Source organism: Odontesthes bonariensis, chromosome 19 (assembly GCF_027942865.1).
Source record: "Odontesthes bonariensis isolate fOdoBon6 chromosome 19, fOdoBon6.hap1, whole genome shotgun sequence".
NCBI lineage: Eukaryota > Metazoa > Chordata > Actinopteri > Atheriniformes > Atherinopsidae > Odontesthes > Odontesthes bonariensis.
Window position 1 is genome coordinate 1,110,545 of NC_134524.1, and position 69,446 is coordinate 1,179,990.

General features: G+C 46.8%; 4 protein-coding genes across 5 annotated transcripts in view; 2 read left to right on the forward strand and 2 right to left on the reverse strand.

The window, feature by feature from the left end:
- Nucleotides 1-2,224, reverse strand: part of LOC142369367 (mamu class II histocompatibility antigen, DR alpha chain-like) — a 5,717-nt gene extending 3,493 nt beyond the window's left edge. The window contains exons 1-3 of the mRNA XM_075451720.1: nucleotides 2,118-2,224; nucleotides 1,772-2,017; nucleotides 879-1,163 (exon numbers count right to left, since the gene is read on the reverse strand). Of these exons, the coding sequence (XP_075307835.1) occupies nucleotides 879-1,163; nucleotides 1,772-2,017; nucleotides 2,118-2,172 (586 nt within the window). The 5' untranslated portion in view covers nucleotides 2,173-2,224. The remainder of the gene's footprint in view (nucleotides 1-878; nucleotides 1,164-1,771; nucleotides 2,018-2,117) is intronic.
- Nucleotides 2,225-10,930: 8,706 nt separating this feature from the next.
- Nucleotides 10,931-18,279, reverse strand: LOC142368538 (motile sperm domain-containing protein 1-like). 2 transcript variants are annotated; one of them, XM_075450734.1, is made up of 6 exons: nucleotides 18,109-18,279; nucleotides 16,117-16,373; nucleotides 15,962-16,037; nucleotides 11,836-12,080; nucleotides 11,474-11,629; nucleotides 10,931-11,239 (listed from the first exon to the last, which is right to left on the reverse strand). In XM_075450734.1, the coding sequence occupies exons 2-6, from the start codon at nucleotides 16,280-16,282 to the stop codon at nucleotides 11,211-11,213; spliced, it is 672 nt and encodes a 223-aa protein (XP_075306849.1). In that variant the 5' UTR covers nucleotides 16,283-16,373; nucleotides 18,109-18,279; the 3' UTR covers nucleotides 10,931-11,210. The 2 variants fall into 2 exon arrangements, with proteins under 2 accessions (XP_075306849.1, XP_075306850.1); XM_075450735.1 differs by lacking the exon at nucleotides 18,109-18,279 and adding an exon at nucleotides 17,944-17,993.
- A 7,854-nt stretch (nucleotides 18,280-26,133) lies between these two features.
- Nucleotides 26,134-40,046, forward strand: slc25a11 (solute carrier family 25 member 11). The gene is made up of 9 exons (XM_075451334.1): nucleotides 26,134-26,349; nucleotides 31,022-31,174; nucleotides 32,350-32,467; nucleotides 32,585-32,673; nucleotides 32,758-32,848; nucleotides 32,992-33,082; nucleotides 33,152-33,251; nucleotides 35,021-35,072; nucleotides 39,486-40,046. The coding sequence occupies exons 1-9, from the start codon at nucleotides 26,285-26,287 to the stop codon at nucleotides 39,639-39,641; spliced, it is 915 nt and encodes a 304-aa protein (XP_075307449.1). The 5' UTR covers nucleotides 26,134-26,284; the 3' UTR covers nucleotides 39,642-40,046.
- Nucleotides 40,047-57,675: 17,629 nt separating this feature from the next.
- Nucleotides 57,676-60,864, forward strand: pfn1 (profilin 1). The gene is made up of 4 exons (XM_075451406.1): nucleotides 57,676-57,783; nucleotides 57,863-58,003; nucleotides 60,272-60,461; nucleotides 60,553-60,864. The coding sequence occupies exons 2-4, from the start codon at nucleotides 57,869-57,871 to the stop codon at nucleotides 60,648-60,650; spliced, it is 423 nt and encodes a 140-aa protein (XP_075307521.1). The 5' UTR covers nucleotides 57,676-57,783; nucleotides 57,863-57,868; the 3' UTR covers nucleotides 60,651-60,864.
- The last annotated feature ends 8,582 nt before the right edge of the window (nucleotides 60,865-69,446 follow it).

Consider the following 69,446-nt stretch of genomic DNA (forward strand, 5'->3'; position numbering starts at 1 on the left):
AACATCTGGAGACGGAAAATAGAAAAATGTCAACATCTGGAGACAGAAAAGAGACACGTCAACATCTGGAGACAGAAAACAGAGCAACCTTAACATCTGGAAACGGAAAATAGAAAAATGTCAACATCTGGAGACAGAAAACAGAGCAACCTCAACATCTGGAGACAGAAAACAGAGAAACGTCAACATCTGGAGACGGAAAACAGATAAACGTCAACATCTGGAGACGGAAAACAGATAAACCTCAAAATCTGGAGACGGGAAAACAGAGAAACGTCAACATCTGGAGACAGAAAACAGAGAAACGTCAACATCTGGAGACAGAAAACAGAGAAACGTCAACATCTGGAGACGGGAAACAGAGAAATGTCAACATCTGGAGACAGAAAACAGAGCAACCTTAACATCTGGAAACGGAAAATAGAAAAATGTCAACATCTGGAGACAGAAAACAGAGAAACGTCAACATCTGGAAACGGAAAATAGAAAAATGTCAACATCTGGAGACAGAAAAGAGACGTCAACATCTGGAGACGGACAACAGAGAAACCTCAAAATCTGGAGACGGGAAATAGAGCAACGTCAACATCTGGAGAGACGGAAAACAGAGAAACGTCAACATCTGGAGACAGAAAACAGAGCAACCTTAACATCTGGAAACGGAAAATAGAAAAATGTCAACATCTGGAGACAGAAAACAGAGAAACGTCAACATCTGGAGACGGAAAATAGAAAAATGTCAACATCTGGAGACGGAAAACAGAACTGTCAACATCTGGAGACGGACAACAGAGAAACCTGAGCCTCCACATCTGGAGTCAGTTTCCGCTCTGGTCGTCTGTATTCTGTCAGTTTTGTGTGTAAATAAAGTTTCTCACCCCAGATTCTGGTCAGCGGTTGGGTCAGAGCCAGATGTTCTGCGGTGCAGCTGTAGACGTCTCCCAGCTGGGGGACGAACTCCAGCCTGGAGATCTGGGTGAAGAACCCGTCCTTGTTGGGGAAGGGAACGTTGATGCTGGTTCCAGCTGTGACCTTCTCCCCGTTCTTGGTCCAGTGGACTTTGACCGGAGCCGGATAGAAACCAGAAACATGGCAGATCAGAGTGTTCTTCTCTCCCAGCTCCACGTCGTCTCTGCTGTAGATGGTCAGGCTGGAAGGAGGATCTGAACACAAGTTTGGGCTCAATAACTGAGTTCTGTGGCTAAAACTGAAGAACTGAAGAACATCCAGGAGTTACACACAGCTGGAGCTGAGTTCTGTCCGTTAGACACTAAATAATGAAGGATTCTGCAGGAGAAATGAACCAAGCTGCTGCTTTACTGGTTAACTGAGTGATCACTGATGGAACCTGAACCCTTCAGACTCGTTGGTGTTAAACAAGTTTGATGTGGACCTCTGGGATAAACCTAACGCCTATCCTTGGTTCCGGACCCCCACCTGTTCGACCCCTCAGTACTTCCATCCAGGTCTCTGATGTTTACAAAGCGCTCCAACATGTGACCTCTGACCTTTACGTGTGAGTCATCTGTGATGTCACACAGGCGGAGGTCACCTGACCGTCTCACCTTGTTTTAAATAAAGTTTTTATCAATAATTCTGTTCTTAAAGCAGATTAAACCCTGAAACTTCCTCAGTTTAACAGAATCTGATCACCTGAAACACCTGAATAACTAAACTGTGATGAGGTCATTTGTGATGTCATCACATGGAGGCGTGTCAGAGTTCTGCTGCTGGAAACATGAAACAGGTGAGAGGTGAAGTTTGTATTTACCGTTTTCCAGCGGGATGTCCTTCATGGCCTTTTGCCTTAGCTTCAGGTCTGATCTGCAGATCTGTAACTGGCCCACAGCTGAATCATAAGCTCCTGGGTAACTTATATGATCTACAAAAGGAGGCTGAGGCTCGACTCCCTTCCCCAGCTTGAAGTCAGCGTACCAAACCTCTTCACCCTCCAGAGTGTACATGTCCTCTGCATCAGACTCTGAACAGCCATAGACACTAACGTCTTCATGTAGAACTGAAACAGAGACACAGATCATTAACCTGCTGCCACCGTTTGTTGTTGTTGTTGTTGTTGTTGTTGTTGTTGTTGTGAGTGAACACGTAAACAAACTCACCGTCAGCAGACGCTCTGAGGACACAGCAGAGGAAGAGCAGCAGCTTCATCTTCATCAGCAGCTGGACTGAGACTCTGAGCCGGCTGACAGAAAGTGACACAGAGTCCGGCAGCAGCTCCGCTCTTACACAGGCGGCAGCCAATCAGGGAGCACAGAGCGCGTGATGTCATCAGTGTCCGGGTAGAGCCCGCAGCAGCTGAACATCTCTCACAGTCGGTGAGCAGAGATCAATGAGTTATCAGTAAAAGTACTGATACTGCAGTAAAAGTACTGATGCTACAGTAAAAGTACTGATACTGCAGTAAAAGTACTGATGCTACAGTAAAAGTACTGATACTGCAGTAAAGGTACTGATACTGCAGTAAAAGTACTGATACTGTAGTATCAGTACTGATGCTGCAGTAAAAGTACTGATACTGCAGTAAAAGTACTGATACTGTAGTATCAGTACTGATGCTGCAGTAAAAGTACTGATACTGTAGTATCAGTATTGATGCTACAGTAAAAGTATTGATGCTACAGTAAAAGTACTGATGCTGCAGTAAAAGTACTGATACTACAGTAAAAGTACTGATACTGCAGTAAAAGTACTGATACTACAGTAAAAGTACTGATACTGCAGTAAAAGTACTGATACTACAGTAACAGTACTGATACTGATGCTACAGTAAAAGTACTGATGCTGCAGTAAAAGTACTGATACTGATACTACAGTAAAAGTACTGATACTGCAGTAAAAGTACTGATACTGCAGTAAAAGTACTGATGCTACAGTAAAAGTACTGATGCTGCAGTAAAAGTACTGATGCTGCAGTAAAAGTACTGATACTGATACTACAGTAAAAGTACTGATACTGCAGTAAAAGTACTGATACTACAGTAAAAGTACTGATGCTGCAGTAAAAGTACTGATACTACAGTAAAAGTACTGATACTGCAGTAAAAGTACTGATACTACAGTAAAAGTACTCATACTGATGCTACAGTAAAAGTACTGATACTGATACTACAGTAAAAGTACTGATGCTGCAGTAACAGTACTGATACTGATGCTGCAGTAAAAGTACTGATGCTGCAGTAAAAGTACAGATACTACAATAAAAGTACTGATGCTACAGTAAAAGTACTGATACTACAGTAAAAGTACTGATACTGCAGTAAAAGTACTGATGCTGCAGTAAAAGTACTGATGCTACAGTAAAAGTACTGATGCTGCAGTAAAAGTACTGATGCTACAGTAAAAGTTCTGATACTGCAGTAAAAGTATTGATGCTACAGTAAAAGTACTGATACTACAGTAAAAGTACTGATACTGCAGTAAAAGTACTGATACTACAGTAAAAGTACTGATACTACAGTAAAAGTACTGATGCTGCAGTAAAAGTACTGATACTCTACAGTAAAAGTACTGATACTCTACAGTAAAAGTACTGATACTGCAGTAAAAGTACTGATGCTGCAGTAAAAGTACTGATGCTGCAGTAAAAGTACTGATGCTACAGTAAAAGTACTGATGCTGCAGTAAAAGTACTGATACTGATACTACAGTAAAAGTACTGATGCTGCAGTAAAAGTACTGATACTACAGTAAAAGTACTGATGCTGCAGTAAAAGTACTGATACTACAGTAAAAGTACTGATGCTGCAGTAAAAGTACTGATACTACAGTAACAGTACTGATACTGATGCTACAGTAAAAGTACTGATACTACAGTAAAAGTACTGATGCTACAGTAAAAGTACTGATGCTGCAGTAAAAGTACTGATACTGATACTACAGTAAAAGTACTGATACTGCAGTAAACGTACTGATACTACAGTAACAGTACTGATACTGATGCTACAGTAAAAGTACTGATGCTGCAGTAAAAGTACTGATACTGATACTACAGTAAAAGTACTGATACTGATACTACAGTAAAAGTACTGATACTACAGTAACAGTACTGATACTGATGCTACAGTAAAAGTACTGATACTACAGTAAAATTACTGATGCTGCAGTAAAAGTACTGATACTGATACTACAGTAAAAGTACTGATACTGCAGTAAAAGTACTGATACTACAGTAACAGTACTGATACTGATGCTACAGTAAAAGTACTGATACTGATACTACAGTAAAAGTACTGATGCTGCAGTAAAAGTACTGATGCTGCAGTAAAAGTACTGATGCTACAGTAAAAGTACTGATGCTGCATTAAAAGTACTGATACTACAGTAAAAGTACTGATACTGCAGTAAAAGTACTGATACTACAGTAAAAGTACTGATACTGCAGTAACAGTACTGATACTGATGCTGCAGTAAAAGTACTGATACTGATACTATAGTAAAAGTACTGATACTGCAGTAAAAGTACTGATACTACAGTAACAGTACTGATACTGATGCTGCAGTAAAAGTACTGATGCTACAGTAAAAGTACTGATACTGATACTACAGTAAAAGTACTGATGCTGCAGTAAAAGTACTGATACTGATACTACAGTAAAAGTACTGATGCTGCAGTAAAAGTACTGATGCTACAGTAAAAGTACTGATGCTGCAGTAAAAGTACTGATACTACAGTAAAAGTACTGATACTGCAGTAAAAGTACTGATACTGCAGTAACAGTACTGATACTGATGCTGCAGTAAAAGTACTGATGCTACAGTAAAAGTACTGATACTGCAGTAACAGTACTGATACTGATGCTGCAGTAAAAGTACTGATACTACAGTAAAAGTACTGATACTGATACTACAGTAAAAGTACTGATGCTGCAGTAAAAGTACTGATACTGCAGTAAAAGTACTGATACTGCAGTAACAGTACTGATGCTGCAGTAAAAGTACTGATGCTGCAGTAAAAGTACTGATACTGCAGTAAAAGTACAGATACTGATGCTGCAGTAAAAGTACTGATGCTGCAGTAAAAGTACTGATACTGCAGTAAAAGTACAGGTACTGATACTGCAGTAAAAGTACTGATGCTGCAGTAAAAGTACTGATACTACAGTAAAAGTACTGATACTGCAGTAAAAGTACAGATACTGATACTGCAGTAAAAGTACTGATACTGCAGTAAAAGTACTGATACTGATACTACAGTAAAAGTACTGATGCTGCAGTAAAAGTACTGATGCTGCAGTAAAAGTACTGATACTACAGTAAAAGTACTGATACTGCAGTAACAGTACTGATACTGATGCTGCAGTAAAAGTACTGATGCTACAGTAAAAGTACTGATACTGATACTACAGTAAAAGTACTGATGCTGCAGTAAAAGTACTGATGCTGCAGTAAAAGTACTGATACTGCAGTAAAAGTACTGATACTGCAGTAACAGTACTGATGCTGCAGTAAAAGTACTGATACTGATGCTGCAGTAAAAGTACTGATACTGATGCTGCAGTAAAAGTACTGATGCTGCAGTAAAAGTACTGATGCTGCAGTAAAAGTACTTATACTGCAGTAAAAGTACAGATACTGATACTGCAGTAAAAGTACTGATACCAAGAGTGGCCGATTTTCCTGTTAATCTGTGGGAGGGGTCTGCATGACTCAAGCTCTTTTTAAGCTGGCCGGCGCGGGAACTGGGGGTGCGGGAGGTGCGGCAGCACCCCCTGGTGGCGGAGCTTCGAAACTGACATGAAAATAAAGCTACGGCTATTTTTTATTTATTTTTTTCAAACTGTTGTTTTCCGCTCTGCTGATATGATATATTGTGTTAATGAAGTGGGATGGGCGGCCGTGGCTCAGTGGTTAGAGTCGGTCGTCCAATAACCGGAAGGTTGGCGGTTCGATTCCCACTCTCGCCACTCAAAAAAAGATTGGTGGAACTGATAGCTGGAGGGGTGTCAGTCCACCTCCTTGTCACGGCCGAGGTGCCCTTGAGCAAGGCACCGCACCCTTATGCTCCCCGGGCGCTTCATGGCTGCCCACCGCTCCAGGCTGGCATCTGTCTCTGAGTGTGTGACCCTGTGCATGTGTGTGTCAACAGGTGCCAACCTGGATGGGTTAAAAGCAGAGGACAAATTTCGTGTGTATGCATGTATGCATGACCAATAAAGCGGATCTTAATCTTAATCTTAATGGCAATATCTTAGCTCTTAAAATAATAAATAAATATTTAAATAAATACAATTTGTTGTGTGGCCAATCAGATTTTCTTTTGTCCTGACATGATTGAGATTCCTCGAAACAAAACCCGCGAGCCCGCTGTGTTAAGATCAGCAAAGAGAAGCAAACATGTCGCAGAAGAGGATTTCGTCTTTTTTTCAAAGCCTCCCCAATAACAAACTTTTGAAGAATAGTAATCCACAGCCCAACGCATCGGACGAAGAATATTACCAAGCACTGGAGCGTCAGGACAAGGTAGCTGCTGCCGCTGATACTGATGTGATCCCTGTTAGCACTGCTGCTAGCCCTCCGCAGGATACTGAGGAGAGTGTCGTGGGAACAGGGACATCACCTCTGCCATCAGAGCCGTTTCAGCCGCAAGCTACGGATTTTCCAGCAAAACAATTCGAGACTGAAACTTTTACCAGATCCTTCAAATCAGCATGGTTTGGAAAATGGAAGTGGCTGCATTACCTAAAGGATGTGGACAAAGCTTTGTGTTACACCTGCGTGTCTGCGGTCGAGAAAGGTCTTATACAGGAGGAGAAGACGAGAGCAGACGCGGTGTTCATTAGAGGGGGCTTTTCGAATTGGCGTAAAGCCACCAACAAATTCAGGGAGCATGAGAGATCGACATTTCATCTGGACGCCGTAAATAAAGTTGCTGCACTTAATAACACCCCAATCAGCGCTTTACTCTCCGACGTGGTGGCAAAAGATCAGAAAACTGCCAGGGTCGTTCTGAACGAGGCGTTCAGGTCGGTGCGCTATTTGCTCCGACAGGGCTTACCACTCCGTGGCCACGACCATCGGGACGGCAGTTTTTGGGTAATGATGCTGGATCGCACCGAGTCTCTTCCTGAAGCTCGGCAATGGATGCTGCGGAGAGATAATTGGCTCTCGGATACGATCCAAAACGAAATGATTGAGCAGCTTGCACATGCTGTGCAGCGAAAGTTGGTACAGGAGGCAAATTGTTCAAGTTACTTCGGGTTGACAGCTGATGGCACCACAGACATCAGCTCATCGGAACAGTTTTCCTGCCATCTACATTACGTGGATTCTGAAATGGGCAAACAAAGTGTTTTTTTGGGGTTCTACAGTGCACCAGACTCCACGGCAGACACTCTGTTCAGGTGCATTGTTGCTGAACCTGCCTATTGAAAAGCTGCAGGGCTACTGCTTTGACGGGGCAAGCAACATGGCCGGAAGAATAAGTGGAGTGCGGACGCGTCTGGCAGAACTTTGCCCTGGCTCATTGTTCGTCCATTGCTGTAACCACTCGTTAGACCTGGCGTTGCAAGAGGTGGCGCGGGATGTTTCTCTGATAGCGGAAATCTTCAACTTTGTGCAGAGCGCCTCCACTGTCATCCGGGAGTCTGCGAAACGAATGAGTCTCTACCAGAGCCTGTTCTCAGAGGGGGAACCTGTCACCAACCTAGCAGCGCTGTGTCCCACAAGGTGGTGTGTGAGGACCAGGGCTATAAGCAGACTGCTACAGGGTTACGGGCCGCTCCTCCAGACCCTACGCACTCTACAGGAGGACAGAACTGTTCGCAGAAAACATCTGGACTCCTGAAGCAAGCGCAGAAAGCCAGAACAGCATACGGTCTGCTTTGCTGTGAAGCGATGTTTGGGCCATGCGAGGCAAAGAGTCTGCAGGGTGACAACGCGAGTGTGTCCGGCGCACTTGAGTGCATCCTCGTTCTCACGGAGTGCATGAGTAAGAATCCGATTCCTTCATTGTATAAGCCAACAATTATATTTGTGTTTTCATGACCAAACAAAATATAGGCCAATAAATAGGCCTACTAAGATATGGTATTTATAAATCATTCTGGCCTGAGTTTGACATCCCTGGCCTAGGCTAAATATAAATACTGTATATATGACACATTCTTTGTTATTATACTTGTAGGTGCACTGAGGGGAGATAGAGCTGTGGACACAATATTTGTGAAGGCCAAAGCATTCGCAGCTGCTCACAGCCTAGAGTGGCCTAACGACTCCAGGGTCTGCAGAACACCGTCCCGTTTTCGGGATACCGCCGCGGTGGAGGATCTAGCGGATTGTGCAGCAGAGGCGAAATGGAGACGGGAATTTTTCGAGGCGGTGGACCTGATGAATTCCGAGCTTGATCGCCGTTTTGACCAAGCAGGAATGTCAACAGCGGCAAGGAGAGAGAAGGTGCTGCTGGATTCTGCCAGGGGCCTCGTGTCTGACAGTGATGATGTCAGTGCCCTTCAGCTGCCAATGCAGGATTTTGAGTCTATCGCCCTGCAACTGAAAATGCTGGGTGGCCTGACCAAGGACCAAGCATTTCACACAGTGAACGACCTCTTCATGGCAGCGCTTCATCCCCAAACTAGAGGCCTCTTCTCAGAAGTGGAGAAGCTTATCCACCTGTGCCTCTGTTTACCTGTGTCAACTGCATGCTCGGAAAGATCCTTTTCAGCTCTGCGCCGCCTGAAAACCTGGCTCCGCAGCACGGTCAGTCAGTGCAGACTGACCCACATGGCCCTACTCCACGTCCACAGAGACATCTTGGACGATTTAAATCTTCAGGATGTAATTGGAGAATTTATCCACCGCACTCCAGAGCGCAAAGCTACGTTTGGAGTGAGTAAATGATGTTTACTTGAATGCTTACCTGAATGTTTCTTTAATGTTTTTTTAACTGCCGTGAAGTAATGCACCTTAATGATTGATGAATGTATTGTTTTGTTTAGGCCTATTTTTTTTTTAATATGATATGTGTTTTTTTTTTTATTTTACAACCACTGGGATCCTATTTGACCCCAATAAGGGAGTTTGTCTGCACTTAAACTGTCAATCAATAAAACCAGTGTGCCCGTGGTCTATGGGTTCACTCAAAATGGAATGCTGTGTGCTGCGTGTTGTGTGCCACATTGTAAGAGAGTAGGCCTAATAGGTCTATAATAATAATAATGTGACAATGTATTTATTTTTATTCAATATCAGCTGCACTGAAAAGCAATGCAGTAACTCTGCCGCAACAAAGGGGGAAATGGCAACTCATTGGGTTATGCTATTTTCATGTACAGCACCGCCGAGTGCTTTGTGTTTAATTGCTATTTTCAGAGCCGTAGGTAGTGCTGGCAAGAGCGAGTTCATGAGTTGCTACCATTGATTCTGATTGCTACAGAAATGATTGTGTTGTGTGTACCAACTCTTTGGTGGATTCTGAAGGAGTGAGTCAGATGGGATTTGCCCTAAAATTGATTAGAATGCAGGAAATTGCATCTAAAAAATGTATTTTTTTCTGGGGGAGGAAAAGTTCGCCACCCACCAACAGCACCCCCTGCCAAAAATGTCTTCCCGTGCCTCACTGTGCGATTTCTTTTTCAATCTTGGTATTCAGCTGCTGCTCATACTGTACGAGTGAATCGTAAAGGGTTAAAACGCTGCAGCTCACGATTCCTGTTCTCACACCGTACGACCCGATGGTCTGATGCCATCTGGCTGCTCACACTGTTCTGTTGTCGTCTTCTTCTTCTGTTGACAACTTTCTCTCCCATTTCTATGTGCGCGCATGCGTAGTGTGACAGGCTGAGCTAAACCGGCTGCAGCTGCTTCAACTGTGCGAGCCTCACGAGGGGCGACCGGGATTTCAAACAAGTTTGATTTTAATCCGATCGATCCGGAGGGCTAAATCGTTTGTCGTTACCCCGTGTATACTACACGATGCGAGACGCACTGTATTGTCCAAACCTTGGTGTTATTTTGGCGTCCCATTGAGCTTTGTTTGTTTGACAGTTCGGTGTGATGATCACTGACTCGTGTTAAACAGTCGAGGAGTCGAAAATAAAGTTGACTGTGGTTCATTAACAGAAATAATATAAATTACACACTTCAAGGGTTCAAGTGTCTTTGTAAGTTTCTAATGTTCTGGATTCCAATGTCCATTCATTCTTCCTCTCTTTGCCACGATCTTTGATGGTGTGCGCATCACCGAACCCCCCCATTGGCATCCGGATGGCACACCTGTATACCTGTCGGTATATTTCCCCCTTTGCCTGTAGAGGGCGTACTCATTCATTCACTCTTACTCATACATACTCAAAACAGGAATTATATTGGATGTAGAGAAACAAATTAAGTTCTGAATGTAAAAAATGGAATTTTGTAAATAATAATATTTAAAGACAATAAATGATAAACATAAACTATTCAAATGGCTCCTACACGCACGATTGAGCCAAAACTCGGCCCGATCTCCGAAATAGCTTTAGTGAGCCCAGGTAGCGTGTTAGCTCAGTGTGTGTTTTAACTTTTGGAGGGACTGTGAACTCCTCGGTTCAGCCAGAATAAGTACGTAATATTTTTGTTGTATACCGGGCTGCTTTTTGCTATACTTTGACTGCTCAGTAGGCTTGCTGCTGTTTATCTCAGGCGCTGGTACTGGCCTGCTAATTTCTACTGGAAATACTCTCTTTATTCCCTCTCGCACTTCTCTCCCTCCTCCTTAGAATATGTGGCGAGTGCGAGGTGGGGAGGGGATAATGCCCCAATAGTTTATATTTTAATTAAAGAAAAAGGAAACGCCACCCCAGGCTGTAAGCCAGGGAAAGAAGTGGAAATCTATGAATAAAGTAAATTACTAAACCTAAACAAAGGACAACACAAGGACAAGTTAATTCAATTATTATTTAATGAATTGAAATAAACGACACATCCAGGCAAATCGTTGGCTTTGAGGATTTATTGAAACTGAATCATTTGTGTCGCTGAAGGAAATGATTCTAAACTAACACCTGCTGCCATATTTAAAGGGACAGTTCGATATATCCAGAAGGCCGTTAGTCCTCGCAGCGCGCCGCCGGAGGAGCCGAACGCTTCCCGTCCTCACCTGAAACACACAGGACGCCACCCTCATCCTCAGGCTGCAGATCGGCTCCAGTTTTAAGTCTTTGCTTTCATTCAGCTGTGGGAGAGTTCACGGGGTCAGAGGTCAGCAGGGCGCCTCGTTACCGTAGAAACACCATGGTGAGAAGACCTGAGAGACACAGAGCTGGGGTCAGCGTTTCTGTCCTTTCCACAGGTGTGTGTGTGTTACAGGTGTGTGTGTGTGTGTGTGTGTGTGTGTGTGTGTTACAAGTGTGTGTGTTCCAGGTGTGTGTGTGTGTGTGTTTTACGGGTGTGTGTTCCAGGTGTGTGTGTGTTACAGGTGTGTGTGTGTGTGTGTGTTAGAGGTGTGTGTGTGTGTGTGTGTGTTACAGGTGTGTGTTACCGAGGGTGTAGGCGCAGACCAGCTTCTGATTGGTGGAGACGTGCAGGCAGCGTGGAACCACAGAGCTGCTGTCGGTGTGCACGGGGAGCATCAACACTGCGACACACAGCAGAGCCAACAACACACACACCACCCACTGAGACACGCTGCGCACAGCTGCACACACACACACACACACACATACACAGACACACACACACGCACACACACACACACCTCAGTCTGATCAATGACACTCAGCTTAAACAATGTCTGACAACAACAAAGTAAACTACATGTCCCAGAATGCAACGCTGCTATAAACAACTCGGCTCATAACTCCACTTGGATCTGTCCCCCCCCCCCCCCTCCTCCCCCCTCACCTGTGCAGGTGGGCAGCTGCAGGTGTGTCTGTGTTGGCACCAGCAGAGGAGTCAGCGTCCTCTGCCTCTCTCCTGCTGCTCTTGGCTTTCTGTTCCCCCTCTCCTCCTCCTCTTCTTCTTCTTCTCCTCCTCTCAGCTCGGCCCAGATCTCCCGTCCTCCCACCTGGCCGCCGCCTCTCACCTCCATGCGGAACCGGTCCCTGCGCCCCCGGTTTGCAGGGGACACGTCCAGGTGCCGCACCACCCTGTGGGTGAGAGGAAATGTGTTCGAAACCGCATACTTCTCCTACTACTCCTACTAACTTTCTGAGTATGTGAGTTTGGGTAAGCAGAAGTTCCCGGATGCATACTAGATTCTCCTAAATGTTGGGTATGCATCATGAGGTTACTACTCATACTCAAACTACCCAAGATGCAACGTAACGTGACGTCGCCGATCGTCATTTCCTGTCAAAATGGCAGTTTCAAGCTAGCTACAACGAGGGTAGGTTCACTTCCTGTTTTCAAAACAAAAGCACCAATTGTATGGTAATGGCTTTCCCTATGATAAAAGGCAACGGGTGTTTTATTTTGTGAAAATAACAGGAAGTGCGTTGCTCACTGCGGCTAGCTTAAGTAGCGCAAAATTCGTGGGAACAAAATTGTAAACAGCCGGTATTTTGTCAGGTTTTCAACACGTTGGGGATCTAAACGACTACTTTCTCTCCTGAAAATGTTTCAAATGTTGCTAAAGTTTACAGAGTTTAGAGCTTAAGAGAAATCAGCTTCAGGCCGGCTGATTTTAGTATGCAGTATGTGGTATGTAGCATGTAGTATGCAGTATGTTGGATGTAGTATGCAGTATATAGTATGCAGTATGCAGTATGTAGTATGTAGTATGTAGTATGCAGTATATAGTATGCAGTAGATCGTATGCAGTATGTAGTATGTGGCAAGATGGTGGGCAGCTGGCATCAACAAAAGGAGACCCAATATTCATCCCTATGGTCAAAGGAACCCCAAAAGTCCAAATCTCCCTGACTCATCATCTCCATCTTCAAGTGACTCAGAATAAGGACACACCTTGACGTAGGCCCACTACCACGGTCTCACAGTAAGCCAAGCTGCAGTTTGAAAATACACCGGTAAAAAGTCCCAACCCTTTTCTTCACTTTCCCCCCGAAGGCACGCCTCTAGAGTACATGAACGAGCACGAAGGTGCACGAGCGCTGTTCTGACAGCAAGCATCGATCGTTGCCGTATTTAGTATTTAGTATATGCTAACTATACGTTTAATAATGCTAGGTGCTAGTCAAGGGCTCTAGTTTAGCTTCCTGCCAAGCTTCTGGACACGTAATTCGTTCACGGAGCAGGGTACGTGCACAGGGGGGGAGGAGGGGGAGGGAGGGGGAGGGAGGAGCAGATTGCAGTTTGATAGACGGCATCAGAATCCAATCATTGTTAACGGTCCGTTCACAATGATTGGATTCTGTTTTTCCTAGATTGTACGTTCTAGAGGCCACTAAAACTTTTCATATTTGTGTCAAAACTTTTAATTAATTGGTTGCAATGGGGGTGTGAAGAGTATTTCAAGCAATATGTAAAAAAATGTTCCAGAAAAAGATCCCCTACCCCGCCTTTAAGCTACTTTCCACGACACGCAATGTTAGATGAAAATCGAGCGCATAATCCGTCTTTTTTCCCCAGCGATTCTGACATTTCACTTTGCTTTGCCTGTCATTTACTCGCTCGCATACCCCAGTTCCGCAACATTGTTGCAGACCTGCGCACGTTTCGTTTAGTAATGACGGAGAAAAACTAAGCAGATCAGCGCAGCAGTTGAGCTCACGTGTCCGGGATACAGACTGCCCGCCGTCCAACCAACCCAAGCTGAACTTTAACTGTTTCCGCAAAGTTGTTAGAGCTTATTTCTGGATACTGCTACAACGAGTAGCATGCAGACGTGTGTGCGTGTGCGGTGCCTATATGCAAAGATGACGACAGAAACACGGCACCCAGCTGTGTTAATGTGTTTCTCCTGCCTTGCGGGGAATATACAATGTATCATTATTACTGTGCTGGCTTTAAAAAGTATCAGTTCTGTCAGTCGCTTTGTATCTACTGTGCAGTCTTAAAAACTCTTTTAGTTTCTCGAGTTGTTCTGCGCGTGCAAGCGGGCGTGCGGTGGACGGTGGCCTGGAGACGCACCGCGGAGGTCCTCTCAGCACCGCGGTGATTGTATTTTGCGGTTATTGCGACAGCCCTAAATCATTGTTTTAATTTATGGCCTTGGTGCACCTAAAAAATTGACAACTCAAAAGGCCAAGTGGCCTTGCCCCTAAAATGACGAAATTCCAGGCCTGGTATGTAGTATGCAGTATGTAGTATGCAGTATGTAGTATGTAGTATGCAGTATGTAGTATGCAGTATGTAGTATGCAGTATGCAGTATGCAGTATGCAGTATGTAGTATGCAGTATACAGTATACAGTATGCAGTATGTAGTATGTAGTATGTAGTATGTAGTATGCAGTATGCAGTATACAGTATGCAGTATGCAGTATGCAGTATGTAGTATGTAGTATGTAGTATGTAGTATGCAGTATGCAGTATGCAGTATACAGTATGCAGTATGCAGTATGCAGTATGTAGTATGTAGTATGTAATATGCAGTATGTAGTATGCAGTATGCAGTATGCAGTATGCAGTATGCAGTATGTAGTATGCAGTATGCAGTATGCAGTATGCAGTATGTAGTATGCAGTATGCAGTATGCAGTATGCAGTATGTAGTATGCAGTATGCAGTATGCAGTATGCAGTATGCAGTATGCAGTATGCAGTATGTAGTATGCAGTATGTAGTATGCAGTATGCAGTATGCAGTATGTAGTATGCAGTATGTAGTATGCAGTATGCAGTATGCAGTATGTAGTATGTAGTATGCAGTATGCAGTATGTAGTATGCAGTATGCAGTATGTAGTATGCAGTATGCAGTATGCAGTATGTAGTATGCAGTATGTAGTATGCAGTATGCAGTATGTAGTATGTAGTATGCAGTATGTAGTATGTAGTATGCAGTATGCAGTATGTTGTATGCAGTATGTAGTATGCAGTATGTAGTATGTAGTATGCAGTATGCAGTATGTAGTATGCAGTATGCAGTATGCAGTATGTAGTATGCAGTATGCAGTATGCAGTATGTAGTATGCAGTATGTAGTATGTAGTATGTAGTATGCAGTATGCAGTATGTAGTATGCAGTATGTAGTATGGAAGTATGCAGTATGTAGTATGTAGTATGCAGTATGTAGTATGGAAGTATGCAGTATGCAGTATGCAGTATGCAGTATGTAGTATGGAAGTATGCAGTATGTAGTATGGAAGTATGCAGTATGCAGTATGCAGTATGTAGTACGCAGTATGTAGTATGCAGTATGCAGTATGCAGTATGTAGTATGTAGTATGTAGTATGCAGTATGTAGTATGTAGTACGCAGTATGTAGTATGCAGTATGTAGTATGCAGTATGTAGTATGCAGTATGTAGTATGCAGTATGTAGTATGTAGTATGTAGTATGTAGTATGCAGTATGCAGTATGTAGTATGTAGTACGCAGTATGTAGTATGCAGTATGTAGTATGCAGTATGTAGTATGTAGTATGCAGTATGTAGTATGCAGTATGTAGTATGGAAGTATGCAGTATGTAGTATGCAGTATGTAGTATGGAAGTATGCAGTATGTAGTATGGAAGTATGCAGTATGTAGTATGCAGTATGTAGTATGGAAGTATGCAGTATGTAGTATGTAGTATGCAGTATGTAGTATGCAGTATGCAGTATGTAGTATGTAGTACGCAGTATGTAGTATGCAGTATGTAGTATGCAGTATGCAGTATGCAGTATGTAGTATGCAGTATGTAGTATGCAGTATGTAGTATGGAAGTATGCAGTATGTAGTATGCAGTATGTAGTATGAAAGTATGCAGTATGTAGTATGGAAGTATGCAGTATGTAGTATGCAGTATGTAGTATGGAAGTATGCAGTATGTAGTATGCAGTATGTAGTATGCAGTATGTAGTATGGAAGTGTGCAGTATGTAGTATGCAGTTTAGCAGCCACAGGTGGGCCGCAGCTCCTCGGCTACTCACAGGTCCACGCAGGACTTTGGGGCCACGCTGCCTTCGGCCTCCACCACCCTGTAGAGCGCCGGCGCCGTGCACCACACTGCGGACACAGACAGAGGCGTTAGGTGGTGCGGGAGCAGCAGGGGGCGCTGTGGGGCTGACGGAGGGGAAGCACTGACTCTTGAAGCTGATCCTGAAGGCGTAGGGGTTGTAGAGCGTCAGCACCTTCCTGCGGGAGCTCCGCCCCTCCGAGCGGAACACCAGCTCCGAGGGGAACAGGAAGACGGGCAGCGGCGCCGCCTCCCCGGCCGCCTCCCGGCCCTCACGGCTGGGCCTGCTGCTCATCGCTCCGCCCGGCGTGCTGCCCCACCTGCAGCCATGGGTCGAGCGCTGTCATTGGACGTCTCAGAGTGTGATGTCACAGCACGGCGCGCTGCTGCAGGGAGAAGAGAACGCAGCGGTTTACTTCTTTCATCGTTTTATTTGATGCTTTTTTCAGAAAACCTTCAAAGTTCGACAAACTTTGATAATTTTTATGTTTTTGGTTTTTTAATTTTTGTTTTTTGATCAAACTTTATTTTTATTTTGATGTTTTATTTTTATTTTTTTGATAAAAAATGATCAAAGTTAGACAAACTTTGATCATTTTTCTGTTTTTTTTCTGTCTTCTTAAGGTTTAACCTCTGCTGAGATGCAAACACGATGTTTCCACGCTGCTAACACAAAGACGACCCGTCGGTCTCAGTTTAAGGAGCGTGCACACTCACACGCTGGACAGAAACAAACACCGCTGCACGGCGGTGGGGGTGTGATGGTGTGGGCATGTGTGGCTGCCACAGGTACCGGCTGATTCACATCCGGCTGAGCGGGCCTTCTGTGTGCTGAAGGAGAGGCTTAAAGGGACAAACCGAGAGCTAAAGATGGCTGCTTTAATGGGGCCATTAAAACATTATGGAGCCTGAACTGGCTCAGTTCAGAGTGATTAAAGCTGCCGTCGGCAGGTTTTCAAAATTGCGAGTCTAAAGTCGGAAAATTCGAACTGATACAACTTTCAGGTCCCTCCCCCAACCTCTAACAAGCTCCGAATCGCCCCCCAAACCCCTCCCCCTCAGTGGAGGTTGTGCACGTGAGTTCACACCAGTGTGAGCGCACACAAGCTGGGGCAGACTCACGCTCAGCAGCGTGTGCACAAGCTGTGATTGACAGGTAGGATTCCTCCACCCTAACCTGATTGGTTAAAAACAGCCGGGAGCGCTCGGTTTTTGTAAGCATGATTACAGGCTTCAGAGGGAGCTACAGATTTCGTTATTTTTCCTAAACAGCCTATTTAATATTCTACTTCCAGAATCCCATGACAGTTCAAGCTAATATGACTAAAAAAAAGTTGCCGACCGCAGCTTTAATATATCAACATACCTGTGTTTGTGACATTTGTGGGGGTGACCCACAAACACACCAATTCCACCAAAACAGCGATAAGAATTAAATTAAAGTTAAAAAATACTGATGTCCTGCCCCCGCTTTTACTGTAACACGCTTTTACTGTAATGCTGGGAGGTAAGAGAGTAAAGATCATTGAGATTATCCCATCTAAGTCGTAGTTTTTACCCTTAAAGGTGGGCCGGCCCACATCACCACAGAGCAAAAAGTTCAGATGTGACCAGATGGAAACACCTGGAACAGCTGGAAATATCGTTAATCATCCTGACCAGTTAGAAATAGAAATAGAAAAATACTTTATTCATCCCCCAATGGGGGAAAATTCAAATTAGTCAAGTAGCTCAACATTTTTTTCAATATTTTATTAATATTATTATAAAATATTAATATTTTATTGTTTGATGTATTGTTGTTTTTATCCTGTTGTAAAGCACTTTGAGTACCAGTTGGCTATTGTAAAGGGCTATATCAATAAAGTTTGATTGATTGATTGATATTTACAATGATTGTATTAACAACAACAATAATAATACCAATTCTAGTAAAAAAATAAAAATACTACTAACTAACTAATAAGCCTCCCTGTCAGCTCAGCTGAGCAGGAACAGGAGGATTTACCTGTAAGGGGTAAACAGTAAACAGTAAACAGGTAAACAGTAAACAGGAAGCTGTTTGCTAACTGATGCTATCTGCACTGTTGCACAGACCCTCCGAAATACCGCCAAATTTACCCCAGCTTGACGCCACCGGAAGCTCCAGCAGCTCGGGGAAACGTTCGCCGCCCACGGTAACCGGTACCAGCCGGGTTCTAACGGCAGCTTATCCCGGCAGAACCGGTTCTGTGGGGCTCCGCTCACCGCCGGACGTCTGGACTTCCTCTGCGAGTCGCTTCAGCCGACAGGCCCCGCCCCCTGTGGAGCTCTCAGCCAACGAGCGCGGAGCAGGGCAAACAAACGCATCCTATTGGACAGTTGTCTCGTCAGTCACTGTTGCTGCCCACGCTGACGTGACGCATTCATTTGGTTTGGTATATTTAAGATATTAAAACTGTTTAATTACTTTAAATGGTTTGTAATTTCAAATTACAAATTATTATTTTTTTTTTTAGTTTTCTGTTTATTGGAATTTTTCACATTTTTACATACATGAACATTACACACTAAACATCACTTTACACAGAACTTTCACTTGGGAGCCGTTATTCTAATAGATTTTGACTTATCTGGTATAAGTAGGTTATTCTCTATTTGTTGTCACTATCTTTCATCTTAAATATTCTCCATTTTGTCCATTTTTTGTCCATTTGTGCCTGTTGGAGTCTCCGTCGATGCGTCAGTTTCTCCATAATGTAAATTTCTACTATTATGTCAATCCATTGGTCTTGACAAGGGGGGTCAGTCTTTCTCCAGTTCCTCGTAATAGCTTTCTTGCAAGCTACTAACATTATCTTAATCAGATACCTGTCCTTTCCCCTTATATCGGCACCGTGAAAAATGCACAGACACAGTACCCTGCTACTCAAGGGGATATCATATCCCAAAATCCCAAAATCCCAAAATCTTCTTCACCGTTTCATGTACATTTTTCCAGAATTGAACAATTTTTGAACAGTTCCAAAATATGTGTGCATGATCGGCATTCACTGATCCACAATTTCTCCAGCATCCCAGGTTGGTGTCACTGTACTTATTCTTGACTTTGGGTGTAACGCTAATTCCCTCCATATCCGTGAACTGGTGGATGTCTGATGCGTTTTCCACATGTCTAGCCAATCTTCATCTGGAATTGTCACGTTAAGTTCTGATTCCCATTTTTCTTTAACATACTTAGTTGAATTCTTATTCATCCTCGGTTTTTGATATAAAGTGGAAATGATTTTAATTTTTGTTCCACTGAATGAATTTATCACAATTTGAATCATACCATTCACTTCAACACAGGGATCCCACTTTATTTCTGTTCTATAACAATCTCTTATTTGTAGGTACCTGTAAAATTCGTGTTTATCTAAGTTATACTTCTCCTTCAGTTTTTGAAAACTCTCAAGCTCTCCATCCTTCTGAAGTGTGTACCACCCTGTGACTCCTTTGTTTATCCATTGTTTAAACCCTTTATCATACATTGCTGGTTTGAAATCGCCATCATATGCTACCCACCTGAGCATCTTCATTTCTTTTTTAATCTTGTATTTTTTTAATGTTTTGAACCATAAATCCAATGTAAATACTGTAATCGGATCCATATATTTCTTGATTTTTTCATATCTATCTTTGTCCCCGATAACACTTTGAATTGGGTATCCTCCAAATTCCTTCTCCATATCTTTCCACTTGGCCATGTAGTCCGGTGTGCACCAGCATATAATATGTCTGAGTTGGGCAGCACAAAAGTATTCTCTTAATTTTGGAAGACCCATACCTCCTTTGTCTTTTGGCAACTGAAGAGTTTCATATTTAACTCATATTTAAGGTTTTTTTCCACCCCAAATAAATCTAGATATTATCCTGTCCCATATCACAAATTGATTTTGAGGGACCTCTATTGGTAGTGCCTGAAACAAATATAAAAGTTTTGCTTGCACATTCATTTTAATAGCTTCAATATTTGAATTCAAATCTAGAGGTAAAGTAGTCCATCTATCTATATCTTTTTGTATCTCCTGGCTTATTTGATCATAATTTGCTTAGTACAGTGAAGATAACCCTTTAGTAATGTTAACCCCTAGATATTTAATCTCTTTCATATTCCATTTAATGGGCAATGATTCCTGTATTTCTTTTGTTGGAATGTAATTAAATGTTAGAATTTGTGTTTTGGTTATGTTTATTTTATATCCCGAAAGATTACCATACTTTCCAAAAAGATTCATCAGCTCTGGTAACGATTCATTTGGCTGTTCGAGGAACGTTATCTTGTGTTATCTTGAAAGTTATCTTGCTATCTTGTGTTCCTCTCCCTTTACTGTGACTCCCTTGATTTTTTCTTCTTGTCGTATTGCTTGTGCCAGAGGCTCTATAAAGAGGGCGAACAATGTAGGCGATAAACTGCATCCTTGTCTGGTTGATCTTTGTATGTTGAATTTGTCAGTCAGGCTTCCATTTATTTTGATCCTCGCTGTGGGGAGTTGATATAATGTCTTTATACACTGTACTGATTTATTACTGAATCCAAATCGTTCTAGCGTTTTATAGAAATTCCCAATTTACTAAATCAAATGCTTTTTCTGCGTCAACACTTATTAATACGGTTTGCTTTTTCTGTTGCGCCTGATCCACTATGTGTAGATCAGCCACCGGGCGGCCGGGTGGCCACTGAGCCACCGGGCGGCCGGGTGGCCACTGAGCCACCGGGCGGCCGGGTGGCCACTGAGCCACCGGGCGGCCGGGTGGCCACTGAGCCACCGGGCGGCCGGGTGGCCACTGAGCCACCGGGCGGCCGGGTGGCCACTGAGCCACCGGGCGGCCGGGGTGCCCTTGAGCAAGGCACCGTACCCCCTATGCTCCCCGGGCGCTTCATGGCTGCCCACCGCTCCAGGCTGGCATCTGTCTCTGAGTGTGTGACCCTGTGCATGTGCATGTGTGTGTCAACAGGTGCCAACCTGGATGGGTTAAAAGCGGAGGACAAATTTCGTGTGTATGCATGTATGCATGACCAATAAAGCAGATCTTAATCTTAATCTCTTAATCTGTAGTACTCTTCTGATATTATCATGTGTTTGACGTCCTCTCATGAATCCTGTTTGGTCTTCCTCTATCAGATCTGTTATAAAGTTATTTAATCTATTAGCAATTATGGATGTGTATATCTTGTAGTCTACATTTCATAGTGAGATTGGTCTATAATTACCACAGTGCTCTTTATCTTTTCCTGGTTCTGGTATGACCGATATAATGGCTTCTCTCTAAAATGGAGGAATTTTATTGTTATTAAGTGTCCAATTGAATGAAGCTGTAAGTATTGGTGTGAGCTCCTCTCTAAACGTCTTATACCACTCTGCTGGGTATCCATCACTGCCTGGCGACTTATTATTTCTTAATGTATTTATTGCCTCTTTCACTTCCTCTATTGTGATTGCTGCTGTCAGCGTCTCATTTTGTAATTTGCCAATTGATGGTAGATCTAATGCATTTAAGAATGTTCTCATTTCCTCTTCATGTGGAAATTCAGGCTGTGTGTATAGTTTTTCATAGAATTCTCGAAAAATTTCCTCTATTTCTTCTGGATTATCCGTTAGTTCTCCTGTATATGGGTTTTTAATTTTATACATCGAATTGAGTGTTTGCTGTTTACGTATCCGTTTAGCTAACAGTTTAGCTGCCCTTGAACCTGCTTCATAGTAATTCTGTTTCAGAAACATGCTTCTTTTTTCAATCTCTCCTGTCAGTATGTCGTTTATTTTGTCTTTTACCGCCTTGGTTTCTTGATACATTGTTGGGTCTTTTGTTTGCTGGTATTCCTGTTCTAATTCCCTAAGTCTTTCTGTATTTGCCCTATATGTCTGTAATTTTAGTCTTTTATCCAGCGCAGTTGCAGCTATTAACTTTCCCCTGATGACTGCCTTCATGGCATCCCACAGTATTGTCGGGTCTACCGTTCCGTTGTTGTTTTCCTCGTTATATTGCTTTATTTCTGCTTTTATCTTCTCTTTCTGCTGTTCGCTATTTAATACTCCCACGTTCGTTCTCCATACCATATTTCGTTTCCTATTACCCAAACGAAGCTCTAAATAAACTGGATTATGATCAGAAACATCTGCCGCCCCTATCTTGCATTCCTTCACTCTGTGTTTGTCATCTACCTTTGTTAAAAAATAATCTATTCTTGAATGTACTCCATGAGCAGCCGAGTAATGCGTAAAATCTTTTCCTGATGGATGCAAGCTTCTCCATACATCTGTCATTCCCATTTCTTCTAATGAGACTTTTATGAATTTCGATAACTGCATTTTACCTTTTTTGTGGCTCGTTGTGTCCATATTATGGTTCAGGACTACATTTAAATCGCCCCCACAGATTAAAATTCCTTCTGTTTCAACTGCTATTAAATCAAATAGGTTTTTGAAAAACTTTTTGTTACTCTCGGGGGGTGCGTATATATTTACCAAGGTTATTAATTCATTTTCTATTCTGCCTTGTAATATTATGTATCTTCCTTCTTTATCTTTTAATTTCTTTTTGTATTCAAATTGTATTGTGTTCGAAATGAATATAGCAACTCCTCTTCTACATCCCTCCTTATATGAGCTGTAATATAAATTCCTGTAACCATACTTTTTTAATGTTTCATGTGTCGTTTTGGATAAATGAGTCTCTTGCAGAAATATAATTTGTGCTTTTTCTTTTTTCAGTTTTGTCATCACCCTTTCTTTTTTCCTCAGATTATTCAGACCATTCACATTCAGTGACATTATCTTGATATCAGTCATAACTACATTTTACCAGTCCCTTCAGATATGTTCCCAAGCAATTCAAAACAGAACCAGCATGAACTTTTGCTGAACAAACATAAACCAAAGTCCCAATGGACTCAAACATGGGGTCTTCCCCAGGTCCCTGTTGGTGGGCGGAGAGGAAATCCTCACCTCTGTTGAGGGCCTCTCCCTAGATCTAGTACCACTCCCATCTTGTGGGGTACCACTCCATCTAGACATGTCCAACTTTAACATCTCACCCTCACTCAGTCGGTTCTAATTAAATCTTATAAAATAAAACAGAAGCCTGAATAACTCCCAGCCGTCCCTCTGCAGGTCTCTTCTTCTGTCAGTTATTTTATCCACAACATGGGTATGGTAGAATACCCTGTTCAATGACGCGATCCGTTCTTCCGTGTCCCGCAGTGTCGACTTCTCCTAGGAGCACATCATTTTAAGATTTCCATTGGAAACTTGGCAGTTTTTCTCTCACTCGGTGCGTTGCATCTCGTTCTTTCCCCTTCACTCGCTGCCGCCCCGCGGCTCCTCGCTGCGGCTCCTCGCTGCGGCTCCTCGTTGCGGCTCCTCGCTGCGGCTCCTCGCTGCGGCTCCTCGTTGCGGCTCCTCGCTGCGGCTCCTCGTTGCTTCTCCTCGCTGCGGCTCCTCGTTGCGGCTCCTCGCTGCGGCTCCTCGCTGCGGCTCCTCGTTGCGGCTCCTCGCTGCGGCTCCTCGCTGCTTCTCCTCGCTGCGGCTCCTCGCTGCGGCTCCTCGCTGCTTCTCCTCGCTGCGGCTCCTCGCTGCTTCTCCTCGCTGCTTCTCCTCGCTGCGGCTCCTCGCTGCGGCTCCTCGTTGCGGCTCCTCGCTGCGGCTCCTCGCTGCGGCTCCTCGCTGCTTCTCCTCGCTGCGGCTCCTCGCTGCGGCTCCTCGTTGCGGCTCCTCGCTGCGGCTCCTCGCTGCTTCTCCTCGCTGCTTCTCCTCGCTGCTTCTCCTCGCTGCTTCTCCTCGCTGCTTCTCCTCGCTGCTTCTCCTCGCTGCGGCTCCTCGTTGCGGCTCCTCGTTGCGGCTCCTCGCTGCGGCTCCTCGCTGCGGCTCCTCGCTGCGGCTCCTCGCTGCGGCTCCTCGCTGCGGCTCCTCGCTGCTTCTCCTCGCTGCGGCTCCTCGCTGCGGCTCCTCGTTGCGGCTCCTCGCTGCGGCTCCTCGCTGCGGCTCCTCGTTGCGGCTCCTCGCTGCTTCTCCTCGCTGCTTCTCCTCGCTGCGGCTCCTCGCTGCGGCTCCTCGCTGCGGCTCCTCGTTGCGGCTCCTCGTTGCGGCTCCTCGCTGCTTCTCCTCGCTGCGGCTCCTCGTTGCGGCTCCTCGCTGCGGCTCCTCGCTGCGGCTCCTCGCTGCGGCTCCTCGTTGCGGCTCCTCGCTGCTTCTCCTCCGCTGCCGCGGCGTCTCCTCCTGGCTCAGCAACTGTGTAGCCTCTTTCTTTCAGGTCTTGCGCTGCTATCCTGGCACTGTCATATGCATCCGTATTTTAGCGAGTGGTGTTTGGAAACGTATTCCTTTCTCCTTCAATGTTTTTTTAATGGCCGTATATGTCTTTCGTTTCTGGACAATCTCGGTCGGGTAGTCGTGATCAAAGTAGATTCCTTTTCCCGCTACTTGGACCTTTTTCTGCCATGCTTTCTTCAGGATCATTTCTTTGGTCTCAAATTGTAGGAAGTTAACCACGACTGACCTCGGTGCTGCGTTTGGGCTTGGTTTCGGGTTGAGGGCTCGGTGGGCTCGTTGAATCTGGAGATTGATCCCCTCCGGAAGTTCGAGTTCCGTTTTAAGAAGTTGCTCCAGGTATGTAGCTGTGGGTCTCCCTTCTATATCTTCTGGCAAGCCGAAGATTCGGATATTGTTTCTCCTTGATCTCCCTCGAGATCAGTTAGTTTTTCCTGCATTAGCTGCGCTTGTTCTACCACCTTCGTTAGCATCTCATTAGCATCCATTTTCCATTCTTCCACCTCCGCTATGCGCGTCTGTGCCTCGCTTATTCTCCCTCGCTGTGCCTGAAGCTCCCGGTCGCTTTCGGACAGCCTACGCTCCGTCTCTTGTCGAAAATTCTTTATTTCCTCTCTCATTTCTTTCTTCAGCTCGTCCTTGAACACGGCCAGCTCCCTGCACAGCTCTTGCTGGAGAACTTTAATATCACTTCTGATAGCTTGCAGCGTTTCCGTGTCCTCGTGTTCTTCCATTCTCTCTGTTGGGTCTTTTTCGTGTTCAGAGATTTCTTCAGTTACCGGCCGCTCTTCAGCTCCTTTTTGCTTCTTATCGTTTTTCCTGCTTCTTTTCTTGTTTCACCCACTCATGCCTTAGTTTCATCTATCGTGTTCCGATTTAGTTGTGGGCATTTTTAACCCGACTCAAGCGAGCTCTCTTACTACCGTCCTACTCCCTCCGCCATCTTGAGTCTCCCCCCTCAAATTAAAAATTTTAAATTGTAATTTTGTAATTAAAAAATTTAATTACAAACTAAATTTGTAATTTAAAAATTTGTAATTTGTAGTTAAAAATTACAAGTTAAAAATTTGTAATTACAAATTACAAGTAAAAAATTTGTAATTTTAAATGACCCCCCCTCCTATGTGCCTAATGTCTGTAACAGTGTTTTTCTCTTGTCTTTTTGTTTATAATGTCTCGTTTTGTCTCTGCTTTCTGTTTGTTCCTTATGTAAAGCGTCTTTGAGCATATGGAAAAGCGCTATATAAAACTTATATATTATTATTAATTAATATGTTAATTCATGTATTCTGGGAGGCTCATTAACAGACAGAATATAAAGTAAATAAAAGCATTTCTTCTTCGTTGTTTGTTTTTACATTTGACTTTATTTTACAGGATCTTCTGTAAGGATAAAGATGGATTTCCTCTTTGGAGTTTTAAGTTCTGGACTTTTTTTTAATTTAAATTTACCTCAGATTTCATTCATGTTTCAGCTCTAATTTCCTTTAGAACCAGAATGATCCAAACATTTTTTATTTTAAGTGTCCTTTGAAGGGTTTCATACAGAATGATTGGTCCGCTGAGCACCGAAACGTTCGTCTTTGTTCGCGCATCGTCGTGCCCTCCGTCCTCGGCCGCTGATTGGTCCGCTGAGCACCGAAACTTTCGTCTTTGTTCGCAAATCGTCGTGCCCTCCGTCCTCGGCCGCTGATTGGTCCGCTGAGCACCGACACTTTCGTCTTTGTTCGCGCATCGTCGTGCCCTCCGTCCTCGGCCGCTGATTGGTCCGCTGAGCACCGAAACTTTCGTCTTTGTTCGCGCATCGTCGTGCCCCTCCGTCCTCGGCCGCTGATTGGTCCGCTGAGCTTCGTGACTCCGGAAGTGCTCGCTTCATAGAGTCACCTTGCCCCGGCTGCTGCTGCTTCTGCTGAACCGGTGAATGAACAGGGGGACGGTCCGGCCCAGAAGCGCAGAACACAGGCAGGCAGCGGGGATTCTGCCGCCACCTACCAACTGAAGGAAACATGGCGGAGGCTAAGCCCAAGACCTCTCCGAAGGCCATCAAGTTCCTGTTCGGGGGTTTGGCCGGGTAGGTGCTGCTATTAGCTGTTATGCTAACATGCTAAGGTGCTAACGCCAGGGGTCAGGCGGGCAGCAGAAGGGTGAACAGGTTCTGCTGACATTAACCGGCTGTTTTCTGCTTATGTTCTGAACATGTATGAACATGTATGAACATGGATGAACATGTATGAACATGGATGAACATGTATGCTGCTCTGGTTGGTAAATGTCAGCTGCTGGCTGTCGGTGACAGGCAGCGCCGGGTGCTGCGTCCAATTACCGGACACGGCGGCGTCGTGTTCGCGTCCCTGTGAACAGTAAACGGTCAAAGAAATGTCGTAAATTAGTTTTTTAGTTGATATACAAACAACGAGCTGGGTCCATGTTGGCCCGTTAGGTGTCGGTGGCGTTTTCCATCCACTCCGTCACACAACAACCGCTTTAAAGGGACAGTTCGCCTCTTTTGAAATGAAGCTGTATCACATCCCATATTAGCAACATCATGGCCCTGTTTTCTCTCCCTTCGTATCACTAGGGCCAAGAGATTGTGAGGTCTGACTTTTTCCTGGAGAACCATTCTGTGATGCAAATGTATTACTCTGTTGAACGCATATTGTTTTGAGAAGCAAAACGCTTTATTTTTTAAACCCCAGCCAACTAGCCGGACTACCTTCATCAACACCAAAACGAGGCTGGAACTCTGCTCACAGGACGCAGCAGGGGGTAAGAAGATGTTCATAAATGATGTTGCTGATATGGGATGTTACACAGCTTCATGTCAGGAGAGGCGAACTGTCCCTTTAAAGAGGTGAACTGTCCCTTTAAAGAGGCAAACTGTCCCTTTAAGGTGTTCAGCTGGGATTGGAAGAGAGCAGAACTGGGTCATCAGTCAGCTGGGTTCAGTCTTTGATGAGCTGATCTCTGAGTTTGAAATGCAAGAAACATGCAGCTCAGTCGGGATTGGTATCACCCTGTGGGTCAGATTGTTTTTCTGACCTCTGACCTCCTGATACGGCGTCTCCCTCTGACTGATAACTTATCGGAGCACATTTACAGCTCCAGAGTTCAGGGCTTTGTTACTTTGTTACTTTGGTCCCTGAAGGCTCTGCTTCAGCTGCTGCTGCCTTCAGGGACCGGTCCTCGCAGTGCTCGGGCCGCGCTGACCCGTGCACGTGCCGTGCATTCTAACCCGTGCACGTGCCGTGCATTCCGCTGAACAACGGGCGTTGTGTTTGACCTCCTGGATGTGAGACGGAGCTGCTGAGTTAGAAGCAGTTTAACGGTAATCTGCAGATCTGATCCCAACGGCTCAGGCACATGCTCACTCACTGGTTACCATGGCAACAATGGTCACTCACTGATTACCATGGCAACAATGGTCATCCTAGCCTGGGTGCCAGCCGGACTTAGCCCCGCCCATAAAAGTTTTGGTGGGGAAGTTGGGTCTGGCTCTGCTCAGTTGGGAAATCGTTATGCCCGACCAAGAATCGGTCGACCCAATCAGATTGCCAGGGCGGGCTTTATACGATGATGGACAGATGATCAACAGGAACATTATCGACTACGTCACTAAAGAGCGCTTGGTTTGACTTCGTTTGAAACAAACATGGCTGCCGCTGGAGAGCTAGGGTGTGTAGATTCTGCCATCGAGTCTGTTCTACAGGATCTCCACATTCCATTCATTTTGAAAGACGAACAGAGGAACGCGATAAAGGCTTTTATCGATAGAAAAGATGTTTTTGCCGTCCTTCCTACAACAAGTGTGTGTCGCTAAATCTGCGTCACATACTACGTTGCTCTGATTGGTTGTAGGTCTATCCAATTGAGCGAAGAGGCATTTTTTCTCCTGGTTCGGTTGAAACACGCCCCATACTCAAATCTCTATCCAGCGGTATCAGACTCACATTCTGACTAGAATCGTGCGTATGACGTAGTCAGGCTATGGTCCTCAACCCATTTAAAGGAAATGTGTTTTCCTTTAGATCAGCACAATAGTCAAGAGACTGAAACGGTGCGTTCAGGTGCAGTTTTCCTCCTGATGGATAAACGGTGCGTTCAGGTGCAGTTTTCCTCCTGATGGATAAACGGTGCGTTCAGGTGCGCTCTGATAACGGTGTTGTTTTTGACAACCATCTTGGAAACCCTTATTAGTTTTAGCCGACGAAAACTAATAAGGGTTTTAGTCTAGTTTTAATAGTCAAAAAAAAAAAAGTATAGTCTTTCAACAAATTAATGTAGGTCAATAAGTATTGGAGATTGCTGTTGGGCAGTGTCACACATAAGTTGTGAAAATAGCAGCAGCTCTGTAAGTTCAACACATTGTAAGCTTGCAGATCTGCTATTTTCACAAATAATAACAATAAAAAAGGAATGGTTTTAGACATATAAGGTCCACCCAACGGCAAATTTCTGATCTAAGGATTGTGTATTACACACGGATAAAGTGGTAACAGTGGAATCAATGTTCACTCCAAAAAAGCCAAAAAACAAAAACATTCTACTTCAGCAATTGTGGCTTTATTTCTCAGAATTTGTTAAAGTACAATGAACATACACATGCCCAAAATATGAGTGATGGATGAGGAACACATATGCTCAACTTGGCCCTGTCTGCCAGTGCAATTACAACAGATATCATACAACCCCACTCTATCTTTAACTTGTGCAAACCATGTAATAAAATGATCATTAATTCCTGAGGCACAGTGAGGTAGGTTGTAAGTTATATTGTAAGTTAAGAAAATAGTATGGTCTTAACTATCAAACAAGCAGAACAAAAATAAATAGCTCATTAACTGACCCTGTACTAAAGCTTTCTGATTTTTCATTCTGTACTGTGCGTGTGTCCCAACTTTACTGTAAGCGCACTGAACGCACAGGTCCTGGTTAGGGGAGTACCTAAACACCGGAACGTACCCAGATTTAGCCAGATACACATTAAGAACTCTTGTAGAAGTCATCTGTATATGTAATATCCTGATGTGTTTTTAATATTTGTAAGGATGTTTTCCATTGGTAATGAATGTTGAAAAGGTAAGCTTATATTTTAGTAAAAGTTAGCTAAACCAAGGTAACGTTTTGAACAACTTTTCATATTTTATGGAATCATTTGGTGTTATAATCATTGGATATTACATATACAGATGACTTCTACAAGAGTTCTTAATGTGTATCTGGCTAAATCTGCGTCCGTTCGGTCCGTTTTAGTCCGTGCCGGCGTTTAGGTACTCCCCTGGCTGCACAACGTCACTTGTGGCTTTTAGGCTAAAGCTAGCAGACTCTACGTATAACAGTAACTCGACCTGTTTGACATATCAAGTTACGTGCTGACAGAACGTGCACACAAAGAGATAACCACACCGTCACTGAATGTAAACATGGCTAAACATGCTGCTAAAGTAACACACACATAATGAATTGACGTTAGCGTAACAAAAGCTAACTTTAGCCTGAAGTTAGCAGCCCATTTGCGCCAGGAGTATGTGGAAAACGTACTAATGTATTAGCTTACTATGAAATTTATCGATTTATGTTAACAGCATTTGTAACTTACCTTCGAAAAAATATCCTCGTGGCGAGCCTTAAGGTGATGCTTAAGGTTGGTCGTGTTTTTTTCGCCTACTTTGTAGCAACATTTGTCACCGTCTTCCTTCACAATGCACTCTGTTTTATTATCTGCTGGGTTATATTTAAAATACACCCATATGTCGTCTCTACGTTTGCGACCACCGAGCCCCTGTGTTTAAACTGCCGCCGCCATCATGATCCATTGTCTGATGAGTAACAGCAGTGTGACGTGTTGAGCACGTCGAGCGCTGTACGCCAGGTGGTGGGCGTGACCAAACAAGGATAGAGTGCAGCAGCCATAGACTGTAGGCAGCAGCAGATACTTTTCAGGTTTTTAAATTGACACACACAATAAGCAGAAATGTCATGCATTTTAAAGTGATGGTTCGGAGTAGATTCAACCTGGGGTCATTTGAACCGTGACATCCAGCCAAGTTGCCCACCCGAAGTTTTTCCGATCTTGGCCAATAATCAGCCGAGTTACCGAGTTATCCCGAATAGCTTAGTACAAGCGCTAACGGACCCTCGCAGTATCTCCAAAATGACCACACTAAAATCACATGCCATGACACCAAACTTCTACAGTAGTACAAATATGGTCTGTACTCACAAAACGATGCATTTGGAAGTTTGTACATAGTCCAGGAGTTTATTATTATCAACACAAGCCTGATAGCTTCTCTGCTGCTAAAGCTGCGTCGACGTCACTTCCTTGATCTGGGAGCTTCAATGTAAGATGAGGGTTGATCTACTACTGTAGACAACAAAGCACATGCTATATTCTACATGAATTTTTATGTTGTAGAGTTGTGAATTTATTTTATCAATGGAGAAATTGAGCAGCCTTGCTTTGTTGTCTACAGTAGTAGATCAACCCTCATCTTACTTTGAAGCTCTAAATGACCCTAGGGTGAATCTACTCCGAACTATCCCTTTAAACGTCTGACAGATCACCCACTAACATTTTCGTCCATTCTCGTCTCGTCAACGAAAACTCACACACGTCTCGTCATGTTTTCGTCATCAGAGAGCCACGTTTATCTCGTCACCGTCATGAAAAAAAGTGCCGTCAACGAAATGATTTCGTCATCGTTGACGAAAACAACACTGACAGATAACCTGGGTGTTTGCAGGATGGGGGCCACGGTGTTCGTGCAGCCGTTGGACCTGGTGAAGAACCGGATGCAGCTGAGCGGTCAGGGGACGAAGGCCCGCGAGTACAAGACCAGCTTCCACGCTCTGATCTCCATCCTGAAGAACGAGGGCGTCGGAGGCATCTACACCGGGTACATCTCAGACTCTGCGGGCCTCAGTTAGCATGTTAAAGGATAAAGGTCACCCCGAGGTCAGAAACCCAAAAAGCTACATCTCAGACTCTGCGGGCCTCAGTTAGCATGTTAAAGGATAAAGGTCACCCCGAGGTCAGAAACCCAAAGAGCTACATCTCAGACTCTGTGGGCCTCAGCATGTTAAAGGTTAAAGGTCACCCCGAGGTCAGAAACCCAAAGAGCTACATCTCAGACTCTGCAGGCCTCAGTTAGCATGTTACAGGATAAAGGTCACCCCGAGGTCAGAAACCCAAAGAGCTACATCTCAGACTCTGCAGGCCTCAGTTAGCATGTTACAGGATAAAGGTCACCCCGAGGTCAGAAACCCAAAGAGCTACATCTCAGACTCTGCAGGCCTCAGTTAGCATGTTACAGGATAAAGGTCACCCCGAGGTCAGAAACCCAAAGAGCTACATCTCAGACTCTGCGGGCCTTAGTTAGCATGTTAAAGGTCACCCCGAGGTCAGAAACCCAAAGAGCTACATCTCAGACTCTGCAGGCCTCAGTTAGTATGTTAAAGGATAAAGGTCACCCCGAGGTCAGAAACCCAAAGAGCTACATCTCAGACTCTGCGGACCTCAGTTAGCATGTTAAAGGTCACCCCGAGGTCAGAAACCCAAAGAGCTACATCTCAGACTCTGCAGGCCTCAGTTAGCATGTTAAAGGTCACCCCGAGGTCAGAAACCCAAAGAGCTACATCTCAGACTCTGCAGGCCTCAGTTAGCATGTTAAAGGATAAAGGTCACCCCGAGGTCAGAAACCCAAAGAGCTACATCTCAGACTCTGCGGACCTCAGTTAGCATGTTAAAGGTTAAAGGTCACCCCGAGGTCAGAAACCCAAAGAGCTACATCTCAGACTCTGCAGGCCTCAGTTAGCATGTTACAGGATAAAGGTCACCCCGAGGTCAGAAACCCAAAGAGCTACATCTCAGACTCTGCGGGCCTCAGTTAGCATGTTAAAGGTTAAAGGTCACAGTTAGAAACAGGCTTGTTTGGAAGGTTCCTCTCTAAAGAGAACATGGCAGCTGGATCAGGGGGTTCACTTAGTTTATCATCTGCTGGTTTTACTCTGGCTCCTGATTTGTAATTCAAAGATGGCGGACGCTGTTGTGATGAATGTGTGTGTGCGTCAGTCTGTCTGCAGGTCTGCTGCGTCAGGCCACCTACACGACGACCCGCCTGGGAATCTACACCATCCTGTTCGAGAAGATGACCGGAGCGGACGGACGGCCGCCAAACTTCTTCCTCAAGGTGTGTCTGTGTGTGTGTGCACGTGTCTGTGTGTGTGTGCACGTGTCTGTGTGTGTGAGCGTGCGTGCGTGTGTGTGTCTGCGTGGTTAACACGGTGCTGCTGTGCGCCCCCTGCAGGCTCTGATCGGGATGACAGCCGGCGCCACAGGAGCGTTCGTGGGAACGCCAGCTGAGGTCGCTCTGATCAGGATGACGGCCGACGGCCGGTGAGAGGTGCATGCTGATTGGCCGGTTGTGTTTGCGTGGCCTGTGTGAGTGTCCAGCTGATCCCAGCGTGTGTGTGTCTGCAGTCTGCCTGCAGACCAGAGGAGAGGATACTCCAACGTGTTCAACGCGCTCGCTCGCATCACCAGAGAGGAGGGCGTCACCACGCTGTGGAGGGTGAGTCTGAGGCTAACTTTCCGTGTGATGTCACAGCTTCCTCCTGATGTTTAACCATCTGGAAACATGACGACACGTCGGCTTGTTTCTGTCTCCGGTTTGAACGCCGTTTGCTAGATAAACTCTGTGTGTGTGCGTCTCAGGGGTGTGTTCCCACCATGGCGCGTGCGGTGGTCGTGAACGCCGCTCAGCTGGCGTCCTACTCTCAGTCCAAACAGGCGCTGCTGGACTCAGGTACACATCGAACACACAAACCGGACTTTCAGTGAGCAGACACTCGTGTGACGGTGTTTGTGTTTTCAGGGTATTTCGGGGACGACATCCTGTGTCACTTCTGTGCCAGCATGATCAGCGGCCTGATCACCACGGCGGCATCGATGCCCGTCGACATCGTAAAGACGAGGTGAGACGAGCCGCCAGTTTAATGCGCTCATCAGACTGTAGCTCACACACGACAGGTAGCTGTGGCGACGTCATCCAGCTGTGGCGACGTCATCCAGCTGTGGCGACGTCATCCAGCTGTGGCGACGTCATCCAGCTGTGGCGACGTCATCCAGCTGTGGCGGCGTCATTCAGCTGTGGCGACGTCATCCAGCTGTGGCGACGTCATTCAGCTGTGGCGACGTCATTCAGCTGTGGCGGCGTCATCCAGCTGTGGCGGCGTCATCCAGCTGTGGCGGCGTCATCCAGCTGTGGCGGCGTCATTCAGCTGTGGCGACGTCATCCAGCTGTGGCGACGTCATTCAGCTGTGGCGGCGTCATTCAGCTGTGGCGGCGTCATACAGCTGTGGCGGCGTCATTCAGCTGTGGCGACGTCATCCAGCTGTGGCGACGTCATTCAGCTGTGGCGACGTCATTCAGCTGTGGCGGCGTCATACAGCTGTGGCGACGTCATTCAGCTGTGGCGGCGTCATTCAGCTGTGGCGACGTCATGAAGCTGTGGTGACGTCATCCAGCTGTGGCGACGTCATGAAGCTGTGGTGACGTCATCCAGCTGTGGCGACGTCATCCAGCTGTGGCGACGTCATGAAGCTGTGGTGACGTCATCCAGCTGTGGCGACGTCATTCAGCTGTGGCGACGTCATCCAGCTGTGGCGGCGTCATCCAGCTGTGGCGGCGTCATTTAGCTGTGGCGGCGTCATTTAGCTGTGGCGGCGTCATTTAGCTGTGGCGGCGTCATTTAGCTGTGGCGGCGTCATCCAGCTGTGGCGGCGTCATCCAGCTGTGGCGACGTCATCCAGCTGTGGCGACGAGCCTATGCCGTCCCACTAGAACAATGTACCCACCCTAAAAGTAAGTTAGGCTTCATTAGCCGCTTTCGGACAGACAGTTCTAAGAAAGTAGTTATCAGAACTACCCTCCTTGAATTTCGTTCTGATAACTATCCTTCCCCAGCGGAACTGTTTCAGTCTGCATTCGCACATGAGTCGGGACCTGATAGGGACTGATGCGCCGCGCGCAGCCGTCTGCTTCAGTGACGTGTTAGCCGTTAGCCGTTTAGCGCTACATTCAAACACAAAACAAAACGGTAAAAGTAATGAGAGTAGAAAAAACACCACCAAGAAGCTAATATGGAGAGCGGGGAGGCCACCGTGTTTATGGTCTGCATGATGGTGATATTAATCATGGACAATCACATCAGGCGTCTAATATCGAGGCTGGAAGAGCTCACAGAGAGAGTCAGGAGACGATACTTTTCATTTCATGAAGGAAGAAAGGAGAGCAGAGCGCTGCAGACAAATGAGACCAGTGTAAGTTAACTTATTAAACACCCGCCGGTTGTGTCTGTGTCATATGAGGAAACATTTCAGCAGTGATAGCATGACATGGGGCGTAGCTACCGACCACCACACACCTCCCTTAGATTAGTTCTATAGAACTATGAAAAGACCCGACCTCGGAGAAGGAGCTAAATAGTTATAGGAACTAAGGGAGAAAGCCCCGAGTTCCTGTATGTCCGAACACGGGAGAAAACGGCCCCGCGGATTAAAAGGTTATTAGAACTGCCAAAGGTTCCTACAGTCCCAAAGCGGCTATTATGATTAAAATGTTTCCCCTTCAAAGAAAAAACATTGAAAAAGACAACATTGCCTGCGCTCCGACCAATCACAGCAGGCCATTTTCCGTTAGCCGCCACATTCCTCCCCACTCACTTCCTGTTCTGTGTTTCAGGATCCAGAGCATGAGGATGATTGACGGGAAGCCTGAGTACAAGAACGGTTTGGTGAGTTCCGACCAGTCGGGCCGCAGTGATGATGTCACAGCGAGGCGTTTTTCAGGGTCATCCTGATAAAAAGTTTATTTATTTATTCATTTTAAAACTGAATCCTGAAAAGTTGTGACGCTTTGGTGTTTTCCTCGGTGCGTCGTTAACGCTGTTTTCCTGGGTGCGTTGTTAACGCTGTTTTCTTTGGTGCGTCGTTAACGCTGTTTTCTTTGGTGCGTCGTTAACGCTGTTTTCCTGGGTGCGTTGTTAACGCTGTTTTCTTTGGTGCGTCGTTAACGCTGTTTTCTTTGGTGCGTCGTTAACGCTGTTTTCCTCGGTGCGTCGTTAACGCTGTTTTCCTCGGTGCGTTGTTAACGCTGTTTTCCTGGGTGCGTCGTTAACGCTGTTTTCCTCGGTGCGTTGTTAACGCTGTTTTCCTCGGTGCGTCGTTAACGCTGTTTTCCTGGGTGCGTCGTTAACTCTGTTTTCTTTGGTGCGTCGTTAACGCTGTTTTCCTGGGTGCGTTGTTAACGCTGTTTTCCTCGGTGCGTGGTTAACGCTGTTTTCCTGGGTGCGTCGTTAACGCTGTTTTCTTTGGTGCGTCGTTAACGCTGTTTTCCTGGGTGCGTTGTTAACGCTGTTTTCCTCGGTGCGTCGTTAACGCTGTTTTCCTCGGTGCGTTGTTAACGCTGTTTTCCTGGGTGCGTCGTTAACGCTGTTTTCCTCGGTGCGTCGTTAACGCTGTTTTCCTCGGTGCGTCGTTAACGCTGTTTTCCTGGGTGCGTCGTTAACGCTGTTTTCCTGGGTGCGTTGTTAACGCTGTTTTCCTCGGTGCGTTGTTAACGCTGTTTTCCTGGGTGCGTCGTTAACGCTGTTTTCCTGGGTGCGTTGTTAACGCTGTTTTCCTCGGTGCGTCGTTAACGCTGTTTTCCTGGGTGCGTTGTTAACGCTGTTTTCCTCGGTGCGTTGTTAACGCTGTTTTCCTGGGTGCGTCGTTAACGCTGTTTTCCTGGGTGCGTTGTTAACGCTGTTTTCTTTGGTGCGTCGTTAACGCTGTTTTCCTGGGTGCGTTGTTAACGCTGTTTTCCTCGGTGTGTCGTTAACGCTGTTTTCCTCGGTGCGTTGTTAACGTTGTTTTCCTCGGTGCGTCGTTAACGTTGTTTTCCTCGGTGCGTCGTTAACGCTGTTTTCCTGGGTGCGTCGTTAACGCTGTTTTCCTGGGTGCGTCGTTAACGCTGTTTTCCTGGGTGCGTCGTTAACGCTGTTTTCCTGGGTGCGTCGTTAACGCTGTTTTCCTGGGTGCGTCGTTAACGTTGTTTTCCTGGGTGCGTCGTTAACGCTGTTTTCCTGGGTGCGTCGTTAACGCTGTTTTCCTGGGTGCGTCGTTAACGCTGTTTTCCTGGGTGCGTCGTTAACGCTGTTTTCTTTGGTGCGTCGTTAACTCTGTTTTCCTGGGTGCGTCGTTAACGTTGTTTTCCTCGGTGCGTCGTTAACGCTGTTTTCCTCGGTGCGTCGTTAACGCTGTTTTCCTGGGTGCGTCGTTAACGCTGTTTTCTTTGGTGCGTCGTTAACGTTGTTTTCCTCGGTGCGTCGTTAACGCTGTTTTCCTCGGTGCGTCGTTAACGCTGTTTTCCTGGGTGCGTCGTTGACGCTGTTTTCCTGGGTGCGTCGTTAACGCTGTTTTCCTGGGTGCGTCGTTAACGCTGTTTTCCTGGGTGCGTCGTTAACTCTGTTTTCCTGGGTGCGTCGTTAACGCTGTTTTCCTGGGTGCGTCGTTAACGTTGTTTTCCTGGGTGCGTTGTTAACGCTGTTTTCCTCGGTGCGTTGTTAACGCTGTTTTCCTGGGTGAGTCGTTAACGCTGTTTTCCTGGGTGCGTTGTTAACGCTGTTTCCCTGGGTGCGTCGTTAACGCTGTTTTCCTGGGTGCGTCGTTAACGTTGTTTTCCTCGGTGCGTCGTTAACGTTGTTTTCCTGGGTGCGTCGTTAACGCTGTTTTCCTCGGTGCGTTGTTAACGCTGTTTTCTTTGGTGCGTCGTTAACGCTGTTTTCCTGGGTGCGTTGTTAACGCTGTTTTCCTCGGTGCGTCGTTAACGCTGTTTTCCTCGGTGCGTTGTTAACGTTGTTTTCCTCGGTGCGTCGTTAACGTTGTTTTCCTCGGTGCGTCGTTAACGCTGTTTTCCTGGGTGCGTCGTTAACGCTGTTTTCCTCGGTGCGTCGTTAACGCTGTTTTCCTGGGTGCGTCGTTAACGCTGTTTTCCTGGGTGCGTCGTTAACGTTGTTTTCCTGGGTGCGTTGTTAACGCTGTTTTCCTGGGTGCGTCGTTAACGCTGTTTTCCTGGGTGCGTCGTTAACGCTGTTTTCCTGGGTGCGTCGTTAACGCTGTTTTCTTTGGTGCGTCGTTAACTCTGTTTTCCTGGGTGCGTCGTTAACGTTGTTTTCCTCGGTGCGTCGTTAACGCTGTTTTCCTCGGTGCGTCGTTAACGCTGTTTTCCTGGGTGCGTCGTTAACGCTGTTTTCTTTGGTGCGTCGTTAACGTTGTTTTCCTCGGTGCGTCGTTAACGCTGTTTTCCTCGGTGCGTCGTTAACGCTGTTTTCCTGGGTGCGTCGTTAACGCTGTTTTCCTGGGTGCGTCGTTAACGCTGTTTTCCTGGGTGCGTCGTTAACTCTGTTTTCCTGGGTGCGTCGTTAACGCTGTTTTCCTCGGTGCGTCGTTAACGTTGTTTTCCTGGGTGCGTTGTTAACGCTGTTTTCCTCGGTGCGTTGTTAACGCTGTTTTCCTGGGTGAGTCGTTAACGCTGTTTTCCTGGGTGCGTTGTTAACGCTGTTTCCCTGGGTGCGTCGTTAACGCTGTTTTCCTGGGTGCGTCGTTAACGTTGTTTTCCTCGGTGCGTCGTTAACGTTGTTTTCCTGGGTGCGTCGTTAACGCTGTTTTCCTCGGTGCGTCGTTAACGCTGTTTTCCTGGGTGCGTCGTTAACGCTGTTTTCCTGGGTGCGTCGTTAACGCTGTTTTCCTGGGTGCGTCGTTAACTCTGTTTTCCTGGGTGCGTCGTTAACGCTGTTTTCCTGGGTGCGTCGTTAACGTTGTTTTCCTGGGTGCGTTGTTAACGCTGTTTTCCTCGGTGCGTTGTTAACGCTGTTTTCCTCGGTGCGTCGTTAACTCTGTTTTCCTGGGTGCGTCGTTAACTCTGTTTTCCTGGGTGCGTCGTTAACGTTGTTTTCCTGGGTGCGTTGTTAACGCTGTTTTCCTCGGTGCGTTGTTAACGCTGTTTTCCTGGGTGAGTCGTTAACGCTGTTTTCCTGGGTGCGTTGTTAACGCTGTTTCCCTGGGTGCGTCGTTAACGCTGTTTTCCTGGGTGCGTCGTTAACGTTGTTTTCCTCGGTGCGTCGTTAACGTTGTTTTCCTGGGTGCGTCGTTAACGCTGTTTTCCTGGGTGCGTCGTTAACGTTGTTTTCCTGGGTGCGTTGTTAACGCTGTTTTCCTCGGTGCGTTGTTAACGCTGTTTTCCTGGGTGAGTCGTTAACGCTGTTTTCCTGGGTGCGTTGTTAACGCTGTTTCCCTGGGTGCGTCGTTAACGCTGTTTTCCTGGGTGCGTCGTTAACGTTGTTTTCCTCGGTGCGTCGTTAACGTTGTTTTCCTGGGTGCGTCGTTAACGCTGTTTTCCTGGGTGCGTCGTTAACGCTGTTTTCCTGGGTGCGTCGTTAACGCTGTTTTCCTCGGTGCGTCGTTAACGCTGTTTTCCTGGGTGCGTCGTTAACGCTGTTTTCCTGGGTGCGTCGTTAACGCTGTTTTCCTGGGTGCGTCGTTAACGCTGCTTTCCTCGGTGCGTTGTTAACTCTGGTTTCCTCGGTGCGTCGTTAACGCTGTTTTCCTTGGTGCGTCGTTAACGCTGTTTTCCTGGGTGCGTCGTTAACGCTGTTTTCCTGGGTGCGTTGTTAACTCTGTTTTCCTGGGTGCGTTGTTAACGCTGTTTTCCTCGGTGCGTCGTTAACGCTGTTTTCCTCGGTGCGTCGTTAACGCTGTTTTCCTGGGTGCGTCGTTAACGCTGTTTTCCTCGGTGCGTTGTTAACGCTGTTTTCCTCGGTGCGTTGTTAACGCTGTTTTCCTCGGTGCGTCGTTAACGCTGTTTTCCTCGGTGCGTTGTTAACCTTGTTTTCCTTGGTGCGTCGTTAACGCTGTTTTCCTCGGTGCGTCGTTAACGCTGTTTTCCTGGGTGCGTCGTTAACGCTGTTTTCCTGGGTGCCTTGTTAACACTGTTTTCCTGGGTGCGTTGTTAACGCTGCTTTCCTCGGTGCGTCGTTAACGTTGTTTTCCTGGGTGCGTCGTTAACGCTGTTTTCATCGGTGCGTTGTTAACGCTGTTTTCCTCGGTGCGTTGTTAACGGTGTTTTCCTCGGTGCGTTGTTAACGAAGTTTCCTCCGTGTGTTGATCAGGAGGTGCTGGTGCGAGTGGTGGGGAAGGAGGGCTTCTTCTCGCTCTGGAAAGGCTTCACGCCGTACTACGCTCGCCTCGGCCCGCACACCGTCCTCACCTTCATCTTCCTCGAGCAGATGAACCGTCTCTACAAGACCCACATCCTCGACCGCTAACGTACACGCACAGGAGGACTGCTTCATGCACGCCATGTCGCGTCAGAGCAGATTTAAAGGAACAGTTCCATATTTTCTTCACACTGTCATTAAAAGGAGGACTGCTCCTTTAGAGTGAACCACACATTTAAATGAAGCTCAGCGACATCGGTGTTAAAGCAGGGATGAACCATGATTCACACACATACACACACACATGCACACACACAGAGTTTTAACTTCTTTTTGTAAAGAAAAGAATCCTAGTTCAAACATCGCTGATGCCAGCGGTTACTGATCACAAGTCTTATTGTAGAACTGTCGCCCCCCCCCCCCCCCCCCTTTACCCAAACAACACACAGCATCATGATGGCATTGGTTGGTTACCATGGTAACGGAGGGAGGAATAAACAGTTTTGGACCTCAGTTTCTGTTGTTGTGTTTCTGCTGCTGCTCACAGATTCTACTGAATTTAACTTAAAGCTTCCATATTGTGTAAAACTCCTTCTTCCTGTTCCTGGGAGCATATATCAGGGCGTCTGAAGTGTAAAACTCCTTCTTCCTGTTCCTGGGAGCATATATCAGGGCGTCTGAGGTGTAAAACTCCTTCTTCCTGTTCCTGGGAGCATATATCAGGGCGTCTGAGGTGTAAAACTCCTTCTTCCTGTTCCTGGGAGCATATATCAGGGCGTCTGAGGTGTAAAACTCCTTCTTCCTGTTCCTGGGAGCATATATCAGGGCGTCTGAGGTGTAAAACTCCTTCTTCCTGTTCCTGGGAGCATATATCAGGGCGTCTGAGGTGTAAAACTCCTTCTTCCTGTTCCTGGGAGCATATATCAGGGCGTCTGAGGTGTAAAACTCCTTCCTCCTGTTCCTGGGAGCATATATCAGGGCGTCTGAGGTGTATAAACTCCTTCTTCCTGTTCCTGGGAGCATATATCAGGGCGTCTGAAGTGTAAAACTCCTTCTTCCTGTTCCTGGGAGGATATATCAGGGCGTCTGAGGTGTAAAACTCCTTCTTCCTGTTCCTGGGAGCATATATCAGGGCGTCTGAGGTGTAAAACTCCTTCTTCCTGTTCCTGGGAGCATATATCAGGGCGTCTGAGGTGTATAAACTCCTTCTTCCTGTTCCTGGGAGCATATATCAGGGCGTCTGAGGTGTAAAACTCCTTCTTCCTGTTCCTGGGAGCACATATCAGGGCGTCTGAGGTGTAAAACTCCTTCTTCCTGTTCCTGGGAGCACATATCAGGGCGTCTGAGGTGCAAAACTCCTTCTTCCTGTTCCCGGGAGCACATATCAGGGCGTCTGAGGTGTAAAACTCCTTCTTCCTGTTCCTGGGAGCATATATCAGGGCGTCTGAGGTGCAAAACTCCTTCTTCCTGTTCCCGGGAGCATATATCAGGGCGTCTGAGGTGTAAAACTCCTTCTTCCTGTTCCTCTGAGCATATATCAGGGCGTCTGAGGTGTAAAACTCCTTCTTCCTGTTCCTGGGAGCATATATCAGGGCGTCTGAGGTGTAAAACTCCTTCTTCCTGTTCCTCTGAGCATATATCAGGGCGTCTGAGGTGTATAACTCCTTCTTCCTGTTCCTGGGAGCATATATCAGGGCGTCTGAAGTGTAAAACTCCTTCTTCCTGTTCCTGGGAGCATATATCAGGGCGTCTGAAGTGTAAAACTCCTTCTTCCTGTTCCTGGGAGCATATATCAGGGCGTCTGAAGTGTAAAACTCCTTCTTCCTGTTCCTGGGAGCATATATCAGGGCGTCTGAGGTGTAAAACTCCTTCTTCCTGTTCCTGGGAGCATATATCAGGGCGTCTGAAGTGTAAAACTCCTTCTTCCTGTTCCTGGGAGCATATATCAGGGCGTCTGAAGTGTAAAACTCCTTCTTCCTGTTCCTGGGAGCATATATCAGGGCGTCTGAAGTGTAAAACTCCTTCTTCCTGTTCCTGGGAGCATATATCAGGGCGTCTGAAGTGTAAAACTCCTTCTTCCTGTTCCTGGGAGCATATATCAGGGCGTCTGAAGTGTAAAACTCCTTCTTCCTGTTCCTGGGAGCATATATCAGGGCGTCTGAGGTGTAAAACTCCTTCTTCCTGTTCCTGGGAGCATATATCAGGGCGTCTGAAGTGTAAAACTCCTTCTTCCTGTTCCTGGGAGCATATATCAGGGCGTCTGAGGTGTAAAACTCCTTCTTCCTGTTCCCGGGAGCATATATCAGGGCGTCTCAGGTGTAAAACTCCTTCTTCCTGTTCCTGGGAGCATATATCGGGGCGTCTGAGGTGTAAAACTCCTTCTTCCTGTTCCCGGGAGCATATATCGGGGCGTCTGAGGTGCAAAACTCCTTCTTCCTGTTCCTGGGAGCATATATCGGGGCGTCTGAGGTGTAAAACTCCTTCTTCCTGTTCCTGGGAGCATATATCGGGGCGTCTGAGGTGTAAAACTCCTTCTTCCTGTTCCTGGGAGCATATATCAGGGCGTCTGAGGTGTAAAACTCCTTCTTCCTGTTCCTGGGAGCATATATCAGGGCGTCTGAGGTGTAAAACTCCTTCTTCCTGTTCCTGGGAGCATATATCAGGGCATCTAAAGTCACCAGCAGGTGTAAAACTCCCCAAAAACACAGCCGTTCTGATTCTAATTTCTAAAGTACGTCACTCCTTAAGTTGGCTCCGCCTCGTCTGATAAGCCCCACCCACTCACATCCACCCTGCTGGATGGATGAAGCCAGCTTCTGGTGGAAATGTTCTGCTGTCAGCTGCACTGAGGAGCATGCATCTTCCATCCTGCAGCAGCCTCAGAGGATATCAGAGCCCAGTGGATCAACTCTATCTGAGGCTAATGTTCCAGCAGAGTTAGCTAAACTCTATCTGAGGCTAATGTTCCAGCAGAGTTAGCTACAGACTGTGGATAAGCTCTATCTGAGGCTAATGTTCCAGCAGAGTTAGCTACAGACTGTGGATAAGCTCTATCTGAGGCTAATGTTCCAGCAGAGTTAGCTACAGACTGTGGATGAACTCTATCTGAGGCTAATGTTCCAGCAGAGTTTGCTACAGACTGTGGATGAACTCTATCTGAGGCTAATGTTCCAGCAGAGTTAGCTACAGACTGTGGAAAAGCTCTATCTGAGGCTAATGTTCCAGCAGAGTTAGCTACAGACTGTGGATAAACTCTATCTGAGGCTAATGTTCCAGCAGAGTTAGCTACAGACTGTGGATAAACTCTCTCTGAGGCTAATGTTCCAGCAGAGTTAGCTAAAGACTGTGGATAAACTCTATCTGAGGCTAATGCTCCAGCAGAGTTAGCTACAGACTGTGGATGAACTCTATCTGAGGCTAATGCTCCAGCAGAGTTAGCTAAAGACTGTGGATAAACTCTATCTGAGGCTAATGCTCCAGCAGAGTTAGCTACAGACTGTGGATGAACTCTATCTGAGGCTAATGTTCCAGCAGAGTTAGCTAAAGACTGTGGATAAACTCTATCTGAGGCTAATGCTCCAGCAGAGTTAGCTACAGACTGTGGATCAACTCTATCTGAGGCTAATGTTCCAGCAGAGTTAGCTACAGACTGTGGATGAACTCTATCTGAGGCTAATGCTCCAGCAGAGTTAGCTACAGACTATGGGTGAACTCTCTCTGAGGCTAATGTTCCAGCAGAGTTAGCTAAAGACATCTGTGAGTCTGTGGATGCAACAGCTGACTGATCTGACACGCTCTGGTGTGAAGAAGCAGCTGCAGACTCATGGATCAGCACAAAGAAGCTACTCTCTGAGCACACAGATGGAAAACAGCTCTGCAGATGACGCACTGCTGAGTTTACGCAGCCTGTCGGCCTGTAAGTTTGGCTTCTTTTCACCGTTGAGGACGTGAACTTGGAACTGTTTCTGCAGATTTGGGGCCTTTCAGGATCAGGATCACCTCCACCGAAGTGTCCGCACATCTCTGTAAATGTAAATGTGCTTTATTTCTACAACCCTTTACAGACAATCCTCACGGTGCACCAAAGTGCTTTACAGCAGGTGATAAATAAAGAGAAGAAGAAGTAAAAACAAATAAAAACAATAAAAGAACAGTGAAAGCAATAAAATACAACAAAATTGAACCATCCTTTCTGCCCTTTCTGCCCTTTCTGCCCTTTCTGCCCTTTCTGCCCTTTCTGCCCTTTCTGCTGCTGAGGACAGACGGTGGTGCTGTGAGGGAAACCAGCTGGCAGCGTTTGGTGTGCGCGGCGACAGAAAAACATCAGAAAAACATAAAAAAAAAACCATCAGAATAACATCAGAAAAACATTTAAAAAACATCAGAATAACATCAGAATAACATTTAAAAACACATCAGAATAACATCAGAATAACATTTAAAAACACATCAGAATAACATCAGAACAACATCAGAATCAGTGTTGGGTAAGTTACTTTAAAAATGTAATCCGTTACAGTTACAAGTTACCTTGTTTAAAATGTAATTGTAGTGTAACTTTTTGGATTACTTAAAAAAGTAATGTAACTAATTACTTTTGGATTACTTTTGGATTACTTTTACCTATTTATGGTAGCCTATTATCTGTATGATTCCATCTGTATTTATCACATTTATTTATACCATGCTATTTTTCTTTTCATTGTACTGCCATAACTACATTATACATTCTCTGCACATACATGCATTTCTCTAGGTAATTGATCTATTCTGCACATATCTATTAACCATCTTTCCTTACACTAGCTGTAAATAACTGCATTTTATCTCTAAATACTGCAGGCTATACAATCTAACCCAAACTGCATTTCATTAATTCATGTGCAATGACAATAAAGTGCTCTACTTTAGTAATAAATACGCAAAGTAAGACTTTTACATCACATTTTATTTTTCTTTGCACACCCTTGCTTGTGTGTGTGCGCCAGTGCTTCCGGTGAAAACTTCCGGTGATTTGACAGCTAGCTCGTCAGGTTAGGGCCAGTGGCCGTAAACAAAGGTTAACTTATAGCCGAGAAGAAAGATGATAATATAACGTAGCTAAAAAGACTAGCTTTCTTCAGTAGCCTAATGCTTACCGATTTAGCAAGCCTAGCAGCCTCGTTGCTAATGCTAGCCGCTGTAACGTTACCAACCATACCCGACGTCAAGGAGTTGGCTGAGCAGGGGCAAGAGTATGGGGCTGGCAGAGTTAACTTCATAATGGGTGAGTGCAGGTTTCATTCACTTGTTTTCATTCTTTCACAGGATTGATTCACTTCATTGGTTTATCCGATTGCTGGCCGCCGAGCCATTATGTGTCTGGGTTTGTGTAGGTTACTGATCATGGTTGTTAGCAGGCGATAGTCAGATAGCAAATAGTCATTGAAACGATGTTAAATCAACATCCCGCTGTCAACGATAAAGTCATTGAATCAACGTCGAACTCTGACGTTGATTCAATGACTTTTTGCACCCTCTATTATCATTGAAACAACGTTGAAATCATACCTAGAGATCAACAAGATTTCAATGATATTTCGATTACAATGGATATTGAAACAATGTTGAAATCATCAACGAAACTTCAATGGTATTTATGCCTATACCACAGGTTTAATCTAAAAAGGTCTAAATTAATATATTAAAAACATTATTATTAGACTATTAACATTAATATCTTGTAAAGCGACCTTGAGTACCATGAAAGGCGCTGTATAAAACAAATTTATTATTATTAATCCTGCTATCTACAGCCAGGATGGGCTATGAGCAAAATATAGAAACTATAGCAGACTAAGCCTGTAGGCTATATCGCCTAGCACAAATAACACCCCATGCATTTTTTTTTTTAAATCAAACATCGTTTTTATTGCATTTTTCTTTTTTTTCTTTTAATGCGCGAGGCTATCTCCTGCAGTGGCCGTCGTCCAGATCCCCCCCGCCCGGTCTGGAGCGTAGCGCAGCCACTTCTGCACAGCTTGTGCGAATTCATGTATTTGCAATACTCAGTCGTTGAGTCAGGGCATCTAAAATAAAAAAAAACAAGCAAAAAATACATTTCAGTTTAGCATAGCAGATTTCTGCCTGTGACAGAAACACTATGTGTGTGTGGTATATCTTTCCCTCTCAAACATAGACATAGAATCCTATCCATATTTTAAGACGAAGCTTATTAAACTGAGGACTTACTTGACGATGTGGATTAATGATCTGAAAAAAGAGAAAAAGTAAATCAAAATGTCAGTAAACAGCAATTTAATTCTGAATCAATAAACCACTAATTAAAAAAAAACGACGAGAAGATAGTGACAGCCTCCAGGCATCACGCAAGCTGACGTGTTGCTAGCGCATGCTAACTTATTCATCCAGACAACGTTGAATTCAAGTCAATCTTCTAAGTAGCCTATTCAATCGTTTTATTAGACACCTTGCCTCTTCGATCGCTGATCCTAGCTAAAGGTAGGGCAAGGATATGCAGATATACTGTAACACCCCTTGCTGGGAAATAAACCGGTGAATAAAGCATTGCTAGCTAACTGACGATTTCGTCAGGGTGTTTATGAAGCCTGCAGTTAACTTGCTTTTGACAACTTAGTGTTGTTGATCGGAGGAATTCTGCTTGATTTATAACAGAATGCTATGACAGTATCTAGCCTATGCACCATGTAAACTATACATTTAACTGTGTAGGGCAGTTCAGCATTCAAAAGATTAAATCAAAGTGCTTTCTTACCTGAAATTGATTCCGAAATGAATGGGATGGGGTGCAGTACCGCCGGTCTACCACATGATGGTCTCCCGGTCAACTATAAATCCATGACTTTTCAACATTACTATTATCACCCGGGAAACCAAATATCAATGATGCATCAATCATACTAAGGATAACTATGTATCAATGTTGTTTCAATATCACTGCGGTCAACATTATGTTGTGTCGGGTTTTCATCAGTTTGCCAATATTGATTCAACATTTATTTTGCATCAAGATTTCAATGTCAACCATTCTGATGATTCAGATGGAAAAACAATATCATTTCAATGTCAGCTTGCTATCTGGGTAGTCAGGTTCTATGATGTGTGTGAGTGTGTATTTTTTCTATGGGTACATGCCATTGACTGTATGACAGGTCTGTGCTCGTTTTTTTATTTTTATTTAATTAGATTGGAGATACTAATTAATAGGGCTCGGGCACGTGACGTCACTACGTGAGCGGCGGCCATACTGGAGGCTCAGAACTGTTTTGTTTACATTGTTTTCCACTGCGCGCAGACGTACTCCCGCCTGCTCTCGGAACTTTCTTCGTTGGTTTATCTATTTTACTTATTGTCTTTGCCACTATGGTCGCACGTTGCTGTGTCGTGGGGTGCAATAGCGCAAGCCGTGACAGGAATGGGGGGGAAATCGTAAATGGTTTATCTTTTTTTAACGGTTTCCTGCTTGGAGGCGCACCCACGGAGACCAAGTGTCCGAGATAACGAAGCGTCGTCGACTAGCATGGATCGCTGCTGTAAGACGACCAAGCATAACTTTCCACTCAATCCCGGTGTCGATGAGAGTGTGTTCTCTGCATTTTCATTCTGGTAAGTTACAGACTTTTGTGTGCTGAGGTAAAGATCCCCGCCTTCACAAGAGGACACTGTCAGTTGGAAGCAAGGGACGTCTCAATGGGTTAAAAGCGGAGGACAAATTTCGTGTGTATGCATGTATACATGACAATAAATCTGATCTTAGTCTTAATTTAATGTGGAAAATACAAGGAAAATCCATCTCCAAATTCACATGGAAAGGGCGATTGGAACTGTCAGAAACACCTTTTTGTCAGCAAAAGTACCTATCAACATAGTTCTGCCATGCGAAGGTGAAGACAAAACATTCTTTGACAAGATTGTGTCTGTATGTTGTACTCTGACCACCATGAGCAGGAGTGTTGTGCACAGTGGAAGTCGTCTGAAATAAATATGCTTTGAGATACAGCAAAGTGTGTGTGTTTCATTATTTATTTACAAGTAGAGTAACATGACAAAAGTGTAAAGTGTCATTATGATTGAAACTGTTGCAAAGTATAAGCACTGACACCACATACTATATACGCAATTATGTCCGAAAGGGTGAACTTAGGCAGTAAATCTTCGTCGACACTCCGTTCCTTGCTCGGTATTTCATAAGGGTCCAGTCCGTTTATAACGCCAATCTTCTGGAGGTACCGATCTCTGGCTTCCTTCTGTAATGTATCCCGGTATATCCCACATCCTTTCTTCCATTTTAACATGCTTTTCTCTCACTTTTCTCTCACTGTTTGGTCCTTGATCTCCGTCTTGCCTCAGGGTTTGTTTACGAGATTGTGCCTCCAATATGGCGACCATATCCCAGAATGCAACGCGTGTGCCCGAGCCCTATACTGAGGGGGGGCTGGTCCCGGGGAAAATTGCCAGGGCCGATTTTTTTCCCCAGTCCGACCCTGCCGCTCTGTACTTCTGTCACTGCAACCTCGCACAAATTGTAATCCTGTTAAGTAACCCCCATTCTCACTGAATGTAACTGTAATCTGAGTACATCGTTTTTGCTTGTACTGTAACGGATTACAGTTACTTTTATTTTGTATCCTTTTACCGTAACACCGCTACATGTAATCCGTTACTCCCCAACCCTGATCAGAATAACATCAGAACAACATCAGAATAATATCAGAAAAACATTAAAAAACATCAGAAAAACATCAGAAAAACATTAAAAAAACATCAGAAAAACATCAGAAAAACATTAAAAAAACATCAGAAAAACATCAGAATAACATCAGAAAGGGGAAGAAATCAGCAGCTCGAGTTTGTTTGATCAAACTGAGCTGCTGATGGTGGCAGGGTGGAGGTGTAAAGACGTGTTTGGTGTTCTGACCAGGAAGTAAAGGCTGATGACAGGAAGTGGGCGTGGCCTGTGTAGAAGCTTAACTGAGTTTCCCATAAAAAACACAAGTGTTGAATTCACTGACAGATGGACATGTTCAGACCTACTGAGTGTGTGTTGTTTCTGTCTCTTCCATATAAGGACACACAGCCTAACCAACACCACTTCCTCTTCACGCATTCGCCTCAGAAACTTTCAACTTGACTCAGAAAAAAAGTTTACCGTTAGCCAGGAAGTGAGTTTCCATGCTGACATTCAGCTCCTGCTTTGCTCTGCACGTTCTGCTTCAGCCCCCAGAAACATCTGTCTGTGTGAGTCTGTGTGAGTCTGTGAGAGTCTGTGTGTGTCTGTGTGTGTCTGTGTGTGTCTGTGTGAGTCTGTGTGTGTCTGTGTGAGTCTGTGTGAGTGTGAGAGTCTGTGTGAGTCTGTGTGAGTCTGTGAGAGTCTGTGTGAGTCTGTGAGAGTCTGTGTGTGTCTGTGAGAGTCTGTGTGTGTCTGTGTGAGTCTGTGTGTGTCTGTGTGTGTCTGTGTGAGTCTGTGTGAGTCTGTGTGTGTCAGTGTGAGTCTGTGTGAGTCTGTGTGTGTCTGTGTGAGTCTGTGTGAGTCTGTGTGTGTCTGTGTGAGTCTGTGTGAGTCTGTGTGAGTCTGTGTGAGTCTGTGAGAGTCTGTGTGTGTCTGTGTGAGTCTGTGTGTGTCTGTGTGTGTCTGTGTGAGTCTGTGTGAGTCTGTGTGTGTCAGTGTGAGTCTGTGTGAGTCTGTGTGTGTCTGTGTGAGTCTGTGTGAGTCTGTGTGTGTCTGTGTGAGTCTGTGTGAGTCTGTGTGTGTCTGTGAGAGTCTGTGTGAGTCTGTGTGAGTCTGTGTGTGTCAGTGTGAGTCTGTGTGAGTCTGTGTGTGTCTGTGTGAGTCTGTGTGAGTCTGTGTGTGTCTGTGTGAGTCTGTGTGAGTCTGTGTGTGTCTGTGTGTGTCTGTGTGAGTCTGTGTGAGTCTGTGTGTGTCTGTGTGAGTCTGTGTGAGTCTGTGTGTGTCTGTGTGAGTCTGTGTGAGTCTGTGTGAGTCTGTGTGTGTCAGTGTGAGTCTGTGTGAGTCTGTGTGAGTCTGTGTGAGTCTGTGTGTGTCTGTGTGAGTCTGTGTGAGTCTGTGTGAGTCTGTGTGAGTCTGTGTGTGTCAGTGTGAGTCTGTGTGAGTCTGTGTGAGTCTGTGTGTGTCAGTGTGAGTCTGTGTGAGTCTGTGTGAGTCTGTGTGTGTCAGTGTGAGTCTGTGTGAGTCTGTGTGAGTCTGTGTGTGTCAGTGTGAGTCTGTGTGTGTCTGTGTGAGTCTGTGTGAGTCTGTGTGAGTCTGTGTGAGTCTGTGTGTGTCAGTGTGAGTCTGTGTGTGTCTGTGTGTGTCTGTGTGTGTCTGTGTGTGTCAGTGTGAGTCTGTGTGAGTCTGTGTGTGTCTGTGTGAGTCTGTGTGAGTCTGTGTGAGTCTGTGTGTGTCTGTGTGTGTCAGTGTGAGTCTGTGTGAGTCTGTGTGTGTCTGTGTGAGTCTGTGTGAGTCTGTGTGAGTCTGTGTGAGTCTGTGTGTGTCAGTGTGAGTCTGTGTGTGTCTGTGTGTGTCTGTGTGTGTCTGTGTGTGTCAGTGTGAGTCTGTGTGTGTCTGTGTGTGTCAGTGTGAGTCTGTGTGAGTCTGTGTGAGTCTGTGTGTGTCAGTGTGAGTCTGTGTGTGTCAGTGTGAGTCTGTGTGTGTCTGTGTGAGTCTGTGTGAGTCAGTGTGAGTCTGTGTGAGTCTGTGTGAGTCTGTGTGAGTCTGTGTGTGTCTGTGTGTGTCAGTGTGAGTCTGTGTGAGTCTGTGTGTGTCTGTGTGAGTCTGTGTGAGTCAGTGTGAGTCTGTGTGAGTCTGTGTGAGTCTGTGTGAGTCTGTGTGTGTCTGTGTGTGTCAGTGTGAGTCTGTGTGAGTCTGTGTGTGTCAGTGTGAGTCTGTGTGAGTCTGTGTGTGTCTGTGTGAGTCTGTGTGAGTCTGTGTGAGTCTGTGTGAGTCTGTGTGTGTCTGTGTGTGTCAGTGTGAGTCTGTGTGAGTCTGTGTGTGTCTGTGTGAGTCTGTGTGTGTCTGTGTGTGTCTGTGTGAGTCTGTGTGAGTCTGTGTGTGTCAGTGTGAGTCTGTGTGAGTCTGTGTGTGTCAGTGTGAGTCTGTGTGAGTCTGTGTGTGTCTGTGTGAGTCTGTGTGAGTCTGTGTGAGTCTGTGTGAGTCTGTGTGAGTCTGTGAGAGTCTGTGTGAGTCTGTGTGAGTCTGTGAGAGTCTGTGTGAGTCTGTGTGAGTCTGTGTGAGTCTGTGTGTGTCTGTGTGAGTCTGTGTGTGTCAGTGTGAGTCTGTGTGAGTCTGTGTGAGTCTGTGTGAGTCTGTGTGTGTCAGTGTGAGTCTGTGTGAGTCTGTGTGTGTCTGTGTGTGTCTGTGTGTGTCTGTGTGTGTCAGTGTGAGTCTGTGTGAGTCTGTGTGTGTCTGTGTGAGTCTGTGTGAGTCTGTGTGAGTCTGTGTGAGTCTGTGTGTGTCTGTGTGTGTCAGTGTGAGTCTGTGTGAGTCTGTGTGTGTCTGTGTGAGTCTGTGTGTGTCTGTGTGTGTCTGTGTGAGTCTGTGTGAGTCTGTGTGTGTCTGTGTGTGTCTGTGTGAGTCTGTGTGAGTCTGTGTGTGTCTGTGTGAGTCTGTGTGTGTCTGTGTGAGTCTGTGTGAGTCTGTGAGAGTCTGTGTGAGTCTGTGTGAGTCTGTGAGAGTCTGTGTGAGTCTGTGTGAGTCTGTGTGAGTCTGTGTGAGTCTGTGTGAGTCTGTGTGTGTCTGTGTGAGTCTGTGTGAGTCTGTGTGTGTCTGTGTGAGTCTGTGTGTGTCTGTGTGAGTCTGTGTGAGTCTGTGTGAGTCTGTGTGTGTCTGTGTGAGTCTGTGTGTGTCAGTGTGAGTCTGTGTGAGTCTGTGTGAGTCTGTGTGAGTCTGTGTGTGTCAGTGTGAGTCTGTGTGAGTCTGTGTGAGTCTGTGTGAGTCTGTGTGTGTCAGTGTGAGTCTGTGTGAGTCTGTGTGAGTCTGTGTGTGTCAGTGTGAGAGTGCATGGAGGCAGAGTGCACTCTCTCTGCTCTCTCATGCACTCTCTCGGCGCTCTCGTGCACTCTCTCTGCTCTCTCATGCACTCTCTCTGCTCTCTCATGCACTCTCTCTGCTCTCTCATGCACTCTCTCTGCGCTCTCGTGCACTCTCTCGTGCACTCTCTCTACTCTCTTGTGCACTCTCTCTGCGCTCTCATGCACTCTCTTGTGCACTCTCTCTACTCTCTTGTGCACTCTCTCTGCTCTCTTGTGCACTCTCTGCTTTCAGGCACTGTCTCGGCGCTCTCGTGCACTCTCGTGCACTCTCTCTGCTCTTGTGCACTCTCTTGGCGCTCTTGTGCACTCTCTCTGCTCTCTCGTGCACTCTGTCTGCTCTCTTGTGCACTCTCGCTGCTTTCAGGCACTGTCTCTGCGCTCTCGTGCACTTTCTCTGCTCTCCCGTGAACTCTCTCGTGCACTCTCTCTGCTGTCTTGTGCACTCTCTCTGCTGTCTTGTGCACTCTCTCTGCTTTCAGGCACTCTCTCGGCGCTCTCGTGCACTCTCTCTGCTCTTTTGTGCACTCTCTCTGCACTCTTGTGCACTCTCTCTGCTCTCTTGTGCACTCTCTCTGCTTTCAGGCACTGTCTCGGCGCTCTCGTGCACTCTCTCTGCTCTTTTGTGCACTCTCTCTGCACTCTCGTGCACTCTCTCTGCTCTCTCGTGCACTCTCTCTGCTCTCTTGTGCACTCTCTCTGCTCTCTCGTGCACTCTCTCTGCTCTCTCGTGCACTCTCTCTGCTCTCTTGTGCACTCTCTCTGCTCTCTCGTGCACTCTCTCTGCTCTCTCGTGCACTCTCTCTGCTCTCTCGTGCACTCTCTCTGCTCTCTTGTGCACTCTCTCTGCTTTCAGGCACTTTCTCGGCGCTCTCGTGCACTCTCTCGGCGCTCTTGTGCACTCTCTCTGCTCTTTCGCGCACTTTCTCGTGCACTCTATCTGCTCTTTCGTGCACTCTTTCGTGCACTCTCTCGTACACTCTCTCTGCTTTCAGGCACTCTCTCTGCGCTTTTGTGCAGTCTCTCGTGCACTCTCTCTGCTCTTTTGTGCAGTCTCTCGTGCACTCTCTCTGCTTTCAGGCACTCTCTCTGCGCTCTCATGCACTCTCTGCTCTTTTGTGCAGTCTCTCGTGCACTCTCTCTGCTTTCAGGCACTCTCTCTGCGCTCTCATGCACTCTCTGCTCTCTTGTGCACTCTCTCTGCGCTCTTGTGCAATCTCTCTGCGCTCTCGTGCACTCTCTCTGCTCTCTTGTGCACTCTCTCTGCTCTTTCGTGCACTCTGCTTTCAGGCACTCTCTCTGCTCTCTCGTGCACTCTCTGCTCTCTTGTGCACTCTCTCTGCGCTCTTGTGCACTCTCTCTGCTCTTTCGTGCACTCTCTGCTCTCTTGTGCACTCTTTCTGCTTTCAGGCACTCTCTCTGCTCTCTCGTGCACTCTCTCTGCTTTCAGGCACTCTCTCTGCTCTCTCGTGCACTCTCTGCTCTCTTGTGCACTCTCTCTGCTCTTTCGTGCACTCTCTGCGCTCTTGTGCACTCTTTCTGCTTTCAGGCACTGTCTAGGCGCTCTCGTGCACTCTCTCTGCTCTCTCATGCACTCTCTCTGCTCTCTTGTGCACTCTTTCTGCTTTCAGTAACTGTCTCTGCTCTCTCGTGCACTCTCTGCGCTCTTGTGCACTCTCTCTGCTCTTTCGTGCACTCTCTGCGCTCTTGTGCACTCTCTCTGCTCTTTCGTGCGCTCTCTGCTCTCTTGTGCACTCTTTCTGCTTTCAGGCACTCTCTCTGCTCTCTCGTGCACTCTCTCTGCTCTCTCGTGCACTCTTTCTGCTTTCAGTAACTGTCTCTGCTCTCTCGTGCACTCTCTCTGCTCTCTCGTGCACTCTCTCTGCTCTCTTGTGCACTCTTTCTGCTTTCAGTAACTGTCTCTGCTCTCTCGTGCACTCTCTCTGCTCTCTCATGCACTCTCTCTGCTCTCTTGTGCACTCTTTCTGCTTTCAGTAACTGTCTCTGCTCTCTCGTGCACTCTCTCTGCTCTCTCATGCACTCTCTCTGCTCTCTTGTGCACTCTCTGCTTTCAGGCACTGTCTCGGCGCTCTCGTGCACTCTCTCTGCTCTCTCGTGCACTCTCTCTGCTCTCTCATGCACTCTCTCTGCTCTCTTGTGCACTCTCTGCTTTCAGGCACTGTCTCGGCGCTCTCGTGCACTCTCTCTGCTCTCGTGCACTTTCTCTGCGCTCTCGTGCACTTTCTCTGCTCTCCCGTGCACTCTCTCTGCTCTCTCGTGCACTCTCTCGGCGCTCTCGTGAACTCTCTCTGCTTTCAGGCACTCTTTCGGCGCTCTCGTGCACTCTCTCTGCTCTTTTGTTTACTCTCTCTGCACTCTCTTGTGCACTTTCTCTGCTTTCAGGCACTGTCTCTGCTCTCTCGTGCACTCTCTCTGCTCTCTTGTGCACTCTCTCTGCGATCTCGTGCACTCTCTCGGCGCTCTCGTGCACTCTCTCTGCTCTCTTGTGCACTCTCTCTGCGATCTCGTGCACTCTCTCTGCGCTCTTGTGCACTCTCTCTGCTCTTTCGCGCACTCTCTCGTGCACTCTATCTGCTCTTTCGTGCACTCTTTCGTGCACTCTCTCGTACACTCTCTCTGCTTTCAGGCACTTTCTCTGCGCTCTCATGCACTCTCTCTGCTCTTTCGTGCACTCTCTCTGCGCTCTTGTGCAATCTCTCTGCGCTCTTGTGCACTATCTCTGCTTTCAGGCACTGTCTCGGCGCTCTCGTGCACTCTCTCTGCTCTTGTACACTCTCTTGGCGCTCTCGTGCACTCTCTCTGCTTTCAGGCACTGTCTCGGCGCTCTCATGCACTCTCTCTGCTCTTGTACACTCTCTTGGCGCTCTCGTGCACTCTATCTGCTGTCTTGTGCACTCTCTCTGCTTTCAGGGACTCTCTCGGCGCTCTCGTGCACTCTCTCTGCTCTTTTGTGCACTCTCTCTGCTCTCTCGTGCACTCTCTCTGCTCTCTTGTGCACGTTCTCTGCTTTCAGGGACTCTCTCTGCGCTCTTGTGCAATCTCTCTGCGCTCTTGTGCACTCTCTCTTCTCTCTCGTGCACTCTCTCTGCTCTCTTGTGCACTCTCTCTGCTTTCAGGCACTTTCTCGGCGCTCTCGTGCACTCTCTCGGCGCTCTTGTGCACTCTCTCTGCTCTTTCGCGCACTCTCTCGTGCACTCTATCTGCTCTTTCGTGCACTCTTTCGTGCACTCTCTCGTACACTCTCTCTGCTTTCAGGCACTCTCTCTGCGCTCTCATGCACTCTCTCTGCTTTCAGGCACTGTCTTGGCGCTCTCTCGTGCACTCTCGGCGCTCTCTCGTGCACTCTCTCTACGCTCTCGTTCACTCTCTCTGCTTTCAGGCACTCTCTCGGCGCTCTCGTGCACTCTCTCTGCTCTTTCGTAAACTCTCTCATGCACTCTCTCTGCTCTTTCGTGCACTCTCTCTGCTTTCAGGCACTCTCTCGGCGCTCTCGTGCACTCTCTCTGCTCTTGTGCACTCTCTCTGCTCTCTCGTGCACTCTCTCTGCGCTCTCGTGCACTCTCTGCTTTCAGGCACTGTCTCGGCGCTCTCGTGCACTCTCGTGCACTCTCTCTGCTCTTTCGTGCACTCTCTCGTGCACTCTCTCTGCTCTTTCGTGCACTCTCTCGTGCACTCTCTCTGCTTTCAGCTGCTCCCGTGCACTCTCGGCGCTCTCTCGTGCACTCTCTCTACGCTCTCGTTCATTCTCTCTGCTTTTTAATGCACTCTCTTGTGCACTCTCTCTGCTTTCAGGCACTCTCTCTGCTCTTTCGTGCACTCTCTCGTGCACTCTCTCTGCTTTCAGGCACTCTCTCTGCTCTTTCGTGCACTCTCTCTGCTCTTTTGTGCACTCTCTCTGCTTTCAGGCACTGTCTCGGCACTCTTATGCACTCTCTCTGCTCTTGTGCACTCTCTTGGCGCTCTCGTGCACTCTCTCTGCTCTTTTGCACTCTCTTGGCGCTCTCGTGCACTCTCTCTGCGCTCTTTTTCATTCTCTGCGCTCTTGTGCACTCTCTCTGCGCTCTCGTGCACTCTCTGCTTTCAGGCACTGTCTCTGCGATCTCGTGCACTCTCTCTGCTCTTTCGTGCACTCTCTCGTGCACTCTCTCGTGCACTCTCTCTGCTCTTTCGTGCACTCTCTCGTGCACTCTCTCGTGCACTCTCGGCGCTCTCTTGTGCACTCTCTCTACGCTCTCGTTCACTCTCTCTGCTTCCAGGCACTCTCTCTGCTCTTTCGTGCACTCTCTCTGCTCTTTCGTGCACTCTCTCTGCTCTTTCGTGCACTCTCTCTGCGCTCTTGTGCACTCTCTCTGCTCTTTCGTGCACTCTCTCTGCTCTTTCGTGCACTCTCTCTGAGCTCTTTTGCACTCTCTCTGCTTTCAGGCACTCTCTCGGCGCTCTCGTGCACTCTCTCTGCTCTTGTGCACTCTCTCTGGGCTCTCGTGCACTCTCTGCTTTCAGGCACTGTCTCGGCGCTCTCGTGCACTCTCGTGCACTCTCTCTGCTCTTTCGTGCACTCTCTCGTGCACTCTCTCTGCTCTTTCGTGCACTCTCTCGTGCACTCTCTCTGCTTTCAGCTGCTCTCGTGCACTCTCTGCGCTCTCTCGTGCACTCTCTCTGCTTTCAGGCACTCTCTCTGCTCTTTCGTGCACTCTCTCATGCACTCTCTCTGCTCTTTTGTGCACTCTCTCTGCTTTCAGGCACTGTCTCGGCACTCTTATGCACTCTCTCTGCTCTTGTGCACTCTCTTGGCGCTCTCGTGCACTCTCTCTGCTCTTTTGCACTCTCTTGGCGCTCTCGTGCACTCTCTCTGCGCTCTTTTTCATTCTCTGCGCTCTTGTGCACTCTCTCTGCGCTCTCGTGCACTCTCTGCTTTCAGGCACTGTCTCTGCGATCTCGTGCACTCTCTCTGCTCTTTCGTGCACTCTCTCGTGCACTCTCTCGTGCACTCTCTCTGCTCTTTCGTGCACTCTCTCGTGCACTCTCTCGTATACTCTCTCTGCTCTTGTGCACTCTCTCTTCTCTCGTGCACTCTCTCTGCTTTCAGCTGCTCTCGTGCACTCTCTCTGCTTTCAGGCACTGTCTCTGCTCTCTCGTGCACTCTCTCTGCTCTTTCGTGCACTCTCTCTGCTTTCAGCTGCTCTCGTGCACTCTCGGCGCTCTCTCGTGCACTCTCTCTACGCTCTCGTTCACTCTCTCTGCTCTCTTGTGCACTCTTTCTGCTTTCAGGCACTGTCTCGGCCCTCTCGTGCACTCTCTCGGCGCTCTTGTGCACTCTCTCTGCTCTCTTGTGCACTCTCTCTGCTCTTTCGTGCACTCTCTCGTGCACTCTCTCTGCTTTCAGCTGCTCTCGTGCACTCTCTCTGCTCTCTCGTGCACTCTCTCATGCACTCTCTCTGCTCTTGTGCACTCTCTCTGCAATTTCGTGCACTCTGCTTTCGTGCACTCTCTCGTGGACTCTCTCTGCTTTCAGGCACTGTCTCGGCACTCTTATGCACTCTCGTGCACTCTCTCTGCTCTTGTGCACTCTCTCTTCTCTCGTGCACTCTCTCTGCGCTCTTTTTCATTCTCTCGGCGCTCTTGTGCACTCTCTCTGCTTTCAGCTGCTCTCGTGCACTCTCTCTGCTCTCTCGTGCACTCTCTCATGCACTCTCTCTGCTCTTGTGCACTCTCTCTTCTCTCGTGCACTCTCTCTGCGCTCTTTTTCATTCTCTCTGCTCTCTTGTGCACTCTCTCTGCTTTCAGCTGCTCTCGTGCACTCTCGGCGCTCTCTCGTGCACTCTCTCTGCTTTCAGGCACTCTCTCGGCGCTCTCTCGTGCACTCTCTCTGCTTTCAGGCACTCTCTCGGCGCTCTCGTACACTCTCTCTGCTCTCTTGTGCACTCTCTCTGCTTTCAGGCACTGTCTCGGCGCTCTCGTGCACTCTCGGCGCTCTCGTGCACTCTCTCTGCTCTCTCATGCACTCTCTTGTGTTTCGTCAGAGGCTCTCAGCCTTCAGACGTGTGCCTAAGACTGTCAGAGCGGCAGCAGGAAGCAGCCTGCAGGCGGGGAGTGGTCGGGCTTATAAAAGGAGCTTCTTCTTCCTGCTCTCTGCATTCGTCTTCTCTCCCCCGTGCTGTTCGTACCTGAGACTCTACCTGCACAGGTAAGCCGGCCCGGTGCCTCGCACACACCGGCGCTGTTCCTGAGCTGTGATTGATTCTCCTCCGTGTGTTTTGTTACAGATCAGAATGTCGTGGGACCAGTACATCACCAATCTGATGGCACCTGAAGGTGGAAAGGAGCTGGTGTCAGAAGCGGCCATCTGTGGGACCGCTGGAGGGTCGGAGAGCGTGTGGGCCAAGAAAGGCTTGGACAACTTATCGGTGAGCACGCACGCACACATGCACGCTCCCTGTGACACACGTGCACACTTACTGGGACACACGTGAACACTCACTGTGACACACAGCGACCTGAGCACCGTCGTCACACACTCAGAAGCAGCTTCTGTTCTCTGACATCCTGGCGGCGGCGCCAGGTGACGGCCCCCCGACCAGCTGCCCCCTTAACCCATCACCGTCTTCTTCTGGGGTTTCGGGCGTGTTGGGCGAGCCGCTCAGATGCCACCCGGGCGGGCAGCGCCGCTGCAGGAAATGAGGGTTTGAAAGTGTGTGAGAAAGGCCTCGCCTCATTGGCTGATGTCTTCCTCTTTGCTTTGAATCTTCCTTCGGTCAGAGAAACAACAGATTCGGGGGACAGAAACTCACAGAATCTCTATTTTCAGTCACGCTGACTTCCTGCTGCGCATGATTTTAGAAATGTGGAAGTAAATGTGTGTAAAGTGCACGGTTAGTTTGAACCGGTTCGGTCAGAACAGGTGGTGTTCAGAAGAAACTGAACCACTCAGGTGCTCATTTGTTGTGTAAAAGGGGGATTTTTTACGCGCTGGCGTTTGCAGGCGCGGGTTCGACTCGGCGGTTTCCGGCTGTTTTTTGGGGCAACGAGACGAGCGTTGCTTTAACTACCTTATAAGGACACGGTGTCAAAAAGAGCGAATACAGGAAGCTGAGACGGCTGCTTCTTGTTTCTGCACAAACATGCACACACATGCACACACATGCACGCACACGCACGCACACAGTAAGGTATGTGCGTGTGTGTAACTGCAGCAGAGTCACATTTACTAGGTTTCTTTGTTTTTACATCTTTAGTGACATTTTTCAACATTTTAGATTTGGGTTCAATTATTTGCTTCCTGCCACAAAAGATAGTGCATGTGCATGTGTGTGCATGTGTCTGCATGTGAAAAAGCTAGCTCCAGGGCTTGCCCCTGATTGGCTGAAGGCTTTGGGGAAGCGCTCCTCTGCATCGGTTCCTGTCACGACTCGTCTTCCTCACATTCTTTTCTTCTTGTTCGACTCTCTGAAAAACTGAAGCCGCAGTCTGAGCAGAAGTCCGCTTGTTTCCCCCTCGGACTAAATCTGTCTCTCGTGCACAAGCTGAGAGCGCGAACGTGACGGCGTGGGTGTGCGTGCGAGACGCAGAACGATGTTTAAACGATCAGCAAATGGATAAATCTGTAAATACGAGCATATTTAGGATTAATGGAGCATTTAACACCACACTGGAGTCGGCTCTTTTTATTTCCTCTTCAGGTGTTGAGGTGAGAGGATGTGGTTATCCAATGAGGGGGCGTGGTTATCCGCTGAGGGGGCGTGGTTATCTAATTCAACTCAGACAGGGCGGCCGGTCCATGAGGGATACCCGACCCCACGTTTCTCTTGGGGTTCTGGACGTGTTCTGGACCTGGAACTGTAAATAAAAAAGTTCCCAGTTTCTAAATCGAACCGTGATCATTTCCACTGCTTCTGTGTTCTTATATTCATCTGATTTATTTCGGTTTAGGCTCGCAGCACATCTGGTTCGCTGCGTGTTCACAGCCCGAAAAGATCCAAAATAAGGATTTCATGATCATTTAACACAGCAGGAACCTGTAGAATGAACATTTTAATCTTTGATACTGCTGTTTTAAAGTCTTGTTTTTCCACAGCTGATAAATCAGCAAAGGTATATAGATAGATACGTGTACTGACCAGAGTACTGACTGTAGCACTTTAGTTATTTTATGTTGTTCTTGTTTTTTTGTTTTTAATGATGCTGCTTCTTATGCCTTTTAAATTGCCCCTCGGGGACAAATAAAGTACTTTATTCATCCCAATTTGGGAAATTGTTGTGTTGCAGCAGCATACAGTAAAATATATGTAAACAATTAAAGTGAAAACAAGCAAATAAAATAAAATAAAATTAAATTAAATTAAATTAAATTAAATTAAATTAAATTAAATTAAATTAAATTAAATTAAATAAAAATAGTGAATAAGCATTAGGTGTATACAAAGTACAGTATGAAGAGTGTTTTTTAAAAAAAAATTTAAAGGAGCTTTAAAGTCACACAAAACGATGCGCAATCAATAATATCATGAATTGGACTCCCATAATAATGAGTGGAAGTGTAATGCTGATAAAAGCGTTAGTGTGAATGGGTTCTGTTGGGTTTCTGAGTGAGTAGCTTCCTGTCGCTGTCAGCATAAACAGCAGCCTGTGGGAGTGTTGAGCGTTGTCTTCATCACAGGCCTCTTCCTCTCTGACAGGTTGAGGAGATTAAGAAACTGGCCGGCGACCGGTCAGGCTTCCCTCAGAACGGCGTCTACATCTCAGGACAGAAGTGCCGGCTGCTCCGGGACGAGATGGACATCGACCAAAGGTTCATGCTGCAGCTGAAGACCGCCGCCGACGGCGAAGGCCTCGCGTACGGCGTGTGTGTCGGCAAGACCAAAACAGGTGAGGCAGACAGGTGCACGGATCTCCGTTTGACAGAGAAACTCTGAAGAATTCCTGCTGAAAGTGTTTGACTCCCCCTCTGCCTCCACAGCTATAATCATAGCAAAGGGTAACAAAGATGTGGGGAACGGGCAGCTGTCCACCAAGGTGTACGGCATCCTCGAGTACCTCAGGAAGAGCGGTTATTGAACCAACATGGCTGCTGCGCCGCTCCTCCTACCTCCAGGAGAGAAGCCCCGCCCCCGGACTCCCCCCGGTCTCCCTGAGCTTCAGTAGTTCGTTCCTCATCGTTGTGTCTTAAAGCCGTCAGGTGTGAGCCACCTGCACACGTCAGTGTTACATCATGTTTTAATGCATCCAGTCATACGTGTGGATGAAATAAAGAAAAAACGTGTTTATTTTACCCGCTGTTTGTGTTCCTTTACTTCGCCCGGTGTTCAGGATCAAAGGTAAGAGGCAGCCACGACACCATCCTGTCGAAAAACCCCTATGAACTCCCCGGTCACTCGTGAACCGTCAGAAAAATAAGTCCAACCAGTGGTTCAACCCGGCTGGGTTAGGTTTGGAGTTTTTACTCATGATGAAGCTGAAAGATTGAAAAGTGAGGGCTGTAACCAGTTATTAAATCATATTTCTTTTAGAAAAATGATTAAAATGATGAAAATTTATATTGTCAAAAACGTGGCCTGGAGTGGTGGACTTAGGGTTAGGGCTATGGCCCTGTGATCCTTAGGGTTAGGGCTATGGTCCTGTGACCCTTAGGGTTAGGGCTATGGTCCTGTGACCCTTAGGGTTAGGGCTATGGTCCTGTGACCCTTAAGGTTAGGGCTATGGTCCTGTGACCCTTAGGGTTAGGGTTATGGTCCTGTGATCCTTAGGGTTAGGGCTATGGTCCTGTGATCCTTAGGGTTAGGGCTATGGTCCTGTGACCCTTAAGGTTAGGGCTATGGCCCTGTGATCCTTAGGGTTAGGGCTATGGTCCTGTGACCCTTAGGGTTAGGGCTATGGTCCTGTGACCCTTAGGGTTAGGGCTATGGTCCTGTGACCCTTAAGGTTAGGGCTATGGTCCTGTGACCCTTAGGGTTAGGGTTATGGTCCTGTGATCCTTAGGGTTAGGGCTATGGTCCTGTGATCCTTAGGGTTAGGGCTATGGTCCTGTGACCCTTAAGGTTAGGGCTATGGCCCTGTGACCCTTAGGGTTAGGGCTATTACCCTGTGACCCTTAGGTTAGGGCTATGGTCCTGTGACCCTTAAGGTTAGGGCTATGGTCCTGTGACCCTTAGGGTTAGGGCTATGGTCCTGTGACTCTTAGGGTTAGGGCTATGGTCCTGTGACCCTTAAGGTTAGGGCTATGGCCCTGTGACCCTTAGGGTTAGGGCTATGGTCCTTTGACCCTTAGGGTTAGGGCTATGGTCCTGTGACCCTTAGGGTTAGGGCTATTACCCTGTGACCCTTAGGTTAGGGCTATGGTCCTGTGACCCTTAAGGTTAGGGCTATGGTCCTGTGACCCTTAGGGTTAGGGCTATGGTACTGTGATCCTTAGGGTTAGGGCTATGGTCCTCTGACCCTTAAGGTTAGGGCTATGGCCCTGTGACCCTTAAGGTTAGGGCTATGGTCCTGTGACCCTTAGGGTTAGGGCTATGGTACTGTGATCCTTAGGGTTAGGGCTATGGTCCTGTGACCCTTAGGGTTAGGGCTATGGTCCTTTGACCCTTAAGGTTAGGGCTATGGTCCTCTGACCCTTAAGGTTAGGGCTATGGTCCTGTGACCATTAAGGTTAGGGCTATGGCCCTGTGACCCTTAGGGTTAGGGCTATGGCCCTGTGACCCTTAAGGTTAGGGCCATGGTCCTGTGACCCTTAGGGTTAGGGCTATGGTGCTGTGATGCTTAGGGTTAGGGCTATGGTCCTGTGACCCTTAGGGTTAGGGCTATGGTCCTGTGACCCTTAAGGTTAGGGCTATGGCCCTGTGACCCTTAAGGTTAGGGCTATGGTGCTGTGATCCTTGGGGTTAGGGCTATGGCCCTCTGACCCTTAGGGTTAGGGCTATGGCCCTGTGACCCTTATGGTTAGGGCTATGGTCCTGTGACCCTTAGGGTTAGGGTTATGGTCCTGTGACCCTTAGGGTTAGGGCTATGGTCCTCTGACCCTTAGGGTTAGGGCTATGGTCCTTTGACCCTTAGGGTTAGGGCTATGGTCCTGTGACCCTTAGGGTTAGGGCTATTACCCTGTGACCCTTAGGTTAGGGCTATGGTCCTGTGACCCCTAAGGTTAGGGCTATGGTCCTGTGACCCTTAGGGTTAGGGCTATGGTCCTGTGACTCTTAGGGTTAGGGCTATGGTCCTGTGACCCTTAAGGTTAGGGCTATGGCCCTGTGACCCTTAGGGTTAGGGCTATGGTCCTTTGACCCTTAGGGTTAGGGCTATGGTCCTGTGACCCTTAGGGTTAGGGCTATTACCCTGTGACCCTTAGGTTAGGGCTATGGTCCTGTGACCCTTAAGGTTAGGGCTATGGTCCTGTGACCCTTAGGGTTAGGGCTATGGTCCTGTGACTCTTAGGGTTAGGGCTATGGTCCTGTGACCCTTAAGGTTAGGGCTATGGCCCTCTGACCCTTAGGGTTAGGGCTATGGCCCTGTGACCCTTAAGGTTAGGGCTATGGTCCTGTGACCCTTAGGGTTAGGGCTATGGTACTGTGATCCTTAGGGTTAGGGCTATGGTCCTGTGACCCTTAGGGTTAGGGCTATGGTCCTTTGACCCTTAAGGTTAGGGCTATGGTCCTCTGACCCTTAAGGTTAGGGCTATGGTCCTGTGACCCTTAAGGTTAGGGCTATGGCCCTGTGACCCTTAGGGTTAGGGCTATGGTCCTGTGACCCTTAAGGTTAGGGCTATGGCCCTGTGACCCTTAGGGTTAGGGCTATGGCCCTGTGACCCTTAAGGTTAGGGCCATGGTCCTGTGACCCTTAGGGTTAGGGCTATGGTGCTGTGATGCTTAGGGTTAGGGCTATGGTCCTGTGACCCTTAGGGTTAGGGCTATGGTCCTGTGACCCTTAAGGTTAGGGCTATGGCCCTGTGACCCTTAAGGTTAGGGCTATGGTGCTGTGATCCTTGGGGTTAGGGCTATGGCCCTCTGACCCTTAGGGTTAGGGCTATGGCCCTGTGACCCTTATGGTTAGGGCTATGGTCCTGTGACCCTTAGGGTTAGGGTTATGGTCCTGTGACCCTTAAGGTTAGGGCTATGGTCCTGTGACCCTTAGGGTTAGGGCTATGGCCCTGTGACCCTTAGGGTTAGGGCTATGGTCCTGTGACCCTTAAGGTTAGGGCTATGTTCCTGTGACCCTTAGGGTTAGGGCTATGGTCCTGTGACCCTTAGGGTTAGGGCTATGGTCCTGTGACCCTTAGGGTTAGGGCTATGGTCCTTTGACCCTTAAGGTTAGGGCTATGGTCCTCTGACCCTTAAGGTTAGGGCTATGGTCCTGTGACCCTTAAGGTTAGGGCTATGGCCCTGTGACCCTTAAGGTTAGGGCTATGGCCCTGTGACCCTTAGGGTTAGGGCTATGGTCCTGTGACCCTTAAGGTTAGGGCTATGGCCCTGTGACCCTTAGGGTTAGGGCTATGGCCCTGTGACCCTTAAGGTTAGGGCTATGGTCCTGTGACCCTTAGGGTTAGGGCTATGGTGCTGTGATCCTTAGGGTTAGGGCTATGGTCCTGTGACCCTTAGGGTTAGGGCTATGGTCCTGTGACCCTTAAGGTTAGGGCTATGGTCCTGTGACCCTTAAGGTTAGGGCTATTGTCCTTTGACCCTTAGGGTTAGGGCTATGGCCCTCTGACCCTTAAGGTTAGGGCTATGGCCCTGTGACCCTTAAGGTTAGGGCTATGGTCCTGTGATCCTTGGGGTTAGGGCTATGGCCCTCTGACCCTTAAGGTTAGGGCTATGATCCTGTGACCCTTAAGGTTAGGGCTATGGCCCTCTGACCCTTAAGGTTAGGGCTATGATCCTGTGACCCTTAAGGTTAGGGCTATGGCCCTGTGACCCTTAAGGTTAGGGCTATGGTCCTGTGACCCTTAAGGTTAGGGCTATGGTCCTGTGACCCTTAAGGTTAGGGCTATGGCCCTGTGACCCTTAAGGTTAGGGCTATGATCCTGTGACCCTTAAAGTTAGGGCTATGGCCCTGTGACCCTTAAGGTTAGGGCTATGGCCCTCTGACCCTTAAGGTTAGGGCTATGGTCCTGTGACCCTTAAGGTTAGGGCTATGGCCCTGTGACCCTTAAGGTTAGGGCTATGGTCCTGTGACCCTTAAGGTTAGGGCTATGGTCCTGTGACCCTTAAGGTTAGGGCTATGGCCCTGTGACCCTTAAGGTTAGGGCTATGGCCCTGTGACCCTTAAGGTTAGGGCTATGGTCCTGTGACCCTTAAGGTTAGGGCTATGGCCCTGTGACCCTTAAGGTACAGACAGTACTGCAGACAGTACTACAGACAATAGCACAGAGAGTACTACAGACAGTACTACCCACAGTACTATTACAGTACTACAGACAGTACTACAGACAGTACTACAGATAGTACTACAGACAGTACTATTACAGTACTACAGGCAGTACTACAGACAGTAGCACAGACCGTAGCACACACAGTACCACAGACAGTACTACAGACAGTACTATTACAGTACTACAGACACTACTACAAATAGTACTACAAATAGTACTACAGACAGTAGCACAGACAGTACCACAGACAGTACTGTGACAGTACCACAGACAGTACTACAGACAGTACTACAGACAGTACCAAAGACAGTACCAAAGACAGTACTACAGGCAGTACTATTACAGTACCACAGACAGTACCACAGACAATACCACTGACAGTACTACAGACAGTACTATGACAGTACTACTGACAGTACTACAGACAATAGCACAGAGAGTACTACAGACAGTACTACAGACAGTACTACAGACAGTAGCACAGACAGTACCACAGACAGTACTACAGTAAGTACTATTACAATACTACAGACAGTACTATGACAGTACTACAGACAGTACCACAGACAGTACTACAGACAGTACTATGACAGTACTACAAACAGTACTATGACAGTACTACAGACAGTACTATTACAGTACTTTGACAGTACTACAGACAGTACTACAGACAGTACCACAGACAGTACTACAGACAGTACCACAGACAGTATCACAGACAGTACTACAGACAGTACTATTACAGTACTACAGACAGTACTACAGACAGTACCACAGACAGTACTACAGACAGTACTACAGACAGTACCACAGACAGTACTACAGACAGTACTATGACAGTACTACAGACAGTACCACAGACAGTACTACAGACAGTACTACAGACAGTACCACAGACAGTACTGTTACAGTTCTACAGACAGTACTACAGACAGTACCAAAGACAGTACCACAGACAGTACTACAGACAATAGCACAGACAGTACTACAGACAGTACCACAGACAGTACTACAGACAGTACTACAGACAATTGCACGGACAATACTACAGACAGTACCACAGACAGTACTACAGATAGTACCACCCACAGTACCACAGACAGTAGCACAGACAGTACTACAGACAGTACTACAGACAGTACTACAGAGAGTACTACAGACAGTACTACAGACAGTACCACAGTCAGTACTATGACAGTACTACAGACAGTACTACAGACAGTACCACAGACAGTACCACAGACAGTACTATAGACAGTACTACAGACAGTACCACAGACAGTACTACAGATAGTACTACAGACAGTACTATTACAGTACTACAGGCAGTACTACAGACAGTAGCACAGACAGTAGCACAGACAGTACTATTACAGTACTACAGACACTACTACAAATATTACTACAAATAGTACTACAGACAGTAGCACAGACAGTACTACAGACAGTACTATTACAGTACTACAGGCAGTACTACAGACAGTAGCACAGACAGTAGCACAGACAGTACCACAGACAGTAGTACAGACAGTACTATTACAGTACTACAGACACTACTACAAATAGTACTACAGACAGTACTACAGACAGTACCACAGACAGTACTACAGACAGTACTATTACAGTACTACAGACAGTACTACAGACAGTACTATTACAGTACTACAGACAGTACTACAGACAGTACCAAAGACAGTACCACAGACAGTAGCACAGACAGTACTACAGACAGTAGCACAGACAGTAGCATAGACAGTACTACAGACAGTAGCACAGACAGTACTACAGACAGTAGCACAGACAGTAGCATAGACAGTACTACAGACAGTAGCACAGACAGTACTACAGACAGTACTACAGACAGTAGCACAGACAGTAGCACAGACAGTAGCACAGACAGTACTACAGACAGTACTACAGACAGTACTACAGACAGTAGCACAGACAGTAGCACAGACAGTACTACAGACAGTACTACAGACAGTAGCACAGACAGTAGCACAGACAGTACTACAGACAGTACTACAGACAGTAGCACAGACAGTACTACAGACAGTACTACAGACAGTAGCACTGACAGTACTACAGACAGTATTACAGACAGTAGCACAGACAGTAGCACAGACAGTACTACAGACAGTACTACAGACAGTACTACAGACAGTAGCACAGACAGTAGCACAGACAGTACTACAGACAGTACTACAGACAGTAGCACAGACAGTAGCACAGACAGTACTACAGACAGTAGCACAGACAGTAGCACAGACAGTACTACAGACAGTACTACAGACAGTAGCACAGACAGTACTACCGACAGTACTACAGACAGTACTACAGACAGTAGCACAGACAGTAGCACAGACAGTACTATTACAGTACTACAGACAGTACCACAGACAGTACCACCGACAGTACTACAGACAGTACTATTACAGTACTACAGACAGTACCACAGACAGTACTACAGACAGTACCACAGACAGTACCACAGACAGTACTATGACAGTACTACAGCAGCAGTTTCTCCGGCCTCTCCTCGGTCATAGACAGTTATATTTAGCTCGGCCGGCTCTCGGAGGCTGCAGCACACTTAAAGGTGAGTGTAAAGGGTAAGGTGTGTGTGACTGTGAGTGTTTTAGGGTTACTGCCCTTTGCAGTGAATGCTTGTCCAGTCTCACATTTCCCCTTTGATGAACTTTGACCTTCTCTGGGAGTTAGGGGCCGTCAGGATATTTCCACCACAGCTCGAACCGTCCTGACACACATGTGGAAGAAAATGTTCAGCCTCATCATTTTGTTTCATGATAAAACTGCGTTCCATGTAAACGTTGGACGGTTTAACCTTCCTGCTGCTGCTCACATTCAAACACTGCTCCCGTTTATCCCGGCAGAGCTCCAGCAAAGGCACAAAAAGATCAATTCAAGCAAGAATATCTTTTAATTTTTAAAATCCAAAAACAGAGCTGAGAAACATGTACAGAGACAAAAAATTACTACAAAAAGACATAAAACAACTGTGAGAGTTGTTTCCACAGAGAGGGGCCTGATAACTGAAGGCTGTGCCTCCCAAACTGGCAGCTGGTTCCACAGAGAGGGGCCTGATAACTGAAGGCTCTGCCTCCCAAACTGGCAGCTGGTTCCACAGAGAGGCGCCTGATAACTGAAGGCTCTGCCTCCCAAACTGGCAGCTGGTTCCACAGAGAGGGGCCTGATAACTGAAGGCTCTGCCTCCCAAACTGGCAGCTGGTTCCACAGAGAGGGGCCTGATAACTGAAGGCTCTGCCTCCCAAACTGGCAGCTGGTTCCACAGAGAGGGACCTGATAACTGAAGGCTCTGCCTCCCAAACTGGCAGCTGGTTCCTCAGAGAGGGGCCTGATAACTGAAGGCTCTGCCTCCCAAACTGGCAGCTGGTTCCACAGAGAGGGGCCTGATAACTGAAGGCTCTGCCTCCCAAACTGGCTCCACAGAGAGGGGCCTGATAACTGAAGGCTCTGCCTCCCAAACTGGCAGCTGGTTCCACAGAGAGGGGCCTGATAACTGAAGGCTCTGCCTCCCAAACTGGCAGCTGGTTCCACAGAGAGGGGCCTGATAACTGAAGGCTCTGCCTCCCAAACTGGCTCCACAGAGAGGGGCCTGATAACTGAAGGCTCTGCCTCCCAAACTGGCAGCTGGTTCCACAGAGAGGGGCCTGATAACTGAAGGCTCTGCCTCCCAAACTGGCAGCTGGTTCCACAGAGAGAGGCCTGATAACTGAAGGCTCTGTTAGGAAAATATATTTCAATGAGATCTTTAAGATATGATGGAGCTCGGTCATTAAGAGGTTTATATGTGAGAGAAGAATCTTAAATTCTATTCTGAATTTAACAGGGAGCCAATGAAGAGAAGCCAAAACTGGAGAAATATGATCTCTGCTGTTAGTTCTCATCAGAACTCTGGTTGCAGCATTTTGTCATCCAGGTCTTTATGTCTTTAAGACATGCTTGTAGTCTGACCAACCTATTGGTTTCATCTGGTTTTATAGATAAGTACAGCTGAGTATCATCAGCATAGCAATGGAAATTTATGCCATGCTGTCTAATAATGTTACCTAATGGAAGCATGTATAAAGTGAAAAGAATCGGTCCAAGCACAGAACCCTGGGGAACTCCATGACTTACTCTGGTGTGTGAGGAAGATTCTTCATTTACAAGAACAAACTGAAATCTATCAGATAAATATGACTTAAACCAGCCTAATGCAGTTCGTTTAATCCCAATAACATGTTCAAGTCTGTGTAATAAGATACTGTGATCGACCGTATCAAATGCAGCACTTTTATGTCTGAACTTTAGACATAAAAGGGAGATTGGATATAGGTCTATAATGAGCCAACACTTCTGAATAAAGAGTAGGTTTTTAAGTAAAGGTTTAATTACAGCAACCTTAAAAGTCTGAGGTACATATCCTGTCAACAAAGACCGATTGATCAAATCCAATATGGAAGTGTCAATTAATG

What these genes read in the sequence shown, in the direction of transcription:
- pfn1 (XM_075451406.1), top strand. Translation starts at nt 57,869, where the DNA reads ATGTCGTGGGACCAGTACATCACCAATCTGATGGCACCTGAAGGTGGA. An exon ending in AAGGCTTGGACAACTTATCG is followed by an intron (nt 58,004 to 60,271) that starts GTGAGCACGCAC and finishes CCTCTCTGACAG; the next exon opens with GTTGAGGAGATTAAGAAACT. An exon ending in TGTCGGCAAGACCAAAACAG is followed by an intron (nt 60,462 to 60,552) that starts GTGAGGCAGACA and finishes CTGCCTCCACAG; the next exon opens with CTATAATCATAGCAAAGGGT.
- LOC142368538 (XM_075450734.1), bottom strand. Translation starts at nt 16,282, where the DNA reads ATGAGCAGCAGGCCCAGCCGTGAGGGCCGGGAGGCGGCCGGGGAGGCG. An exon ending in CTTCAGGATCAGCTTCAAGA is followed by an intron (nt 16,038 to 16,116) that starts GTCAGTGCTTCC and finishes CTGTGTCCGCAG; the next exon opens with TGTGGTGCACGGCGCCGGCG. An exon ending in GGTCTGCGCCTACACCCTCG is followed by an intron (nt 11,240 to 11,473) that starts GTAACACACACC and finishes TGTGTCTCTCAG; the next exon opens with GTCTTCTCACCATGGTGTTT.
- slc25a11 (XM_075451334.1), top strand. Translation starts at nt 26,285, where the DNA reads ATGGCGGAGGCTAAGCCCAAGACCTCTCCGAAGGCCATCAAGTTCCTG. An exon ending in CTGTTCGGGGGTTTGGCCGG is followed by an intron (nt 26,350 to 31,021) that starts GTAGGTGCTGCT and finishes GGGTGTTTGCAG; the next exon opens with GATGGGGGCCACGGTGTTCG. An exon ending in ACAGGCGCTGCTGGACTCAG is followed by an intron (nt 33,083 to 33,151) that starts GTACACATCGAA and finishes TTGTGTTTTCAG; the next exon opens with GGTATTTCGGGGACGACATC.